We start from the raw sequence: 66,204 nt of genomic DNA, 5'->3' as shown, positions 1-66,204 counted from the left end.
GTGATGAAGGTGGAGAGCAGGGATAAAAACACTTGTGGCTCTTTGCTCTTTTATTCAGACATGTCAATTATATTTACAGTGGGTACGGAAAGTATTCAGACCCCCTTAAATTTTTCACTCTTTGTTATATTGCAGCCATTTGCTAAAATCATTTAAGTTCATTTTTTTTCCTCATTATTGTACACACAGCACCCCATATTGACAGAAAAACACAGAATTGTTGACATTTTTGCACATTTATTAAAAAAGAAAAACTGAAATATCACATGGTCCTAAGTATTCAGACCCTTTGCTATGATACTCATATATTTAACTCTAAGTTAACTCTAACTTTAAGGTGCTGTCCATTTCGTCTGATCATCCTTGAGATGGTTCTACACCTTCAATTGAGTCCAGCTGTGTTTGATTATACTGATTGGACTTGATTAGGAAAGCCACACACCTGTCTATATAAGACCTTACAGCTCACAGTGCATGTCAGAGCAAATGAGAATCATGAGGTCAAAGGAACTGCCTGAAGAGCTCAGAGACAGAATTGTGGCAAGGCACAGATCTGGCCAAAGTTAGAAAACAATTTCTGCTGCCCTTAAGGTTCATAAGAGCACAGTGGCCTCCATAATCCTTAAATGGAAGACTTTTGGGACGACCAGAACCCTTCCTAGAGCTTGCCGTCCGGCCAAACTGAGCTATCCGAGGAGAAGAGCCTTGGTGAGAGAGGTAAAGAAGAACCCAAAGATCACTGTGGCTGAGCTCCAGAGATGCAGTCGGGAGATGGGAGAAAGTTGTAGTAAGTCAACCATCACTGCAGCCATCCACCAGTCGGGGCTTTATGGCAGAGTGGCCCGACGGAAGCCTCTCCTCAGTGCAAGACACATGAAAGCCCGCATGGAGTTTGCTAAAAAACACCTGAAGGACTCCAAGATGGTGATAAATAAGATTCTTAATTCTAAGCGGTATGTGTGGAGAAAACCAGGCATTGCTCATCACCTGTCCATTACAGTCTCAACAGTGAAGCATGGTGGTGGCAGCATCGTGCTGTGGGGGTGTTTTTCAGCTGCAGGGACAGGACGACTGGTTGCAATCGAGGGAAAGATGAATGCGGCCAAGTACAGGGATATCCTGGACGAAAACCTTCTCCAGAGTGCTCTGGACCTCAGACTGGGCCGAAGGTTCACCTTCCAACAAGACAATGACCCTAAGCACACCGCTAAAATAACGAAGGAGTGGCTTCACAACAACTCTGTGACTGTTCTTGAATGGCTCAGCCAGAGCCCTGACTTAAACCCAATTGACCATCTCTGGAGAGACCTGAAAATGGCTGTCCACCAACGTTTACCATCCAACCTGACAGAACTGGAGAGGATCTGCAAGGAGGAATGGCAGAGGATACCCAAATCCAGATGTGAAAAACTTGTTGCATCTTTCCCAAAAAGACTCATGGCTGTATTAGATCAAAAGGGTGCTTCTACTAAATACTGAACAAAGGGTCTGAATACTTAGGACCATGTGATATTTCAGTTTTTCTTTTTTAATAAATGTGCAAAAATGTCAACAATTCTGTGTTTTTCTGTCAATACGGGGTGCTGTGTGTACAATAATGAGGAAAAAAAATGAACTTAAATGATTTTAGCAAATGGCTGCAATATAACAAAGAGTGAAAACTTTAAGGGGGTCTGAATATTTTCCATACCCACTGTATAAAACCATATATTCATATAAAATTAATCTGGAAAAGCACATGGGAAGATGTTATTCAGAACACCCAGACTGGTTATGTGATAATTGTAACACGTAATAAATAAAAAAGCACTGTAATGTGAATATATATTATATATTTAATGTGTATGTATTAATGTTAGTCAATAAGCAACACATCATAAGATCATGAATCACAGAGTTTATTCACACCACCAGACTACAATGTAAACATATTAGTCTTATACACTGATATGGCTTGGTCGCTTTCTGTGTATTCTTCATGAATTAAAAGCAGCTCTTGCATTCATATAGACAGCAGCATCACAGCCATTTTGTCATAGTTTGACCAAACCAGAGCAGACAACAACACAAACATTTGTATCTTCTGAATGAGAGATGTTTACGTTGTTGAACCGGTAGACGTGTGCACTCTCTGGTCACACAGAAGACTTGCTGCAGTATGGGAAATCATGGACACAATGTATTTAAATGTCTGCGAAAGTCAATTTTGGCAATATTTGGGGGTCTGGTTAGCTCAGTGAGTAAAGATGCTGACTACCGCCCCTGGAGTCACAAGTTCAAATCCAGGGCTAGCTGAGTGACTCCAGCCAGGTCTCCTAAGCAACCAATTGGCCCAGTTGCTAGGGTGGGTAGAGTCACGTTGGGTTAACCTCCTCATGGTCACTATAATCTGGTTAGCTCTCGGTGGGGCACGTGGTGAGTTGTGTGTGAATGCAGTTGAGAATAGCATGAAGCCTCCACATGTGCTATGTCTCCGCGGTATCATGCTCATCAAGCAATGTGACAAGATGCATGGATTGACGGTCTCAGACGCAGAGGCAACTGAGATTCGTCCTCTACTCCCCCGGAGTCACTATGCCACCATGAGGTCTTAGAGTGCGTTGGGAATTGGGCATTCCATGTTGGGGAGAAAATTAAAAATAAAATTCAAAACGTATGGCAATGTTTGTGCTGACCTCAGACCTGTAGGCTAGTGAAATAACGTTCAGATAGCAGACAAAAGAGACTAGAATCGACTTGTTACACGAGTCCTAACTGAAATTTCGGATAATACACTTCCATAGACTTACTTGACAGAGGTTTAGATTAGGACACTACATAAACTGTTGGCAGAAACTATGGCTGCTGTGTGCTAATTATCTAGCGACTATAAAGGACTATAGTTTGGCTCGTTTTGAGTTGTTGTTGCAAGTAAACGTAATGAGTTTTAAACATCAGTTTAAACTTACACCAATTATGTTAGCTAGCTAATTATTAATTTATAGAAACGACACTTCTGCTTTTATAAAGTTAGAGACAGCTCAGCTAGTTTCGCCAGTTTAGCTACCAACTCTGCCTAGTGACCAACGCTTATTTAGCAAACAAATCTCTGCTCATTCTGAGACCTTTTTTGTTTAAAGCCGTTTCGTCTGAGGCCGTTTTGCATGATGTTGGGTAATGCAGTTCCTTAGACTTACTTGACAGAGGTTTTCCTGATGTGTAATGTGTAATATAAAAGAATGCAAATGTGCAAGAATGTTTCTCCAGTTTTGTTATTTGCTTAAACAGTGTATGCATTTTATGCCGTAAATTATGTTGAAAATGTTCATGTACAGTATGTTGAAGACACTTAAATATTTTATTATATATTAAATATTATATAAATATAAAGATTAATATCTCTACATGTTTACCTTTCCCAGTACTTGTTGCAGTGTAGGAATAGTGGGATATGCAAGGGAAGTTTGTATAGTGCATTGTGTTGCACATTTCTTGCATGCAGCATGCTTTCAAGAGAGAAAAAAGTGATATGAGAAATGGTGGGCCTGTGCCCCAGAAGATCTTTATGTCTATCAATGTCCCTGTTATGTACTGATTACCATTGTCACATGTCTGCCAAATATGTTGAGGGTCCAAAATCATCTGCAGCCTGAAACAGAACTTTAAATGTGTCAATAACTTAATGCAGTAAGTGAATGCACTTAGCTGCATATAGAGATATAGTATGCGCCCTTGCTCCCTATTTAGTGAATGACTTAACCCCCAGTGTGCTGTCTGTCTGCACTGTCCTCAAAACAGTTTGAAATACACCTTATTTTCATCCTACCTCCACATAAAGCCTCTGATGCATCTATTAATTCTCAATGTGATAATGCATATAGGATATTTTAAATGAACATGACATACAGTCCATGTATGTGGTCATTGTGTTTAACTGTGTGGCATTTTGCGACAAATCGCTCAAATAAAAAATGGCATACCGTTTTTAAACTAGAGACTCTAATGTTTGGGCTCAAAAATGTTTAAATGTAAAAACTTAATTAAGTTTCTTACTTAAACACACACTCTGCTGTGATCGACATCATGTTATTTGGTCACATGACTCTGAACATTGAAAGTTTAACCCTTTACTGACAGCACAGACTCTCCTGAACTGAAATAATTTGATTTAAAGGAAATTAAATTATGCGTTGCATATAGAGATGCAACGACAGACATTCTAAATCATAAAAGTCTTAAAGATATCTGCTGAAATGAAAGGAAATGTATTCCAGATGTATTGCAAATGAGCAAGTGTAAAGGGTTAAAGAAAAATGCGTTTACAGTTAGGCAATAAGAGATCTTAAAAAGTCATTGAAATAGTACAGTTCATTATGTTTTATATAGTATTGCGTCTTAAATGGTTACTAAAATGCCAATTTCCTTATATAGTGTACTTGTTACTGTGGTGGGGCGATACTTAAAGAGGTCATTAGGTGGCGCATAGCACTTGGGAGGAACTTAAACCCCTTAGGAGGCAAGTGCTGCAGAATAAATACTGCAGTCAGCTGAACACAAGCTAAAGTTTCTGCCTCATTGTTTCTGCATACAGGATTTAAGAACACTGTGGCAGGGCGGAGGGCGGGGCCGGGTCGTGATACGACACACCCGGTCTCGTATTAGGCTAATTATGCCTCCGTGAGGGTTAAAGGCTGACTGCAGGGGGCCGTGCGGGAGAGAGAGATCGTTAGCGGACATGTCCATCATGTGTGTCGTATCACGACCCGGCCCCGCCCTCCGCCCTGCCACAAACAAATACCCCCTTGACACCCACCAGGTCAGGGGGTCAACACAAGCAACATAAAAAATACATCTTCCAGATGTAAACACACATCAAATAGACGTCAGGGTGATGTACATGTGCTATTAGGGGCGCAGAGTTTCCGCACTGCCCCAGATAATATTCTATTAAAGATGCATGTTCATGTTTGATGGCTTGTTTAAAGGAAATAAAGGTCATTAGAACTGAAACAATGTGTTATGACATTAATTGAACATGTTCAATGCTAACAGAGAAATATGTGACCGTTTGCAAATGATAATGAAGGCCTGGAGACACGATTAATAAACATAGCCATTGTAAACCAGTACAAAATAAACAGCAATAGTTTGCATCTACTGAAACATCAACAATCAATCACATAAAACTTTTCAGATATGTAAGTCACTTTAAAAGTGTTAAATAAATGAATAAATGTAAATGCATACAGTATATTTTACCCATAGGGGAACCCTTGTGGGCAAATGGGCAGCAGTTGGGTCACTAGGAGCCACCCCCCTGTGCATGACACTGCACTTTCAATGATCTTGAAAAATAAATGAATTGCACATTTTTAAATATGTTGAAAAAAAGAGTGGGAAAAATTGAATAACGAGTGACCCTTAAAATGACTGCTCTGTCTCTCACTTGTCTTTTATCAAGTGGCCAGTTGCCAAACTGGTTCTTGCAATTGCACCTGTTCAGATATGTTTGAAACGGAATCCAGTTACCTCTATTCATGTGTTTCTCTCTATTCCACTCTCAACAGGTACAGTAGGCATGAATTGTATGTTTGACCTCAAGAAACCTGTACTACAGTAGGTCCTACTCCTCAAGAACCAGAGCACCCTCATTTCTGGCCTCCATATACCCGGTATAGATTCACTCTAGAATACTGTGCGATTTCTACCTTTCTGATTACATTGACTTATTTTAAACTCTTAAGTACAACACTGCAGACTCCTGAGATTTCCATACTGCACCAGTGAAGACCATGAAGACTCTAGTCACATCAGTCTTCGAAGACAAGTTTACACATGACACACATTTATGACCGCCGCCATGCTGGGATCACATGACCAGCCAAATATTATGGTGTGTTCAAGTCATGATCGTATTTATGATTTCTGACCTCGTAAGTGCGAACTTCCCAGATGGACTTAAATGCATCATTACTTTATTTTCTCAATTATCCCTCGTAATTGTAGACGTTCACTTGTGGAATACAATTTATCATTTTTACAATGACATCGGTAACTGGAAACTTGTAAAAGAATGAGGTGCACAGCAGGAAAAACAAACCTCTTAGTTATCAAGTCCCCTTTGCTATCTCTCAATGGACCTGTGCCCATGTTCCTTTACCATTATATCTATGATTTTCTATTCACCATAAAACAGGTTATTATTGTTTTTTCCTTAGCAAACCAACTAACTAGCTATTTTTTTACACTTCAACAAGTAATAACATGCAGAAGCCTATTTTGTAAGGCAAAAATACAACAGTGACTTTTTGGGCTTTTGTTCACCTTGATCACTGATCATAAAAGCATGAAAGCAAAGGTTCAGCATTTTTATTAAATACATGTTTATTACATCCATATGCATTAAACAATATTGATCTAATAAACAGTCTGCACTATTAAACACTCAAGCAAACATCTAATAACTCTGAATTAATAAAGTAATAAATATTAGGATAAGGAATTTGCTCATAGTCATTCTAAGGGGGTGTGATAAACACTTGACATGCAACCCTTTTATAAAAAGTACTGAGGCAAAATCATGGTACAGGGTGCAATGATGGTATCAGATGGTACGGAGTTTTTTTTCCCTCTCTGTAGGTGTGTCTACAGGATTGTGATGCATTTTAAATCATTAAAAGCTTCCTGCTCAGCAATTTAATGCACAGTATGTTGAAGAGCTGTTGGTTAAACCTGTCTAAGGTGAGTTTTTCTGTCTTACTCTTTATCATGTCATAATCTATATCCTCTTTTTATATGCATATTTATCCCTGTGAACTTGATTGAGCACATTACACAGTTAAGCATTGGGCTATATTTTTTCATAGTCATTGATTATAAGTTATAAGACAACAGATAATAATGATTAATTACGTAATAAACTATTCGAAGAACATTCAATCTATTCTCTACAACAACAATATGATAAAAGGCACCAATGTTTAATAATCAATTGCATCTATTTATCAATAAGCCTAATAATTAAATGTATATGTATTTGTTTTATCTGTTTTGTAACACTTTACAATAAGGCTGCAGTATATTAGTTAACAACATTAGTTAACATGAACAAACAATACTTATTAGGTATTTATTCATCTTAGTTAATGTCAATTTAAACATATAGTAACACATTATTTTAAATCAAAAGTTGTATTTGTTAACATTAGTTAATGCACAATTAATTTACATGAACTAATAATGAACAATAGTATTTTTATTAACTAAAATTAACAAGGCAAGGCAATTTTATTTGTATAGCACATTTCATACACAATGGCAATTCAAAGAAAAAAAATTATAAAAACAAAAATCAATTTAAGATAAATAAGAATAATTTAAAAATCAATTAAGAATAAAAAGTAATAAGATAAATAAAGAAAAAAGTATAAAAAAAATTTGAATGAATAAAAAAAAATTATAATACAGAAATAAAATGATGCGGTGTAATCAGCAAGTGCAGCACAGTGTTCAATGAATAACATTTTGTTTTGAGTGAGCCCTTGATATACGTCTGATATGTTTATATTCAACAAGTATATCTGCAATGTGTTTAGGTTCTAGGTCATTTGAGTGATTTATAAATGAGTAATAGTACTTTCAAATCAATTGTAAAGGTAACTGGAAGCAAGTGTAAAGATCTGAGGACTGGAGTAATATGCTCAGATATTTTGGTTCTGGTTAGAGTCCTGGTAGCAGCATTTTGCATGAGCTGCAGATGTCTGTGAGGAGGTTCGTTGGGAGGGAAAGGAAGAAACGGGAACCTTGGGATTTCAAATAGATACAGTATAACTTTAATTAAACAAACTAAAAATACTCTCAGTAGATCACAGTCACAATTCAATTCAGTCTTTTTTCTGTCTGGTAGATCTCTCTCCTTTCATCTCTCCCCAGTGCTTACTGCAATCAGAAACAGTTGTTAGACATAATAGCGCTCTAGTGTGTGCACCCTTACCGCTTTCTCTCTCTCTGGACGAACGCTCAACACCGCCCCCACCACCACCACAATGTCTAATGGTCTTTTTGGTAAGGCTGGTGAGAAGTCCATTGCAGTAGTCCACCCTTCTGGTGATGAATGCATAAACAAGTTTCTCTAAGTCTTGACTGGATACAAAACATCTGATTATCACTATATTTGTTTTTAGATGATAGTAGATTGATTTTGTTACTGATTTGATGTTACTACTGAAACAAAGGTCTGACTCCAAAACGACACCAAGATTCCTTTCTTGTTTTTTTTGTCTTAAGACCCGTGGAGTCAAGGTATGTGTTCACCTTGGGAATTTCACCTTTGTTGCCGAATACAATGGCCTGTGTTTTGTTCTTGTTAAACTGAAGGAAGTTTCAGCACATCCAACAGTTAATTTCATCAATGCACTTGCACCATTTACCAGAATCTATAGGGCTGTAATCATTCGGCGGTGGGGCTAGGTTAATCTGGGCATCGTCTACATAGCTATGGTATGCAATTTGTTTATTTTTCATAATTTGGCATAGTGGAAAAATATACAGGTTGAACAGGAGCGGTGAGTCTTGTGGGACTCAGATTCATAGTTCCCTATGTTCACATAGTAACCCCTCCCTTTCTAGATATGACCTCAAAAAGCTGAGGACTGACCCAGAGAGCCCTACCCAATTGTCTAGTCTGTCTAGTAGAATGTTGTGGTCCACAGTGTCAAAGGCAGCACTGAGATCTAGTCATAACAACACTTATATTTTGCCTGAATCAGTATTTAGCTGAATATCATGAAGAATTTGTATGAGCGCCCTCTCTGTGCTGTGATACAGTAGGAAACCAGACTGGGAATTGCCCAAGTAGCCATTCAAGTTTAAAAATATGTTCAGATAACTGAAAATATCTTTTTCAATTTCACAGGGAGCCTATATTGTGGGTTAGTTAATCTTGCTAGAGTAGCAAAAAGAAACATAGTGGTGTTGTTTATATTGCTATTTATAATGATTGAGAAGAAGGTCTTAAGGCATGAATGCTGTATTTATATATGTTATAATGACAAGGAGCATTAAATTAACAGGAATCACCCGCTGTAGGATGAGGGGGTCCGTGGTGACGCTCTCCTGTATGCTCCTTAATGGGTGGCAGTACTGCAAGTAACTTTGTTTCAAGAGCTGCATTCATTTGTAGAAGTCTGTGGCAGTTTGAGCATCAAGTGGAGTTTGAGCCAAAAAGAGGCCTTTCTCGTCTGTCTGTGTGAAGGCAAACTACCAGTCTACCAGTCTTCTAAAGCCGGCAGTTTACATTCCTGAAACGGTACAGACTGGTAGACCACTTTGACAGAAAATAATTTTGTTTGTAGTAATATTTCAGTTCCAAAAGTCTCTGGATTTGGTGTGAGTGACAAAGTAGGTCCTTTGAGCACTGTGCTGAACAGCTGATATGGAAATAAGAGGTTAAACTACAAAAGCAAGCTAGCAAAGCATGGAGCAGTAAGCAAAAGCGTCCGAACACTAGCGAAGCAGGAAGTCAGAGATTCATAAATTACGTAAAAAATAAAAAAATCGAATCGAAAACTAAGGTTAACGAATGGAACCTTATTGTAAAGTTTTACTATTTGTTTATTTTATTTATTCATTTTTATCCTAATGGTTTTAATAAGGGGACATCATTCTGGTTTTATCTCTGGCTATCTATCTAGTTTTCATCAGAATGTTTCCAGTTACACAACATCTGCTGGTATTCACAATCATTTCAGTCCTTTCACTGAGTAAGTTCTTATTTACCATATGAGACAAAGTCCATGGTCTTTCAATGTTTCAATTATCTTTCTTCTTCCTTAACAGCCAGGGCACAAACTACAACGTTAGGTAATTGTAGACCTGTGAATTCATAATCAATAAAAAAAAAATGATTGTGTGAAGTGTGCAAAAATGTTCCTGAGAAATCATTAACAGCATTTGTATTTGTGTCCATTCTTTCAGGTACAACAACAGTAGCAAACAGCATTACGAGTGATGGAAGCTTTACTACTACAACCAGTATGTTACTGTATATCTTACCCAGAATCAGACAGAAAAACTAAATCTTGCTCAAGTAGTAATTAACTCAACCTTTGCTTTTTAATGTACCTAAAGGAAGTGTTTTAGAATATAATACTGTCTTTTTGTTTAGCACCCATTCCACAAATATCTGCTCACCCAGGTAATTACAGACCTGTGAATTCATTGTCTATTGTGTGAAGTGAAGAAATCATTAACAGCATATGTATTTGTGTCCATTCTTTCAGGTGCAACAACAGCGGCAAGCAGCATTACGAGTGATGGAAGCTTTACTACAACAACCAGTTTGTTACTGTGAATCATGTCACACCAATTTAAAAAATTAAAATGAAAGGGAAAAATTGGAATGCTCAACCACGAGCTCTAAGTGCCCAACGGTCAATGGATGTAGACAGACGTCCCGTCCCGCCAGTTAAAAGAGCCAATCACCTTTTAGATACAGACATCACCTGTCAATAAACTCTATAAAGCATGTGCGCATTAGCTATACAAGCCGGGAACATTTTTGGAGTAATATGAGGTAAAGAATCACAATTAATGATTCCAGTATTGTCCGATTTTATTGCTGATTTGAAATATGTTATTTGATCTTGACCAACCGTTTTTGAGATTTCTGCGTTCCCCCGTTCATGTAGATATGAGCTGCACTGAAATGACTAGAAATAGTCTACCGAGGGCGTTCCAAAGATAAAGACAGTGGACTGACTTGCTAGAAAGACTTTAGTCACACTCAAATACTGTACACCATTCACAGGTTGAATTCATCTCAGCAGCAAAAAACACAGATCACCACATGATCCAATAAAAAATTACTTTTAATTACAATCTTTAAAAGTTAATACAACATACCCAAAATAAAAATACAACAATAAACACAACACAACACAATTATAAATCAGCACTATTCATCCATGCATGGAGCCCAAGATGAGTCAAATCAGTCCACTTCAGTTTAAAAACGATCCATCTACATAAGCAACAGCTCAGCGTCTCACTGGGGTTATAAATACAATTATTATTTAATTATTTATTTTTAAACACAATTCAAAATCGTATTTTATCTAATTACACAATGATGACTCATAGACATTATAGACATTACAGTTTTATCGTCTGTTAATGCCAGATTTTCTGTAAAGCTGCTTTGAAACGATGCGTGTTGTGAAAGGCGCTATTCAGATAAATTTGACTTGACTTGGTTACAACCGTCAAGCTCATCCTAAATCGGATGTCTTCAACACAAACAGCGATCTCAGTTTGTGACACAAGAGAGAAAATAATTAGCCGTAATAAAATAATTATGTGCAAATATATTTATATATTTATTTTTAATAAATGGCAGTCCCAGTCCATATCAGACTGCCCATCTGATCTTCTCCGCTTCCTCGACAACGTCTCCAAAACCGAACCTCAAGTATAAAGCAATCCAATTAGAAAACACGCCTTGCAAAAGAGTGCGAATAAAACAACAACAAGAAAGCTTGCATCAACAAATATTGTTTCTACAGCTGAGATGTCATTCTCTCGTGCAACATTCAAACCCCCATCTACAAAATTAATGCTGGTATCCTTTTTATCCAGTCAGCTCTGATACATCACAGTCAAAGCCATTAGTCCCAGATGGGGATAATTAGTTTATGTCCAAAATATCAATTTAAGTTTCCTGTGTGAGCAATGCACAGCATATACGGCTGTCAGGTGACAAAAGAACGAAGAACGCTTTGGGCTCTTGTACTAGCATCAGTCTTTGACACCTTGGGAGTGAGAATGTGTTTAATAGATCACAGTACATTGTTGGCAAGGAGATTGGCATTAAGTGACAACACCCATCCACAATCAAAAAGATAAACCACAACAAACACTGCAAACAAAACCATCTCAAACATCACAGACATGCAATAGTGAAAGAACACACATAAATAAGTAAAATGCCTCCCCCACTCCACCTGTTATCCATCTGACATATCATATAGATAGAAGATCAGAAACTTATGCAAACCTGCATTTTTTTAACTGTACTTTACGCAAGTGTTTTAGAATATAACTCTGTCTTTTTGTTTAGCAAACATTGCACCATCAACTACAAACCCAGGTAATGAAAGACCCTTGAATTGGAGCTAGTTTTGCTTTTTCAAACATGAACCTCACAAATAAGAGTGAAATGCAAAGAATCTTCATCCAAACTTTTATATTTTCTGTGTTCATCATTGTCTCTGCAGTACCACAGATATTCTATCCATTTGGCTTAGAGGCAGGAGAGACACAAAAGAATATTGGTGAAGAAAACTCTTATCTGGTCAACATATCCAGTCCATTTATATTCTTCGGTCGAGCATTCAGCCAGATATATGTGAGGATTCAGTTTCTTTCTCTAATGTGAATTGCCAATACTTTATAAACACAACTGTGATACGCCTCTGTTTTATGCAGTCTAGTTCATACATTTCTGTTTGTCTTGGTGGATTTTTACAGATTTCTCTTTCTTACAGGTAAATGGTAACGGATTCCTTTCATTCAAACAACCTTTGTATGAATTGGAGAATTTTGTCTTTCCTGCTGCTGGAAGTGAAGATCTCATTGCTCCTCTCTATACTGACATTGATGATTATATGTCAGGTGTGGTCTCATATCATGAGTACACAAATGGAAGTGTACTTACTCGGGCATCTCAGGAGATAAACCAGTATTTCTCTCGTAATGACTTTAATGCTAATTGGGTCTTTGTTGCGACTTGGAACTATGGAAGTTTTTATGGTGGCGTAAGTTTTTTTATACCTCCTGAACTATAGCGGTTCAAACTTCATCCACAAAGACACAGACTTTGTAGAATAAAACTTGATATGCTCTGGGCTGCAGTGACGATCTGTGTTTTTTGTTTTGTTTTTGTCAATCTTTTCAGAAATCGTTGTTTCAAGTTGTTTTAATTTCTGGAGGTAATCGTTCTTTCGTTCTGATGAATTACGGTGACATGGAAGAAGCGCAGTCAGAAGTGCAGGTAAAAACAAAATACATCACTGTAACACTGTACTTTGTCTTATATGTACAAATAATGTGGAGTGGTGGTGGCATAGTGGGCTAAAGCGCATAACTGTTTATCAGAAGGTCGCTGGTTTGATCCCCACAGCCACCACCATTGTGTCCTTGAGCAAGGCACTTAACTTCAGGTTGCTCCAAGGGGATTGTCCCTGTATTAAGGGCTCTGTAAGTCGCTCTGGATAAAAGCATCTGCCAAATGCATAAATGTAAATATATGTTGTTTTATGGTTTACACAGGCTGGCTATAACACAGCAAACTCTGAACACTACTTTGTAATTCCTCACTCAAACGAATTTAACTACTTACCAAACCTCAAATACTCCAGTAATGTAAATGTTCCAGGCCGTTGGTTCTTCAGTGTCTCAAACGGTAGGAGTTTCATCACAAATATATGTTTTATGATCAGTTTGTTTATCTTATGTTTTATGTGTTGAACGATACCAAAAAACTGAAAACACAGAATGCTAATAGTCAAGTCATATTTATTTGTGTATTCACAATACACATCATTTCAAAGCAGCTTCACAGAACATCATACTGTAGTGCCTGTTAAGTCCACATTGAGCAGTTCCATTAAAAATCATGCATTGGTATTTTGCAAAAGATTTTGTTTCAACAACCCACATTAAGCAAATCAAATATGATATCCCTATAGAATGTATTTGATATGTGCAGTATATACATGCAAGCATAACATGCAAATACACTTTCAGCATACAATTCAACAAACTGCATATTTAATGTGTGGTGTGTGTATCCCTTTAGAGATTCTCATTGGACTTAGAATGACTATTAGATCATTTTCAGACCTAACACAGACTGGAAACATTGAGACTGTTTTAAAGCAAGTAAGTCTTTGAACTGTTCATGCAAAAGGCATTGTCATTGGATAGAAGTGAAAATACTGTATGTAAAATTCTAATACATTTAATTTGTCTGTCTATTTTGTGTTTCAGCTGAAACAAGAGCTGATTAATCGTGGGGTCTCAAACACCTTAGACCTGAAATTAAGAGCAGTTAAAAAGACAAATCCATAATACCAGTCTCAGGGAGTGGGTGGGGCACACAATACACTGGTTTATTATATCTCTGACACTATATATACACTTGCTATTTAGAATGGGAAAGAGAAAGGAATGCCATTCCACAGGACTTTCATCTGTGGTTAACCTTCAACACACTTTCTGTCCCCTATCAGATTATGCATTTTAAAAAGACTATCTTCTCCAATAATATGTTTTTTATCCATCTGTAAATGATTAACCTTAGTTAAATGCATTAGCTATCATGAACTGACAATTAACTTTATTTTTTGTAGCATTTTTTTATATTGGTTAATGTTAATTAAGGAAAATAGAATTGTTCATTGTTAGTTCATGTTGGTAAATTAATAACTCATCCATCCTTCTTCAAAGGCCAATTGTTCTATATAGGGTCACGGGAAGTGCCGAAGCCTATCCCAGCTGTCTCGGCTGAAGGCAGGGAAACACCCGGCTTAGACAGATGGCCAGACCATCACTGTAGTTCATAATGCATCAACTAATGTCAATGTGTTTTAATTTTCTATAAATATGCTTTCGAAAATGTATTGTAAAAGTGCTTGACAAATAAAAACGAATTGAAAAATTTTAATTGAAATTAAAAGATAATTACTTTTGGTCCTCCTGATTCTTCATCATGCTTTTGCACCACAGATGCAGAAAATATTTTTATTTCCAACGTGATCACACAGGAAGTCGGCATGTTGTTTCTGAGAGTTCCAGTACCATAGGATCAAGCACATTATACCAACTCACTGACAGTAATCGCATTCGCATTATCAGTGACGAGCTCGTTTCAGAGGTTGCATTTATTTCCTCTAACATTATATTTTGTGTCCACTGATGGTTTGGGATAGGTTTAGGGTTTTCATTAGCAGGTACTGTTTAAAAAATATGCATTCTTCTTTACTTCATCCCGTACAGCTGAAAACAACTAACTATTTTTCCCCTTGCAAAATAGTGGCATTTTTCTTGGACAATGTTCAACAGCACACAGACATCACTGTCCGGTACAATATAGTTGACACTGCATCCATTTTAAAAAATGTACAGTATGTTTTTATAGTGCTATGAACTCTTATATGTCAAGATATCATGGTAAGTTTGATTTTCAAATTCATGACCCTTTTAAAGTATCCAAATATATACCAAATGTTATCCTCCTACAACATGAATTATCCCCTTTTTTCCCCTTGCAAAATAGTGCCATTTCTTCTTGGTCAAGGAGAGGCACAGATTAATGTGGGTCCACCCAATAAAGCTGGTGAAATACAAGACTACTAATATTTTGCAAAAATATAAAATAAAAATGCATTACGTTGCAGGCAAATTGCTTACATGTAAGATAATCATCACATTCCTGTCATATTAGGACATATATTAGGCTCTGGTAACCTTGGGATATGATACCCGAGGTTGAGATATGGAAACATATATAATAATATTAGCATAGATGCCATTCATTTTTTGTGCAGAGTAATAGATCATGATTCTGGTTCCGGCAGACCGAACTAAAGCCTAATTGTGGTTTGATGGATAATTTAGGTGTATATCTGTCTAAATAGATGAGTCTTTAGTCAAGACTTATAATGAGTGTGTGTGTCTGTGTCCCGAACAGTGTTAGGGAGACTATTCCACAGTTTAGGAGTCAAATAGGAAAAGGATCTTCCTCCTTTTGTGGATTTTGATATTCTAGGAACTATTAACAAGCCAGAATTTTTCAATGGTAATGAACGTGATGGAATATAGCGTGTCAGATGGTCACTTAAGTACTGCGGAGCTAGACCATTCAAAGCTTTGTACATAGTTAACACAATGTTAAAATACAAAATTTAACAGGTAGCTAATATAATGATGATAAAATATAGCTAATACGATCATATTTATTGGTTCTAGTCAGCACTCTGGCTGCTGCATTTTGAACCTATTAAAGTTTAATTAGTGAAAATCCAATTTGTTTTTGGTGAGATCAGACCAAAATATAACTCCTTTTTCACAATACATTTCCTTGCACCATGAAGCACTAGAAAATGTAATCAAGCTTGAAATCATGATTGTGCCTAGAGACTGCAATTGCAAGATGTACAGTTCAAAATTAGTTAAATTTTTATTTATTTTCAGACAAAACCGACAGGTTCCCTTAAGAAGACATGGAAAGCCACTTGAGTCATTCAGATTACTTTTATGCAGTTTTTAGTATGTCATAAATTTGATCCCCATTCACTTGCATCATGCTTTCTATGGGCCTACAGAGCACTAACATTCTTCTAAAAATCTCAGTTTGTGTTCCGCAGACAAAACAAAGACACATCTGAAATGGCATGAGGGTGAGTAAATGATGGGAGAACTATTCCTTTAACGTGTTCAAAACTTGAAAGGATGATCCAAGTAAATTATCCAGAATAATCTTGTGTCATCCAGTTATATATATATATATTTTTTTTTTTTTTATAATGACCATATTTAATGATGCACATTTAATTCAAGGTTTAAGTACTTAATATTATTTCTCCTAAAGCCAGTTTTATTTAATTTATTTCATAATTTTAATTTATGCATTAACTAACAAACCTGTACTAACATGTAATTAAGATGAATGTTATTAATGCATGAATTTATATGTGGTGAATGTTAGTTCTGGATTAGGCCATTCCTTAACTCATCATTAATTAATGTGGAAGTAACTATTAATTAAGGTATTATTTATGTATTGTGTACTGTTATTACAGACTTCATATGTCTTTATCAAAAACTGTCTTTATCTTCATCAGATATCTTGATTTATTTAAATGAATCACATTTTATAATTCTGCCAGGGTTTAGCCTAATTAAACACATGGTAAATGGTCTGCACTTATATAGCGCTTGTTTTAACCTTAGAGGTTACCAAAGCGCTTTACACTGTGTCCCAATCACCCATTCTCACACACCCACCCATACACCAATGGCAGCAGAGCTGCCATGCAAGGTGCTAGCCTGCCATTGGGAGCAACTTGGGGTTCAGTGTCTTGCCCAAGGACACTTCAGCATGTGGAATCGTGGGCCGGGAATCAAACCACCAACCCTGCGATTGGCAGCCGACACGCTCTACCACCTGAGCCACAGCTGCCTTAGATCAGTATAATGTTAAATATTAAATTAAATCTGTTATATAATTTAGATCAAATAACCACGTTTTTACAAATATTGCATGTACACACTGTAAATTACTTGATAATCTTTTTACACACCTTCAATAGTTTAAATAGTGAGAAATATTGATTGCAATACATGTTTTCTAAAGCTACAGCATAACATGTACTGGATGTTTTGCTCTTTTATCCTTGTGTAATGTGCTCAACCTTCTGCTCACTTCAAGTTCAGTTTAATTAGAGATATTTGAATAATGATATTAAACCTGTTCTTACTCTACATTCTTGTGAAGTTGCAATGACTTGTTTTGACTTAGAAGTGGTAAAGGCATTGTTATGCTTTTTATATAACTACACTTATGATGGAATTCTTTGAGGCTACAGTCTTGTTATTATTGCACCAGATACTTCCATTGTAAGTGCACAACTTGAGGAACAAGTTAACATTGTTCTTGGAAAAAGCTCATTTCTTAAATGAGAAGCACCCCTGGGAACCGATCAAAGTCTGTCATCATGAAGGACATATCAATTCTCTAAATGCACCACGAGGAGACGAGGACCGAGAAGGGAGGAAGCTTACCGAGGACGCTTGATCGAGGAAGCACCGGAGCATCCTATGCGGAAGACTTTTTTTTGTCAAAGTCCCACAAGTAAATTATCCTCCCCCTTCACATCTGACACAACAGTTTTAATCATGTGTCACCTTTGAGGTTTAAATAAACCATAATTGTCATATACTTCAACAGTACATCTTAATTAATGCAGCTGCACAGAGACGGCGCTCTGAAGTGACTTGTGAGCAGGACATTTCTTTTTACATATACGTCTTGCTTCGATTCCTCTTCATTTTCTTTCCTTGCATCCTTTCCTCATTCCCTCAGAGCGAGGAGCTAGGCAATGACAAAAGCAAACAAAGATGCACAATTTTAGAAATGAAAAAGGACCCAGGGTAGGCTGTCCATTTTGCAGCTACCAACATTTTTTTTGGTCAAAGATTTTTTTAGAGACCAATGGTGGGTAGAGTAGCCAAAATATTTACTCAAGTAAAATTGTAATGTTAAAAAGTACTCAAGTAGGAGTAAGAAAGTATCTAATTAAAAGAATACTCAAATAGCGAGTAACTAGTTACTTACACGTACTGTATAACATAATGGACATTTATGCACCAATTTTCCATCATATAATACACATGAAACATGTATTACACAATAATAATAATATAATAATAATAATAATAATAATTCTTCTTCGTTAATGGATATTGTCATCATACACCCCTCAAGTTGTTTCAAACCATATTCATTTCTTTCATCCATGGAACATGATTAAGGATATGTTGGATGTTGTAGAAGTGTGAATTATCAAAGACGCGGTTTGAGAGAAGCACAGACGCGTCACCGATGTCAGCGAGATATCTAGGATGTTAAATATCTGGACCTGTCTGCGATGCCAAATCACGCAATGTGAAATATGTTTTGACTGAACACAACAGCAGCGTTGACCTACAGCCAAGAGAGCAAGAAATGGGGCACGGGAAGTTTTAGTGGGAGGAGTCCTGATGTACCTGCAATACAACATTAACTAGCATGGCTGCGGTATCAAGAAAGTCTCATTGGACCGAAGAAATGGAGGAAAAATTATTGGAACATTGGCAGGAGCATTTGATAAAGGCCGACTGGAAGCTGCAGTGAAAGAGAGAGAGATTTACAGACAGCTGTCCAACACATTTGTGTGTTTGTCTTTTTGTTTCAGTTTTATATTCGACTATTATTTATATTGTCAAGCCGGTTCTCGCCTAATTCAATTCATCCCTTTACAGGAATGTTGTCTGAGACTGTCAGTCTTATCTAACATATTTTGGGTTCTTCAAAATACAGGTCACACAGGTTTGGAACAAAATGAGGGTGGGGAAATGATGACAGAACATTAATTAATGCTGAACAATTACTTTAAGGACTCTTGTCAGATTTGGACTAATCTATCAATTAGAAGAGAAGTTTGGGAACCAGTTTCTAGTAATTATTATGGTGAAAAACATGAATAACGTCCCACAGGCCCACATATATAATGCTGATTAAAAATAAAACCAAGATCATACTTTAATGCCTACTTTTTATATTTCAAAAGGCCTGTCACTTTTTAAAGTTTTAATTGGAACTTAGTTCAGAGTAGTTACAGTATTTTCAGTGTCGGAAGAATTTCGATAATTCGTTCCATACACTAAGTATAAACTACACCTTATCTCTGTATATGAAAGTGTGTTAGACTTATTTTAGTTTAGAGCTTGTTTTCTGTTGTCCATGAGAAAAATGCACGACATCTGACAAACGCAGTAATGCTGTGCTCGCGCAGACAGTCAGCTCTCCAGAAGTCAAACACGAAATCGGCAGAGCAAAAGAAATTTACAATTAACGTGGATGCATACATGGATTTATACTACTATATTGCAGCACTGATATAAAATTCATAAGGTCATAAGCGCAAATAGTTACAGAATCACCCTAAAAATGACCATGACACAGACAAGCCCATGTTATCAATATCGCCAACACTTAACACTGCAATTTAAATCTTCAAATATCTGCTTGTCTTGGTGTGAAAGCAAGGCATTACGTGGCGAAAGTAAGTGCTTGTATTGAGCTTTTGCTGCAGGAGTGATAAGCTCGACTCGAGTGACAGCGAGCCGCTGTAAAATTCTGCTGTTGTAAAAGTCCCAACCAAAAGTCTCTCAACAATTTACACATTAACCATTAAAATTAAATGAAAACCAGTAATGTAATGACAGGAACATCGGCCATTGTAACAAAGTAAAAGTTTAAAAAAAAAAAAAAAAGAGTATTAGTGAAAAGTACCCACCATTAAATATCCTTGTTAAAATACTTTTTTCCCCTCAAAAGTTACTCAAGTAAATGTAGTGCATTACTGCCTACCTCTGTGTAACACAGTTAAAGGATGGGCAAGGAGGAGGCGAGAACCGGCTTGTCAATTTAAATAATATTTTAATGTTAACTTAAAACCAAAACACAAACATAAACACACATGACGGACATGCCCGTAATTCTCTCTCTCTACCATCGTCACCAGCCGCCTTTATCCCTCGCGCCTCATCAGGCCGATTGGGGACGGGCGCGCGATATTCCGACCGGCCCCGCCCCCCTCCGCTCCACACTTTGGTAGAGACAACATGTAATCCTTATTCAAAATTACAATTTGCAAAAATGCAGAAGCCTATTTTATTTCATTCTTTTTTCCATTGCAAAACAGGGTCATTTTAGTCTCTTGGATCAACAGCTTTATGCTACATTGCATTTATACTATTAAGACACCACTAAAAAACACAAAAGACACAATTTGAATGCATTGAGGCAATTGAGGGTGTGTTGGATTCTTGAAGTGACAAGGAAGAAGACAAATTCTTTTTTTGGAGCTGTCATCTCATTGAAGAGCAGTCCTTTTGCTTTTAATTGTTTTGCTTCTGGGCTTGAGGTTTTATTGTTTGCCATGATCCAATTGAAAGGGTTGAACACACATTCCATAGATGTGTCCCTCCCATCAATACTATGAAGCAATAGGCTTTCAGTTTGCTGCCCACTTGGAATTTAACCCACATCAGGTGCAAAAATTGTCCAGTGAAGCTGTCTAAGGTAAGAATACATTTTCTTTTTCTATATGGTTAAGTTTGCTTTTAATTTGGCAATATTTCTTTACGTGTGTACTTAAGTAGTCACTTAAAAGTATTGCATAATAATACCGAATATACTTTTTCACACCGATGAGAAATTGAAGAGTTTTAGAGCTACTGAATGTTCTTCTTTTCTAGTTTTTCTATATGAAAATACAGGCCCGTAGCAAGCCTAGTGGCCTTTAGTTCAAAAAGTGGACCTTTTGCAGTTTTCGCCCTATTTTTTTATTTAATTATGAGGTTCAAATACTTAATTTTGGTGACTTTTTCTGCACTCATTTCTGATGGATTAGCTTGTCTATCTTCCAAGCACACTTTTTGATGCACTGAAAGTATTTACTACAATGGTGTCAAATTGCTTACCAAATATAACAACTGTACCCGTTTGGCAGTCTTTTAGAACATAGGCCTATGTTCAATATTCTGCGACAATGACGATGCTGCCTGTTTTCTCTTCCGTCTCTCTTGCTCTTTTCGCGCCATACCCAATATCCAGCTGGATGTCGTTGGTCTCACTGATTTAGCGCGGTAAAATTTGACGTTCTACATTCGGATTCCGCAGATGTAAGGGACCGTCTGAAAACTCCACTCACTGCGCTACAACATAGATGTCCACACATTCATTCAATTCGCGTGCAAGTTATACATGAAAAAAATAATGTAAAATACATTTTCACATTCAGAATGTTTTTATAACTTCCCTGAGGACAGACAGACATACTACTACAAATAAATAAAAAAAAAAAAAAAAGATACAGCCTTTAAAATTTGAAAATACAATTTTGGTGACTTTTAGTGATTTTTACTACCAAGTAATTGATTACTGTACTAATATAATTGATGATACTGTAATGATATATCCTGTAATAAGTACGTCTATCCTCTGGGAAGTTACTACAACCTTTTGAATGAGAAAATATAATTTTGGTGAATTTTAGGGATTTTGTTTTACTAAAATAATTGATTACTGTACTTATATGATTGATGATACTGTAATCATTTTACCAGTAGTAATTTCATATATCCTCTGGGAAATTTTTTAAAATGAGAAAACATCATTTTGGTGAATTTTAGTGAATATGTTTCTAAAATAATTGGTTACTGTAATTGTGATATATGTGATCATACTATAATATTATCACCTATAGTATGTCTGTCTGTCCTCTGGGAAGTTATAAGAATATTCTGAATGTGAAAAGGTATTTTACTTTTTTTTTTCATGTATTAATTGAACGTGAATTGAATGAAAGGGTGGACATCTCCTTTGTTTTAGCGTAGTGAGTGGAGTTTTTAGACGGTCCCTTACATCTGCGAAACCAAATGTCGAACGTCAAACTAACTTTACCGCTCGAACTACCCGAACCTCCTCTGTTTACGGTCCTGAAATATAATAATGAAAAGGTTTTTCTCTATGATTACAGCAAAAGGATACTCTACATTTTGTCTTTGTCTCTGGCTTTGCACAGCTAGTTATCATAGAATGCCTTCAGTTTCACAACATCTACTAGTGTACACAACATCAGTGCTGCTACTGAGTGAGTTTGAATTTGTTTGAATAGCACACACAATAAGAACAAACACTTGTTTTATGGATATGACTTAATGTATTCATCTCTATATTTAACAGGCATGATGACAAAGGCACAAACAGGTAATTATAGACCTTCAAATTAGAACCAGTTCAACCTGTTAATATTCAACTCCTACAAAATCTGCCTGAGGTTATTTGTTCTCATCGAAATAATATTTGTTCCACAAACCTTAAAATCTATGGGTGATTGGGCTTTTTCGGTCTATGCACCTACCCTATGGACCTCACATCTTCTAGAACTTAAGGAATGACATGACATTTGACATATGACATATTTTATTGCAATATGTACTGCTTATTCTGCGTACAGTGCTTTGAGAAGCTGCTTTTAAAGGTGCTCTATGAAATAAAGTTTATTATTATTATCATCATCATAACAGTTTAAAGTTGTGCATTCTTTATACACCACCAGGGACGTTCTATCCATTTGGCTCAGTGGCAGGTGACACAGACAGTTTTGCTATTGAGGATGAAAACTCCACTCGTATTGATCTTTGGAGTCCATTTGCTTTCTTTGGCCGCATATACCATACGATATATGTGAGAATGAATTTCCATAAATGTGAATGCAAGTGCTTTTACACTCGACTACGACATGCAAGCTTGCTCACATTTGAACTGATTTCTTTTATTACCTAGATTAATAATAATGGATACCTTACATTCAACCAGTCTTCATCAGAATATATCCCCAAGCCTTTTCCTGCCAATGGAAGTGAAGATATCATAGCTCCTTTGTGGACTGACATTGATGTCAGTGAGAATGGCGTGATCTTTTATCAACAATACTCATATGGAAGTGTGCTCACTCGTGCATCTCAGGACATAAACCAGTATTTCCCTGATCTGAGCTTCCATGCTACTTGGGTTTTTGTTGCAACTTGGGATAAAGTTGCATATTTTTATCACTCAGGCACGGTAAGTTATAATCCTGAATTCTGCAACTGTTTTGACTTTACCCACAAGGTCACAGTGATGCAATCAATGTTTTCATCTTTTCAGGAAACATCTTTTCAAGTCGTTTTAATATCAGATGGCAATTTGTCTTTTATTCTGATGAATTATGGTGACATTGCAGTGACACAAAATGTAGTGCAGGTAAAAATACACGCATTGTACATCAATGGATCAACATATTTCTGTTCCAATATTTGCTCTCTCTGTAATGAGTTTTTGCATTGTTTGTACAGGCTGGATATGACACCGTAAACTCCACACCTTATTTAGTAATTCCTGGGTCAAACAGCGGAAGCAACATTCCAAATCTCAAAAACTCTAGTAATGTAAATGCTCCAGGGTGTTGGGCCTTCAGAGTGGACAGTGAACCAGAGCATCAACACACCTCAAATGGTAAAATATACCTTGTGATCATGATTATACCTGTATTATTTTCAGTTTTAAAGTTATATCATACACAAGACAAAAATATACATTCAGAAGATTTTGTTATAGAAAGTTATAACACATCCCTACACTGTAATACGTCAGAAATTTCCAGACATTTACTATAACAAATATGGTGACCATGTTTCAGGCTTTACTGGATGTAATTTTGATGCCTGTATATTTTATGGATCACTACCGTTTATGTTATTAAATTATAAAAACTCGATATACTAACCTTCTGGAAGTACAAATGTCTGATTTTCACTTTAAAATGTATTGATAATAATTGTCGTATCTACAAAAGTCCACATGATCTGTCAAACTTGCTTCAGCCATATACTCCTTCTAGAAAACTGAGATCTTCAGATTGTGGTTAGTCGCTCTGCCTACTGTAGATCTAGACTAAACAAATGTGGTGATTGAGCATTTGTAGTCGCTAGACCCAAACTATGGTGGAATAGTCTACCTACATATTAGATTAGCACCCTCAATTTCAACCTTCAAGACATATTTTTTTCTCTTTGGCTTTCAATACTCTTTAATTATTGTGATCTGTTTTAGGTCTTTATTTATCTACATTGTATGTTTTATTTCTTGTAATAACCATTTTACCTTGTACAGAACTTTGGTCAAATATGATTGTTTCTAAATGTGCTTTATAAATAAATATTGATTGATTGATTGATGATGACTTAAAGCTCACCAAGGGGTGTAACTAGTAACTAATACACATGTAGACACAGTATACAGTGTTACCCAAACTCAAAACACCATAACATATGTGACACTAAAATAATGCAATATTCATTTAACTTAATAAAATATAACACAGAACATCCCAATACACATAACTGATATTAAAAATAAGAAGAAACAGCTATTTCCATAAAATATAATGAACTGTGATGGGTCAAGCCGGGACTTCTGGGAAAGCCAGATTAATGTTTTTCAAAGTAAATTTAACGATAGTTTCCATTAAAAGTACATTTGTTCTCTTGTTAAAAATTTAACATTTTACCATTAATTATGCAGTAAAATCATTATTTTTACATTCAAAAAAACAAACAATATTGTTTAGTTTAATATACACTTTTAACTTACAGTTCAACATACCACATTTTTGTGTGGTGTGTGTGTGTGTGTGTGTGTGTGTGTGTGTGTGTGTGTGTGTGTGTGTTCACTTTAGATTATGTCATTGGACTTCAAATGAGACTTTCCACATTTTTAGACCTGTCAGAGATTGGAAATATTGCGATTGTTTTAGAGAAAGTAAGTCACCTTTACTATGCTAAATACACTGCTAATAGATAACATAGAAAATATGTATATGTAATGCTTAAGATATTTTAATCTTTCTGTCCATCTTTGTTTCAGCTAAAACAGCAGATGATCGATCGTGGTCTACCAAACACATTGACGCTGAACTTGAGAAGTGTACAAAAGCAAAACCCGTAATATTATACAGGAAAAAATCTTAAACTAGTGCACTGTGATATCAAAAGATTTCTGGTCATTGATATTGATGTTATCACTGTCATTCTGTTTTTGTTTTCATTTAACATTTTCTCTCAGGTTAGCAGAAATAACTTTCAGTTTTTTTATTTATTTTTTTTTGCTTATTTAGAGGCTGTATGCTTGTAACCGGGTCGTATATTCATTGTAACATTAAATGAAAAATATACATATATATTCAAATCTGTTCTTTTGCTTGCCACAAGGGGGAGACAGAAGCTTTGTGAGATGTCCCAATTTGACACTATTCAGCCCCGCCGCTTTTCAGGGCTCCGCTGTTCAAAAAATAAATTCTTGTGGGCACAGAAAGTATTTTAAACAGAAGCGATGGTGTGAGGTTACGTGAAAATGCCCTCTGCTACGTGAAAATGCAATCGAGGTGTTTTGCTGTCACTTTTAAAGTAAATATTCCAACACCTCACAGGTAAACTGGAATTGGAGTTTTATTGTTGTATTGACCCTATTGTATACACATATACACCCATGTTGTGCAGTGCAGATATATATTTAATTACTATATGTTGTCTCTTGAAGTTTCTAAAGGACATCCCATAACATCCCCCTAACACAGGGATGGGCAACAGGGCTGGACTGGGAAGAGAAATCGGCCCAGGATTTTATGGGGTGGTCGCTGTCCCTATCTGCATATCTCAGCGGTGTTTTGTGGTCCGTTCTGCATAACGCGGCGGCTCATTTTTGATTATCGTGGCCCATTCGGCACGTTTCACGGTCGTCCCACCGGCCTGCTCAGTATACCAGATTGCCAGTCCAGCCTTGGTGAGCAACAATGTTTGTACAGGGGCCACATCGGGCTTTAAGTAGTGCAATTTTGAGATACAATGTTCCACATTGATTTGGTTCTTGTATCTTTCAAGTCCAGAAATAGTTGTGTACTAAATTTTATGAATTGTATATGTGATTAATGTGACTATTGCTGCCTTCAAGTGAACCTGGGAGCGTACCTCCAAGTTGGGCATTCGTTACAAGGACAAGGTCATGCATTCATGTGGGAAACAAAATTCGGAAGAAGCCAAACTTAAACAAATACACAATGAATGGTGGCAAGTGCTCTTTTTCTGTTGTACTAGTGAATAAACACACATACATTATATATATATATATATATACACTTTTGGTAGGTCTGCATACCGGGAACATCCCACAAGACCTGGCATTTTGGAGATGATCTAGCCATCACAGTTTGGCCATTTCAATGTTGCTCAGATTCTTACACTTGCCCATTTTTCCTGCTTCAATGCATGAAATTCAAGAACTGATTGGTTACTTGCTGCCTAAATTGGTGCCTAATCCCACCCCTTCACAGGTGCCATTGTAATGAGATAATTGATGTTATTCACTTCACCTGTCTGTCGGTGGTTTTAATGTTGTGGCTGATCAGTGTAAAGGGGAAAGCGAGAGCTACAAAGAGCGCACTGCCATGCATAGTTGCCAGATTGCACAAAATAAGTATAACATTTGGCGGAATATTTCCAATTTGTGCAAGTATAAATCTCTAATTGTTAAACGCCTGTGGAGGCGCGTTAGGTCCCAATGCAAGATAACTCAAATATCCTATGAAAAAAAAATGCTTTTAGGATAAATGTGCTGGGGCCAGATTAAACGTTGTGGAGGGGCCAGATTAAACCTTGTGGAGGGCCCATAATGTGCGACTGCTCTAACACATTAAACTACTAATAACAACTTTTGGCAACTCGGCAACCTGTAAATCCACTTTGCTTTGACATCAAGTTCCTGCAATTCAGTGACATTTCGGCTATGAAACTTTTGAAAAATGAAACAAAGGCATACCTTTTAATTGTCTTTATGTTTCATCATCAAAGGGCCATGTTAAACATTCAATAAATAATTTTGGTCAAGCTAAATGACCATCCAGATTCAGGTCAAATGTCCATCCGGTGAAATGACAATAAAGGTGATTTGTAAACTTATATTAATGATTTTATTTCTGTTCACATAATTACATTGACATATTAAAATTAAACAAATTGTCCCAATATCTTCCTATAACAATTTGGTACATGTTATGCTTGACCACCTATGACTAACATATCAAAATAAAGGATAACAGAATTAAAACAAAAGAATAATACACTTCAAATAACTCAAATTAATTTTCCTGAATGTCACCTCCAGTGTGTGTGATGTCATTTCACATATATACATGTATCTTCAATTAAAGGTCACAGTATCATGACATAACAGGGTGAACAATAATACATTTTAGTGAGATAATTTAGCCAAATACTAAACACTTTATTGTATGGAAAATTAATGAGTAATCCGTTGATTTCACAATAATTTTGTCAAATATGTTTGAGGTGCAGCATTAGTAGTGTGATAACTGAATATTATTTATATCATTTAAAATGTGATATTTAGGCCCACAGCAATGTTTAAAGAGCAACATGCAGGTTGGACACCCCTATATAGCAGTGTATGTTGATGATAAAACAACTAGATTTTCTGAACTGGAGTAATATAGATTTAGCCATTAATTTTCTGAACTGGAGTAAAATAGATTTAGCCATTAACGATATTTTGAGATAAATTGTGATAAAATAACTTCCGCGTCTATAAAGCACTAACCGGAAGTGACGATGGCCGAGGGAGTCTGGTCAAGCTCAAGCTCAGGTTACAATGGACGCGAATGAAGAAACCGAGTTCTCCGGTGTGGACGAACATGCCTATGATGGCATTGTGCAAACTACTAAATTCATTTCAGAAGGCAGACAATTACGTTACGACAACCTGTCCTAAAGCTCAGTCTCTCTCCCTCTCTCTGTATTATTATACTAAATAAATATAAAATATTTAATATTATAAAAAAGATATTATATAAAAATGTTATACTATTATTATTACGAAATTACACAAATTAAGAGTTAAAATAATTAAAAGTAAGACTTACTCTGCTAAGTGCTCGTTTTCGTTGCACAGAATGTCTGCTAACGTTAGCACTTGGTCCTCCAGTCCCGCCCGCGCCAAAATCCGGTGTAAACTTTGACGGTGGACTTGATTCCATCGAGTGCACCGAGGGAACAGCATCAGCAATTAGCCTCACGTGGTCCTTACTCCGAAATCCCATCCGAGACTCCAACAAATCTCCAGGTCGATAATTCTCCGGAGTGAAATGTGCGCCACAAACGACCGAGTGCGTGGTAACAGACGCGGCAGTGAAGTCTGCTCTCTTCACCTGCACAAAACGCACCCAAGACCGAAAAGCCTTGTTTTTCCTAGAAGGAAAATGATGGACACGATGTCATGACAGGCTGGAATTCGTGCAACCAGCACAAACACAATAATTTACCATTATGGCTTCTCTAAAACTCGATTTAAAACTTTCTGTCTCTCACTACTGCTCTAAGTACATCAACACCCAACAATGAGAGAGCTGACCGCGAGCTATTTTATTTGCCTCGCCCTACGTCATATGACGCGTTGCTATAGCGGGAAAGGCGTATTCCAGAGCCTAGCACATTTTCATCAAAATCTCTACATCAAATGAGATTTCATTAGTAATTTCTACATATGTGTTTTTAAAAGACCTCTGCAGACAAGGTTGCCTTTATTCATTTTACCGAGCCTATTACAATTTGTATCGAGTGAAATTATACAATATAGGCTAAATACCACAACTTGTACTGAGGAATGAAATGTCACCAAAATGTAGGAGTGACAGCTATAGCAACCGCTGTAGTTCATCTGGGGCATAAGGTCAATTAATAAAATGCCAAAACAATTCCTTGCATAAGCTCAAAACTTTGCATTGCTTTTAATTTTATTATGGGTCCTGCTGCTGGAATAATTCAAATGAATGGGTATATTTAATGGGTAAAAGAGAGTTGTTTTGAATTATTAGATGCATTTCATATCTGGTATTTTTGGCAGAAATCTGCACCCCCCTACGAAGAACCCTTTTATCTTTCTCTCTTTGCATGTGTAAGAAACTTTTGTTGAAAGGCTCTTCTTGTCCTATAGTTGTCCTGCTAAATGGACAGAAGGTGGCGGTAATGTCTGTCACAGAAGAAGCATTTCTGTCTGCGAGCTTTTGAGCTGAGAAACAAAGCAACTTTTGCTCGCTACGAATGTAAATTTAAAATAACAATGCAAATCACTCACGTCTCCCTACATGCTTTATCATATACCACAATATATATATTTTGACATCAAGTTATATATATATATATATATATATATATATATATATATATATATATATATATATATATATATATATAGGCTATGCATGCTACGGTCGTCATTATTATTATTATTATTATTATTATTATTATTATTATTATTATATTTCACTTATTTGTTCTTGCTCCTCACTTTTCGTTCTAATATTATAGCTATAGCTAATTATATAATTTCTGATTCAGTATAATAATAGCCTATAATTTGTAATACAGACCTATTTGATGAATAGGCCTATAAATCATTTGCGACTAATCATATTGAAAGACAACACAATAGAGCAAACAGTTCAATAACAATAATATTAATAATAATATAAGCTACATTTTTATTAAAAAAATATATATATATATATATTGAAAACTCTCCTCTCCTGAATGTACCCCGTGCATATGGATAAAATAAAACAATCAAGATCCACAAATACAATTAAAACAATATAAATAATCAATTAACAATAAACTAACTAATGCAAAAACTGTATTACTAAATTACCAAAACTGCGAATATCTGTTCATGTCGATTTCTCTGCTGTATAAATTTGTAAATTCAAGCGAAACTACTTTGCTCATTTACTTCAGGTGTTATAATATGTAAAAGGCACGTTGGGGGTTAGGGGGTTTCATCTAATTAGACTAATTTCATGTCAAGCGATGATTAAACATCATTAGCATCTGTCCTAAGTGAACATCTCATTCCACTCCATAATTGCCACCCAGAATATCCTATATTTAGCTTTTAAATTCTTTCTTAGCATGCATTATGTTTTATTTTGATTTATTTTAAATATCCATGCACAATTAACTTCTCTAACAAATAGTTTTTTTCTTTCCCACAAAATCTTCTTTAATTCCAAAAGGTCTATTTAAAAAAAAAAAAAGAGGCTAATAATTAATTAATTACTATTATTACAATTGTATTTGCACCCTTAATGAGGTGGTTGCTTTAAAACTTTTGTGGCTCCTTTCAAGCGTGCTTATCTCACGGATGATCTCGACGCCAAATCGATGCATATTTCACGAGAAGCGTGACAGTGGGAGGGGGTTGTCATTCATTCACTACATGCGCTCTGGGACAGGTTAAATAACCCTCCCCTGGCGTTAAGTCGGGCATTCCCTCGTGAACTCGCAGAGACAATTAGCCTACAATCAGTAGGTCTTCATGTTTCTAGAGGGAGAACGGATAATGAACGCGTTCGGGCAGCAGCCTTCGAGCCAGCAAACGAGCTCCCTCCAGCACCCCAACGCGCAGGACATCCTGGACATGACCGTGTACTGCGACACCAACTTCAGCATGTACCAACAGAACCTCCATCATCACCACCACTCGCAGAGGCCACCTGCGCATCCTTCCAGCTATGGACTTGGCGAGTATACCTCACCAACCACCAACCCTTACCTGTGGATGAACGGCCCGGGTATCGGCTCCTCTCCGTATCTGTCAAGCGCAAACGGAGGCTCTTACATTCAGTCAGGATTTGGTTCGAACCAGCGGCAGTTCCTTCCTCCTCCCACGGGCTTTGGAAGTGCAGATCTCGGGTGGCTCTCCATTTCTAGTCAGCAGGAGCTTTTCAAGATGGTTAGACCACCTTATTCCTATTCAGCGCTTATTGCGATGGCTATCCAGAATGCTCAGGATAAAAAACTGACCCTCAGTCAAATTTATCAGTATGTGGCTGATAACTTTCCTTTTTACAAGAAAAGCAAAGCAGGGTGGCAAAACTCCATTAGACACAATCTGTCCTTGAATGACTGCTTCAAGAAAGTTGCGAGGGATGAAGATGACCCTGGTAAGTCTGAACAATTTGTATTCATACTGCAATCTTTGCTCAGATTCTTTAAACAGGCCTTAGATGTGATACATTATATGTAGATTTTGTTTATCTGGCCTAATTTAACACTATTGTTGATTGCGTGTTTTTGTTTTGCGCATGATGCTGCGAAATTAAGTTCACTAAAAATCTTTCTTTCATTCAGGGAAAGGAAATTACTGGACTTTGGACCCCAACTGCGAAAAAATGTTCGATAATGGCAACTTTAGAAGGAAGAGAAAAAGAAGAGCCGATGGGAACAGTGGAAGCGTCTTGTCCGTTAAATCCGAGGACTCGCTCAAATTGTCGGACACTGCGAGCCTGATGAGCGCGTCCCCGCAGAGTCTCCAAAACTCCCCAACTTCCAGCGATCATAAATCATCCCCGTCACCCTCCACAGAGCACAGCCCCTGTTTTAGCAACTTCATTGGTAACGTGAACTCAGTAATGGCAGGAAACGGCAACGGGATCAGAGGCCGGGACGTCAGCTCTGAACACTTGGGGGATTTTACGCACGGCATATCTGGACACCAGATTGCTACTCAGTCAGAACCCGGTTACCCCAATCCCAACAGAATGAACTACTACACTGCATCCCATAATAACAGTGGCTTGATCAACTCACTATCCAACCATTTCGGTGTTAATAATCTCCTATACAACCGGGATGGAACAGAGGTTTAGAGACGTTTACAGTTTATTAACATCTAGTGTGCTCTGTGAGTACACATGGACAGGTTGGTGTTATTTACATAAGACCTGTCAATGCAATTCAGTGTTTTAATTGCATCAATGTGCTTGAGTTTGCATAATTTAGCTGCAATAGGCCTATTTATTCTGCTAGATGAATAAATGTTAAAGTTGCATCATTAGGACCAAACTTTTCCATGCAATGGCATGAAAAGTTTTTTTGTTATCGGACATTGCATGTGCCTTATAAAATGCTGATTTTTTGGAAGAAATGTAGATGTTCTTTATTTAAATCTAATGTTTCTGATTTGTAAATAAACCGTGAGTATATCTGCAACGTCTGTTCCATCAGTTTCTGACCAAAACACCTCATGCATCATGTTGTGTGATTATCTTCTAAAAAGCACAACAAACCCCTCGTGCATCTATCTGGGTTCCCACGCAATCAGCGGGTGCACAAATCAGTTCAGCTATTAAGACTTGTTTACATGCATATGTTTATAGGCTTGCAATTATTTAGGACATGTTGATTGCAGTTGTATTTAGTTTGTTTAGTGATGTTTGCAATTAAATATGGCCAGTTTAAAGGAACAACTATGCACTAAAATTCTGTTATTATACATTTCAATAGAACGATGACATTATAAACCTGAATGAATGCATGCACCGAATATATTTAGAGGTAAAAAAGCTTTTTGAAAATGTTATTTCTGAAAAAGCCTAGATTTTAAGCACTTAAAAGAGAACCCCCATCCGATCAACTCCAGCAAACATATTGATGTGACAATTATTTATCAAAATAATTTTAATCCAGCGTTTGAATTAATCCGCGCCCCCGCTGCGCGCTCTCCTAATTACTTTCTGCAAACTGCCAGAAACATTTAACTCTTCAATGTCCTCATTATGCCAGTGAAGTTTTTTCCCAGTCTGTTTATTTACTATGCACGCATTGGTGCTAAATGGCACTGACTAAAGTGTGTGATGGTGTAAATAACCTCAAATGATCTGTGTTGATTTATCCAGAGGTTCAACATCTCCTGCCATTAACTCATGTCCAGTCTGAGCTGCATGAAAACAAGGTGAGACTGAGCTATTTTCCGCTTGCCACTTTGAATACAGCCAATTTTAACAAGTTATTAGGCCTACTGCTTTATTTCTGGGGAGTTCGAAAGTTTGTCTGGGAGCTTCTATTTACACTTGGCTTATTTGTGTGTGTGTGTGTGTGTGTGTGTGTGTGTGTGTGTGTGTGTGTGTGTGTGTGTGTGTGTGTGTGTGATACACTGTGATAGACACCAGAATTAGGCATTTTTTATGATTCATCTGGTTGCATTTCAGCGTGTAATGTGGTTTTATTGGCCATGCACGTGTTATAGCCAAAAATCCTTCCCAGTCAGCATGAAAGTTTACTAGACTGAGGCCTTTACAGTCAGACTGCTCACTCCATTCATACTGAGAAGCAATCTACAGCAAATAACTTGTATATCAAATAACTTCATATACAAATGTAATTTAACACATAACACTCGGAGCGTTCCTGTCCTGGATAAAGCAGATCTGACAGGAGATTTGTGTCCGGTGCTGGGACGCAAACGGATCTGGCATCACCAGAGACCCCCCGCTGCTCTCCAGTGAAAACATGGAGACCGCATATCTGGGAACAAATTAAAGCACACAGAGCGCATTTCCTCCATTTTTTCCTAACAAAGGACATTCTTGTTCCACGAGTGGAGGGATGATTAACATTGATAAAATATATTCGTGGTTAAAACTTAGAAGAACGCGCAATTGTAAAGGGAGTACGTTTTGTAATGTAGGCAATTTGTCTGCTTTATTAATTTATTAAAATGAGACTTAATATACTGGCCACAGTATTTTTATATAATTTTTTTTATGTTTAGAAGGTCTTGTTAAATGCTTATTTTATATTGTATAGTGTGTATTGTTATTAGATATTTATTTATTGTATTGTATTAATTAGCCTGGCACCTTATTTGAATATTATTTTTATTGTTATTTGTTACTATTTAATAATAATTGTTTTGTCATTATCTGTTTTGTGTATTAATGCTTTGGCAATATTGTATGTAAACACAATTATGCTAATAACGTAGCTATTTAAAAAAAAAAATAGAAGAAAAAAAAATCAAACGTGACAAAAAAAGAGGAAAAAATCCCGTTAATTAGGCTATAAAAAGACGATGTATTCTACATAAACTTAAAAGACAAAATGCATTGTCCCGTTTGTTTAAAATAACCCGGAAGTAGCTGGTTTCAGTTCATTTGCATTAATAATTGTTCATATTGATACGCTCTGGCCGCATCCATTAAGACGCACGCGCCTGTGAAAATTCTGTTCAAATTGATACCGACGTCATCAAACATGAAGCTTCACCTATATTCCCGCTGTTGCATTTTATTATGGACAATATAAATATGCAAAAAATACAATTAAAAAGTTACACAATCGCGAACACTGGTGGTTAAATATAATAGGGGAGACTGTGAACTTTATTTCAATGAATATTTCTCAGGATAAGGTTTATTTTTGTATAGATACATTCCTTAAAGTAATATATAAGCTATTTAATATTTACACCGTTGTTGTAGGAAAAAATAAATAAAATATATTGCAGATAATACAACATGTCGAGCTTTTGCGGGGCATGTTGTCACAATATGGGATAAATTAATAATTAAATATGAGCTTAATCGACAGAATTTGTGGCATGATAACATAAAAAATTATTTCGACTTGTCCCTCCTTTTCTTAAAAAGAAAATAAACAAAAATCGAGGTTAGTGAGGCATTTACAGTGGAAGTCAATGGGGACAATTTTTGGAGGATTTAAAGGCAGAAATGTGAAGCTTAAAATTGTGTAAATGCACTTAAATGAATGATTCTGGTAAAAGTCGTGTAGGCCTATTATTTAACCTGTTCGTATTTACGCTGTTTTCATGCAACTAAGTTGTAAAATTGGATATAACTTTGCATAGAAAACGTTAGTAAGCAATTTTTTTCTTCATAAATAACAAAACTATGAAACAATTGAAAAGGTAACATGCAAAAACATAAATAAAATACAAAATTTGGCCAACAGAAAGAGTCATTAAAAATGTTTATGACATGACAACATATAGAGCAGATGTGACAACTTGCCCTGATTTGATAAAAATGCCATTGTCCTGAGAACACATGCTGCCTCAGGTTAAAATCTGCCTTCATTATTTAGTTGACTTGTTTAATTGTATTCACTTGTTTAGCAAATAACAGCTTTTACACAAATATGATGACAATATACATTTATTTTGGAGGAGTGAATTAACCAAAAAAATATTATAATGTAAGACTAGCTCAAATCCTTATTTTGAAATATAGCCCATGTGACCACATCCCAAGGGCTTGTGACATCAGCCCCTCTAAAATTGTAATACTATGGATAATATTTTCCCAAATGTTTTAACTAACAGAACAACAGTATTACAGTATATGCAGATTTCAATACCTTGGTTTAATGGCAGGACCCCCTCCCCCCATGTACCCACTTCTGAAGGTTTGGTTTGGACCAGACTGACCACGGGGCCCCTGGGGCCCTCACCCTTCACCTTTCCCATCTCCCAGTTGCCAGTCCCCTGTCCGCTGAGGACACCCTGGGGCAGGGATTGGTCAGCATGCCTCTCTGTGGGGGTCTCAAAGGGTGGTGATGTTCTTCCAGTCCCCCTTTATGTGAGGTAAACCATAAACAAAGGTTTAAACTCTATGGTCACCCTGCGACCTAAACCAGAGCTTCATCCTAAACAGGAGCTGCTCAGACTTCAGAGCAAGAGGTCAGGCTGAGATTATTCTAATCTAATCCAATCTGATAATCTGATCTAATCCTGTTTCCAAGAGCAGGAAATATCACTTTCTACTGACATCTGACACTTGATCCTTGTGCAGAAACACTGGGAACAGTTTGTTGTGTAAACTGACAACACAAATCATCAGAAATCACAATGTCAATTCATCCAAATCAATATACTTTGCATGGAATGAATGAACCCTTCTTTACAAATCCTTTACAAGGATTTTGATGAATATTCTTGAAAAAACCCAAAGATATACACCACTCACACTTCACCATCAGAGACCCACTTTAGCAAAACTAAAACTGTTGTCAAAGCAATTCAATATTACATATTCTTCTAAATATGGGTTGAAACGGCAAAGAACAGAAACTCATTCAGTTTGAACGAATCAGCATATCAAAGTCAAACAACCAAATTTTATTTAACCAAATTCTAATATATAAGTAGCTCAATTGACAGCATTTGTGGCATAATGTTGATTAACACAATATATAATTTTAACCTGTCCCTAATTTTCAATAAAAATATGCAAATATCTTGGTTAAGGTGAGGCACTTACAATGCAAGTGAATGGGCCAATCTGTAAAGGTTAAAATACTATTAGTATCTACTGTAAGTATAAGTATAGTTAAGACCATAAACAATATGTCTTTACATGATTTTAGTGATAAAATGATTTATTAGACTTTTCTGTGAAATTTCCAATTTTACAACATCGTTGCCATGATGACATATTGCCTTGAAGCCTAAAATGACAGAAGAAATAATGTAAGTGATCATATAAAATTATAAGCTTCACATTTCTGCCATTAAAACCCTCCAAAAATGGGACCCATTCACTTCCATTGGAAGTGTCTCACTGTAACTTTGATTTTTACTTCTTTTTTATTTTTTAAGAAAATGAGGGACACTATTTGTATTCTTTATTTATTTATTATAATTTTTTAAATTTTTTATGATCAACATTATGCCATAAATGCTTTTGATTGAGCGTAACTTGTGTTGAACCCGGAATATTCCTATAATTATAATAGTGGGGAAATTTTGTAACCTTAAAAACCGATAGTTGCAATTTTGTGACATTTTTCATCCCCAAACATAATGTGCATAACAGAGATTTCATAAAATATCGATGTATAGATTATTTATTGGCACCTTATTTATCAACATGTTTTTGAGACATCAATATACTAAAATTAGCGCAAGCCAATTTGTGTTCTTTTCAATTCACTCCATTGGCCTCTGCTTCTCAGTTTTGCATAATAGCAATGGGAGGTATAACATGTATCTCACCACACACACACACACACACACACACACACACACACACACACACACACACACACACAGGATGAGCTGAAGTGGGGCAGGAGATGGCAGTCCAGATTTATGAAAGTTTTGGTAATACAAGAATGAACAAAGTGTCATTGATTTTGCAGGTTAGTGTGTAAACTGCGCAAACCAAACGATTAGAAATGGCAACGTTTATCATGCTCTGTATGTAGTGTTGAATAGGTCTTTCACTCAAGCTTTCAAACAACAAAATGACATACATGTGACTGAAAATACATTGTGCAGGCTATATGAAAGATTGATGCTCACAATCGATCATCCAGTGATGGCTAGAGTACATAATCTGTGTCCACTGATGATGATTTGGGTCTAATTTAATGGAAAACTATGCGCCTTGCTCTCCGTGGCACTTCAGAATGTTGACGCTGATCGTTTTCACACCTTTGTAAAAAATAAATAATTGTTTCTAATTTTAGAATGTGCCATGTCATCCGCCAGATGTGTCCGGAGTGCGACCCCCTTTAATTTATCCTGCCGCTCACACTTTATTAAAGAGGTGTTGAGAAATACGTTTGAAGAGACACATATTATTGTGCAATGAGCAGTCCTATCTAATATATCAATAATCATCTGGAAAATCTTCTGATTATCGATGCGTGAAAAAGGCATCTATCCCCAGTCTAGTGCATAAACATCATGATTTTTATAACCAGTGGCTTCCTCAAACACTTTAAAGGAGGTAGAAAATGTAGGGGTTAATGTTGCATCACCAAGGGCATAGATTTGGCAACGTGAAGCATTTATATGTTTCTATTGATCATGGTAAGAAAATATACTTGCTTGTTTTGATTATTGGGGTGGTTACCTCCCCCCATCCCCCCTGGAAGCTACGCCCCTGTGCATCACACTCGTTGAAGAAAGAAATCTCAGCAGTCAAATAGTTCCCAGATCAGGTACTGAGTGCTGCATCAGTGGGTTTGTAAAGATAAACAGAGTTTGGCTGGAGGAATCGTGTTTCAGTCAGCACTGATAACACTGCCTAGAGAAGTGCAGTCACTCAACAATCAGAGATCAAGACCGAGCTGATGAGTTACTGAAGTATAGTGTTGCACTTTTGGAGGTGTGAAACATCATTGCCATAGACGAACAGATGCTTTTACCTGATTACCTGAGACACAAGCACAGGCCCATGTATACCAAAGGTTCTCAGGTAGACTTAATCCAAGTAGAAATCACCAGTTATTACACACTGTTAAAATTGCATTTATAACTTTTCTGAAGTCAATCAAGTAGGCTAAATGTTGTGAACACATCTTATATTTGTTGATCTTGTACGTGTGCTTAGAACTTATTTCTTCAGAATAAAAATATTTGATTATCTGTTACCATAGTTGTTACAAATTGTGCTGGTTTAAACTTGTAACCAGAGGTTTTGTCCAAACTGTGAGAATGACTTCTGATAGTCGTGGAAGCATTAGTTGAAGAGGCGATGTCTTGCATGGTATGCCAGTGTTTTCTAACAAAAATATGGAAATAATATTTGTTTTTTCTGGCACAGAAAAGAATACATTACTAACAGTGATTGGGAGTCGTTAACTAAAAGTAGTGCAAAGCAACTAACTTACTGGAATGTTCTAGGTTCAGTGCAAGTTAAGCTCAATCCACAGCTGTCACGTCATATTTTTCCCTTAGGACTCTTACTTTGTCTGTCTTCCCATCCATTGCTCCAATTGTATTCCAGGTGTTCCTTGTCTCCATATTAGCCCTATTGTGTGTGTGTATATATATATATATATCCTCTGGTTCTTTGTTCCAGTTTCGGTTCTTGTTTGTATAGAGTGATTTAAGCTGATGAGTTTATGTTTACCTTCTTCGTTGTATCCTCTTATTTTGTTTATTATTGAAGTTTTGCATTTGGATCCTCTCTCTCACCTCATCCCTACACATACCCTGACATCAGCATTTGTGGCATAATATTGACTACCACAAATATACATTTTGAATGGCCCTTCCTTTTCTTAAAAAATCTGGGTTCCAGTGAGGCACTTATAATGGAAGTGAATGGGGCCAATCAGTTAACATTCAAATACTCACTGTTTCAAAAGAATAGCCAGAAGATGCAAACAATACATTTTACATTTATGCATTTGGCAGATGCTTTTATCCAAAGCGACTTACAGTGCACTTATTACAGGGACAATCCCCCCGGAGCAACCTGGAGTTAATTGTCTTTCTAAAGGACACAATGGTGGTGGCTGTGGGGATCGAACCAGCAACCTTCTGATTACCAGTTATGTGCTTTAGCCCACTACGCCACCACCACTAGATAAAATTGCTTACAAACCTATTTTGTGTAAAATATAGCCAATTTTACAGCTTTTACTAACCCTAAAACCCTAAAATTAGAGTAAAATTAGGATTTAAACAACTTTACAGCTCAAATAATACATGAGTTTAACAGACAAATTAATGTGTGCTCTTAATTTATTTTTATAGTTCATATTTTTGCCTTTAAACACTCCAAAAATAGGCCCCATTCACTTTCATTGTAAGTGCCTCACTGTAGCTATATATGCCATCTATACATATATATTTTTTTGAGGTAATTAACATTATGCCACAAATGCTGTCGATTGAGCTTAACTTGTATTGAACCCAGAATATACATTTTTAAAAGCACGAGTCGATTTTCACTATAGGCTAGTGTAGCTTTTCCAGTAACAAATTACATTTTTCAGCGAGTAGCAATGTAGCACCACAAAACACGTAATTTCTCACATTATATTGTGAATGTAGCAATTGAGCCGAGAGAATAATCAAACACACTCCCCTAAACTGTGCTGTTTTTCTCAATGAATGAAAAAAACAAAACATTTATTTTAATTGGTTCTTTCAGACAGTTCATATAAATGAACCAGTTTATATAAATGATTCCCCTGTATTTAGCACCGGGAACTCCGATTCATTTTAGTGAGTCAATTCTTTCGGACGGTTCAGGTAAATTAACTAGTTCACATGCAGTAAATTATTCACTGATTCACTTGAGCCCTGTGTTGCCTTAAAGGGACTTTGCCATATTTGAAGGGACATATTTAGTTAATAGCTGCTGTCTATCATTCACAGGGTTGGGAAGGTTACTTTTAAAAATGATTCTGCTACAGATTACAGAATATATGCTATAATATATATATATAAATAATAATTATCTGAAAAAGTAAAAGCCTAAATATCTTAGTAAATTTATTTTGTTTTAAGGATTTTTACATATATTTATACAGAAAAACAATATTTAAATTCTCAATAAGAAACATATTTTTTTCAATACATTATTGCTTTAATATCAAAGGTCTAACTACAGAAAAATATATGCTCCAGTGTGATTTTTTGTTATAGAATTCATTATAAAATATAATCGCATCTGGACAGGGACATGCACAGACATTTTGGAGGGCAGGGGCTCAAGTGGGAAAAAAAAGGGCACTTCTCAAAATTATTTATACCTTTTTTTGTGTCAAATTTATGCAAATTAGCACATTTTATTTACATTTAATTTACATATCAATTTGGCGATTGTCATGACGTTATTAGACACATTTTACTGTATTCACCTGTAGTGTCTCCATTAAGTACATTACATTAGCCTGTAAGGTCGTGATATATATTGTCTTAGCTAAACTTTATCTAACTTAGTACATTAGCTAGTAGCTCATGAGTCATGCATGTTAGCAAGACACAAGTTAACTATATTTGTATTTTGTCTTTTGGCTAATTAGCTGTAAAGTCGAGGCATTGGTAGCTTAGTCATTTGTTCATCACCACTCACCTCCACACAAGCCAAGAAAAACACAACTGGGATAGGAGCTGGGAGTGGCTGCTGCCTGTCTGTCTCTCTGTCTGTCTGTCTGTGTGTCTGTGTGTCTGATGTGCCAATGTGTTAACTACCACAAAAAAAAAAACACCCTAGAAAAAATAGTAGTTTGTATTTTCTAAATCTACATTTTTAAAGTAGCTTCTCCTACACTGATACAAATGTACACATTTTTGTGGTGGGGCTGGAGATTTTTTTTGGCAGGACAAGTACAATCTAAACTATTAGCCCAACCAGGCCAAAAAAATGTAAAATAAAAAAAGTATATAGTGTATATAGTAAAAAGATTATAATAATAAATTGAGGCTGATAAAGCTGTATTTTACATAAGACTTTACATGGAATCAGATCTGTGTAGAATTTCAAGATTTTAATGATAACAACAGAAAGATGTCTTGACTGTTTTATCTTCTTCTGTATGAGGCATTTGGTGCATTAATATGATACCATTGCTGCCCAGTCAGGTCACTCAAAACAGGCCCAAAGCTTACAGTAGTGGTGCTTCAGTCGTCCTACAGTCTGTACATCATTGTCAAACCCACAATACATTAAATGTTGTGTCTGGACTGGGCAACACATCCAACCTTGTAACTGAGCTTTATCGCCAATCTAATGCACAATATGAAAACCGACTCTGTCATGCAACGGTTGTCCATCTGACCTGGAGAACATGATAGTTCAGACACTTATTCTGTCTTCATTCAACCTGACGTTCAACATCTGTTTGTACCAGTCAGCGGGAATTAGGGGGCCTATATCTAATATCACAGTGAGATCTCTTGAGGAAGTTAAATATTTAAGAGTGCAATATGCTGACAGTTCACAGGTTCCTCTGTGAACCGACTGTGGTTGGGAAAAGTCAAAAGATAAAGCATACATTTGATCTCTGAGGATAATGCCCATCTAGTGGCATGACTCTGGTATGGTTTCATCAGACTCCTTACTGAGCCCATAAAAGATATAATGTATGGGCTGATAATGGAATGAGATCCACATAACGGCCCAGTAGCCTCCATGTGGATGAGTTTATTCAGAGCCAGACCCATTTCAGCACTCTGAACTGTCACCACTCGACATGCAAAATGATTTAAAGAGGTTTCAGCAGTTGTGTATGGAATATTGGTGTGTTATGATACTGAAATATGGCTACTGGGAAATACTGTCTGCATCTGATGGATAAAAAAAATGCTATGATAAATATGGAAAAATTTCCTCTGTGTAATGCAGTTTTTCAAGGTGTTTCACACCCTCATGCATATCTCCTGAAGCGATATGATAGGTGTGGGTGAGAAACAGATAAAAAAGTATTTTTTTTTTACTGTAAATCTCCACATTCACTTTCACTTTCGCATTCTGAAAATAAAAAGTGGAGATTTATAGAAATAAAGGATTTAAATATTGATCTGTTTCTCACCCAAAGTGATTGCATCACTTCTGAAGACATATATATATATATAACCACTGGAGTCTAATGGATTACTTTTATGCAACCTTTATTTCTATTTTGGAGCTTGAAAGGTCTGGTTGCCTTTTACATGCATTGTATGGACAAACAGTGCTGAGATATTCTTCTAAAAATCTTTCTTTATGTTCTGCAGAAGGAAGGAAGTCGTACACATCTGGAATGGCATGGGAGTGAGTAAATGATGAGAGAATTTTCATTTTTGGGTGAACTATCCCTTTTACCTCCATTCTGATTTCAATATAGTTAAATTGGTACATAAACATTTATATTTATAGTATTTTTCTTATTATCATTAGTAAAAGTAGTAGTATTTAATCTGTTAAGTATTTAGAAATATTGGTAGTGTTTGTTGCACTGGCTTTATGCAAATGTGTAAATAAATTAAAATTAAATTAAAACATGTACAATTTTATTTATTTATTTATTATTTGCATTACAATGATTACTCAATTGTTGTACAGTAATGATAGTATAAATAGTATTTAATGGACAATACTGTAATGTTATTCCAAAAAAAAAAAAAAAATAATAATGTTTTTTTTTTAGTGTTTGGGAGTGCGTAACTGTCTTAACTGTCATGAGAGTAATGATGATGCAATATTCATAATGAATCTAAAGATTTATGCATTTTTATGCATTTTACTGACCACAGTATTATATTGTTTTTTTTTATTTTTATACATTTACATTACAAATAGTATATATTTTTGATCTTATATTTTCTCTAGACTAATACCACAGAATTACCCCTTTCAACAAATGGTCAGTTAATCCTTTCAGACACCAATTATCTTTCAGGGACACAAATTAAGTTGATCGTAATGTTTTAGTTTTTTCTGGCGTCCATTAAATGAACATTGGTTCGTATACTCTGCCATGTGTCACATGTCGCCATTCTTTATTTCAAAGGAAGATTGTTTTGTTAATAAAGTAAAAATGTGTGAAATTACATGCAAAGTTTGATTTAGCAGCATCTACCCCCCAAAACATTTCCCTTATTTCCATGAAACAATCTCGGAGTGTTGTGTCCCCTGCCTGGCCTGTGTAAGCCTTAGATGATCCATTGCTGAGATACCCTTTCAAAGAGGCCAGACATGCCTCGACCACACCATGCCCATTGTGTTCTGCCTTAATCCAGCATGCACTTCAAGGCTGGGCCATACTTCAGAGGAATCTCCTATCAATCTACAGAAGAGGAGAAGAAAGAGTCCCTCCACCCCCTCCAACCCCTTCAAATGAATTACTAAAATGCTCATCTTAATAATAGTAATTATTTTATATTTGGTGGAGAACCTTCTGTGGCATGATTACATTCAACATCAAAGGGCAATTGGCATAATTTTGATTACAACAAAAAAACTAAAAAAAATGTTTTTCAACGTGTTCAACCTTTTTTCTTTAAAAAAAAAGATGAAGAAAAAAGTAAAAGAAATCGAGGTTACAGTGATACACTTATAATGGAAGTAAATGGGGCAAATGTTTGGAGAGTTTAAAGGCAGAAATGTGAAGTTTATAATTTTATAAAAGCGATTAGATTGATTTTTCTGTTGAGACTAATGTATTATTTGAGCTGTTGTTTAAATTGTCATTTTTACAGCAGTTTTAGGGTTTACAGAATTACGTTGCTGTAAAATTGACAATAACTTTAGACAGAAAAGGACAGTAAGCAAGCTTTTTTTATAGAAAAGGGACAGGTAAAAAATAAAAATAATAATATAAAAACAATAAAAAAAAAAATTAAAAAAAAAAAAAAATATATATATATATATATATATATGAGCTTAATTTCTGGAATATTACTTTAATAGTAGGTTTAAATCTAATTTTGGTCCATTTTAGTTGTGACCGGGTCTCACCTCACTTTAAACGTTACAACGTTTGTTTTGTATTGGAACACTTTTCCAAGCATTGTGCACAGCATTATTTCCTATCATTCCGGCAAGCATCACAATCTGTGCTCTGTTGTCATGCATGTGATCACATTCTATTCCCATGACATCATAATGGCTGAGTGAGTGAGCCATGAGCAAGAGAATTATGATGCTGACAGCTCAGTCACAGTGCGAAACCCACATCCCGCTAAACCAAACGCCTCACATGCCCTTACTTGAAAGGCCCTTGGTCAGCTTTGATGTGGACCCTGTTTTTAGCAGCCCAGAATAAATAGTTATTTACAGGATGACATTTAAACCATCAGCTTGAGGCAGGAGGCACAGGACAAGTGCTTCAAATGTTATTGTGTGCAAGGGTTTCAGGATGAGCAACAGCTCACGGAAGAGACAGACATATAGAGACAGTTAAAGAGGAGACTGGGGCTAGTTGTCACATGGGGATGTTGTCAAAAGTACATCTCAGTATATCTCAGTAACTACAGGGGTTGACTCAAATGCAGGTAGCTACAAATAAAACAAAACACACACATTTATTTATTTATTTATTTTTTTTTAAATAATTTTTTTGGCAGAATTGATCAGAAAAATGGAATGAAGCCCCTTACAATTGTTTCAAAGTGAAAATGGTTTTGTTAAATGCTGATAACCGATTTATAATGTTATTATTTTGTCCGATATATACATTTATATCTGGTTTTTTTTTTTTTATGGAACCAAAGACCAAAGGGATTATCACAGTAAACCTTCAGAACTACACCACTTCCTGTTCCTCCAAAAAAGTATACTTCTCTATTATTAGTTGAACATGATAAGCATGTGCTTTGCTCATGAAGGAAGCTGCTGCATCACACATTTCTTTGCCTATTTGCACAATGTGAATCACATGCTGAAGACTTTTTTGACACCATTAATGTATATAATTATTACATACAAATGATGCACAATTAATCCAGACATTATTTATCCACTTACCAACAATGAATGTGTGTTCCCTTCTGTTTGACTCCACTGCTGGCTATTATTAAAGCAGAATAAAGTTGATTCAGGGCTTCATCAGCTCCAGAAGAACATGTTCTGTGCATTCGCTCTCTGTGGGGAAACTAAGGTTTAAAAAATACCCACTTATGGTGACAAATAGTCCATATTTAGGAGTGAGATATTTATAAACTGATTTTAGATGGCCAGTTGTACTGTATATTTGAAATATTGTAATTCGTTTTTGGAACATATTTAATGTTAAGGATACATTTATTGAGAAGACATTATTTCATATAGGCTACTATGCTTGTTATGATATCTATGCTGGTAAATGCCCCACACAGGAAAAAAATTGGAGTGCTTATTTTGCCTATTTTCGTGAGGCAAGTCACTTATGTTTGGCTTGTTTTTTCCAGACTTGGTCCCTTGTTTCTCTTGTGAGATCTGGCAGCATTGAGTAAGGTTGGGGCGGCTGTGGCTCAGTTGGTAGAGCGGGTCAGCTGCCAATCGCAGCTCTTGGGTAAACACGTGAACGCAATACATTCAAACAGACACGCATTAAGGCTTAATTGAACTATATAATGAATGTAGATTTTAACTAAAAGATTGAACTGTGTTCTCAGGACAAGAGTATATTTAATAAATTATGTTACAAAAAAAAAAAACATTGCATATTTTATCTTTTGGGCAAAACAATGGTTGGATATTTTAGTGTGTTCTTTTTTAAATATTTGCTATTTCATGGATCCATATAGGAGCATGTCTTTACCTCATGTCAACGTGTGTTCAATGAACTCTATCTTTTTCTGTCTGCTATAACTGTGAAAATATCCAATAGCTTTTTTGTGGCCAAGACTTTAAAGCATGTGCCTAAACAAAAAGTGGCTTTCAAACATGAACCTAGACAAGGCAAATGACCCCCCTAAAGTAGAAAGAGACAGAGAGAGGAAGACTAGGAAGCATCACAGGACAACATTCTCAGCTGTTGGTTTAGAGAAGATAACTGGTATGGATTGCCCAAGCACGACTCCCCATAAAACGCCATACAGACGTCTCAAATGAAACAAACAGACATCTGGATTTGCAGCTACTTATAAAGGGACTTAAAATAGTTTAATAGAACCGCTTGTTTCTAATAAACTCATGAAGATCAGCGATAATGTTAGAAGAGGTTATACTTCCCATCAAATCCTGTCGGATGTTGTTTCAGCCTGTATGTTCTAATAACTTGCCTATGGGCAAAAATATATAATGCATATAGTAATAGAAATAAATGATTAATTATGATTAACTTGGTCTCTTTAGAAGATAATATCATGAAATGATCAAAGACAGTTAACCTTTCTCTACTCTTTAGTGTTTTTATGTGTTTGTGTGTCATTCAGGACCAACTCTTCTGCTGCCGCCTTTGAAGCTGACATGGGAGAGATCTTTTAAGGTCTTGTAGTTGTTTTAACCCCTGCTGCCTCTCAGCATGTTAAGCCTACTCAAACATTCATCCTCTGGGTCAGTGACACCAACGACAACATGCTTAAGTAGTTTTTTCTTGGCTCGTCCCCACTGTTTGCTACCTGACAGGAAAGGCCATCATCAGTCCTGCAAAGACTAAATCCAGCTGTGCAGTGCAGACAGATGTGAGTTTCACACACAAGCACAGACCAATTAAACAACAAGTCTTAATAAATTTGAAAATCTAGGCAAGATCACACGATTTGGTCTGTCACTTTTTTCGGGAGATCCTTATATAAATTGTATATTAATGCTGACAATGGATATTTCATGATAATTCTGTCCAAAGTCTACAAAACAATGACTCAAGATGGTTTGGACATCTAACACGTCTGAAAGAGAATATAAATAGACCAACATAGTCCAATAACAACTTGCAATAATTTGTATGAGATGGCAAAATCAAAAGATATGTACAAATTGTATGACTTTTAGACCAACCAATCTACAATCATAGATATGATGTGAAAAAAAAATTGTTTACCTAAAAATCGATATAGTACTCATAAATCATAGATATGATGTGAAAAAAACTGTTTTCCTAAAAATCAATGTAGTACTCATAGATCATAGATATGATGTGAAAAAAACTGTTTTCCTAAAAATTGATATAGTACTCATAGATCATAGATATGATGTGAAAAAAACTGTTTTCCTAAAAATCAATGTAGTACTCATAGATAATAGATATGATGTGAAAAAAACTGTTTTCCTAAAAATCGATATAGTACTCATAGATCATAGATATGATGTGAAAAAAAACTGTTTTCCTAAAAATCAATGTAGTACTCATAGATCATAGATATGATGTGAAAAAACTGTTTTCCTAAAAATCAATGTAGTACTCATAGATCATAGATATGATGTGAAAAAAACTGTTTTCCTAAAAATCGATATAGTACTCATAGATCATAGATATGATGTGAAAAAAACTGTTTTCCTAAAAATCAATGTAGTACTCATAGATAATAGATATGATGTGAAAAAAAACTGTTTTCCTAAAAATCGATATAGTACTCATAGATCATAGATATGATGTGAAAAAAACTGTTTTCCTAAAAATCAATGTAGTACTCATAGATCATAGATATGATGTGAAAAAAGCTGTTTTCCTAAAAATCGATGTAGTACTCATAGATCATAGATATGATGTTAAAAAAGCTGTTTTCCTAAAAATCGATGTAGTACTCATTGATCATAGATATGATGTGAAAAAAAAACTGTTTTCCTAAAAATCGATGTAGTACTCATATGTAGACAATGGGATTAAGTTTAATAATAAAAAAAAATTATTATGTTCCTGTTGGAGTGTTGGATATTCATGTTTTAATAATGTTACAGACATTACAGCTGGTTTTCTGTAAAGCTACTTTGGAACAATGTGTATCGGGAAAAACACAGATAAAAAAACTATAGAAATCATTTCTATACATTTCTATATCCACAAATTATTAGACTTGATGTGAATTTTATTTTACAGTGGGGTTTTTTTCTACTTTGGCAACACAATAGCAATGTTCTCTCAAAAGAGCAAGTAATTGACGGTGCTGAAGCATTTTACCAATTAGAAATTTGCATTATTAATTTTAATACTAACAATGATCATGCAATAATAATAGAAGTATTGGGAAGCATAGTCTAATCCTTGCCAACCATGTTAAAATCATCTGCAGCCTGAAGCTGAACTTTTGATAGAAGTTGGATTGAACGCACTTGGGTTCATAGAAAAGCAATAGGATGCTCCCTTGCTCCCTATTAAGTGAACGACTTAACCTCCAGTGGTCTCAGAACAGTTCGAAATGCACCTTATTTTCAACCTAACTCTGTATACAGCCTCTGAAAGCAACATTTTTCAATTTTTGGATGAACCCATTGATTCTCAATGTAAAAATGCACAGTAGATATAGGATTTCTAAGGAAAATAGAGTCCTACTGTCCTCATACATGGTCAGTGTGTTTAACAGCGTGCTGTTTCACAATAAATCACTCAAATTTGTAAATTGGCATATTGGATGAAACTATAGACTCTAATCTTTTGACTCAAACAGGTTTCAGTGTAAAATCTTAATGAGATTTCTTACCAAATGTAGTTTTGTTGGAGCTTCTCCTGAAGACAAACTTCATCGAGATTGATGCCATGTTGTTTGGTCACATGATTTGGTGCGTCAAAAGTTTAACCCTTTACTGACAGATGTGAGTGTCCTGAACTGAGATCAGTCAGTTTAAATTAAATTAAATTATGCATAGCATATAGAGAAAACAAAACATTCAGTCCACGCAGAAGGACGTGGGGTCTCACAAGGTAAAAAAAGGTTTCCTTTCATAAAACATGTTGGATTAAAAAAATATGATGCCTGTTTTGTATTGATTTTAAATTCTGTTTGTTGAATGATTGGCCTCTATAGGAATAAATGTTGTACCATTTCATTCTAGCCAAGTTCTATGACATATTACATTTTCAGCATCTCGTATGAGTTATTAAAAGTTGTCATTGTATTTTTTTAATGCAATGTAAGTTCCTTTGGACAAAAGTGTCTGCCGAAAACCCAAACAACCAAACAAGTCAACATTTTTGAATATGAAAACAATTAATGCTTTCTTTTCTAATCAATTTGGTTTCTTCAGAATCGACTGTCAAGCCTTCAACTAAAGTTGCATGTTGACAGCATCTAACAGCACTGTATTCTTAAGCAGTGCCTCTGCCCCTCCCTCACTAAATGGAGTAATTATCCCTGTCATTACCCAGCCCTCTCGGTCCCTGATACAACTCAAAGAGAGGTGTCACTATCTGATCACTATGCAAATGTAGTTAGCTGCCTGCAGTTATGGATCAATGGACCGGTTGATGGGCTGTGTGGGGGAGGCCAGAGTCTGTCGGCACTGTCTGTCTGTCTGCTCCCAGCAGGTTCACTGTCCAGTGTGTCTCCGTCTACCAGCTCAGAGACTCAGGGAGCCAGAGGGGTTCAGGCCTGGACTTGTTTGGAGGTCTTATATTGCCAAGGACTCTTGACCCCCTTTATTTGAATGTAAAATTCATGAAAATATAAAATGCCTTAGTGAATTCAGTGGAATCTACTTACCTGAGATACTACTCATCTTAGATAGTAGATTTAGTTTTAACATATCAAGATTATGCATTTTTTTACTTGCTTACATGCTGTATCAACATAGCAACATATTTTATTCTATCTATCTATCTATCTATCTATCTATCTATCTATCTATCTATCTATCTATCTATCTATCTATCTATCTATCTATCTATCTATCTATCCATCCATCCATCCTTCCATCCATCCATCCAGCTCTATGTCTGTCTGTCTGTCTGTCTGTCGTTATGTCCATCCATCCATCCATCCATCCGGCTCTATGTCTGTCTGTCTATCTATCTATCTATCTGTCTGTCTGTTTGTCTTTCCGTCCGTCCATCCGTCCGTCCTGATGTCCATCTGTCTGTCATTTTGTCTATCCATCCATCCATCCATCCATCCATCCATCCATCCATCCAGCTCTATGTCTGTCTGTCTGTTTGTCTGTCTGTCGTTATGTCCATCCATCCATCCATCCATCCATCCGGCTCTATGTCTGTCTGTCTGTCTGTCTGTCCGTCTGTCTGTCATTTTGTCTATCTATCTGTCTGTCCGTCTGTCCGTCCGTTAAAATCATGTTAACACAAATAATGTGTACATTGTGGCTATACTTCTGCTAAGCAGAATATTAATGTTTATTTAATGTCTTCCACTGTAAGTGCCTTACTATGATGGCACTTTATGCAACTGCGATTTTTACATAAACAAGTGACAAGTCGAAAATATTTTCTGTGGAAATAAATATTATGCTACAAATGCTGTCGATTGACCTTAAAATATAGTTAACCAAAACATTTTATTTCTCTCATTATTTACTGAATATTTCCATACAAATTCAATTTGGTCCAAACTTTCAAGCTCCAAAAAGGAAAATATGCGCAGCTTTAAGGTTATACATATGACTTGAGTGGTTTAATCCATGTCTTCTGAAGCGATACGATTGGTTTTGAGTGAGAAACAGACCAAAACGTCACTCCTTATTCACTATACTTTGAATCCTGCCATCTGCGGTCTCCTTTGCATGATCATGATTTGAAGCTCGATTACATTTCCTCACGCTTCACCCATTCCTTTATGTGCAGAGTTCTGTACGTGCGAATGGATTATTTTTATGATGCCTTCATGTCCTTTCGGAAGCTTGAAAGTTTGGACCCCATTGATTTGTTTTGTTTGGATATAGTTTATTCACACCAATCTCCATTACAGTCAAATAGCTGCATTTGCTTTCCACACAAGAAAGTTAGTCATATGAGTTTGAGACACCATAAGGGTGTCATTATGGTGAAAATGATCATTTTTGGGTGAACTATTACAAGTTTAATTTGTATCAAACCCGGAACATTCCTATAACTTTTCTCGAAGTAAAATTTGAGTTTAGCACCTTTTCAAACTACTTTGAAAACTTCTCCACCAGGCTAAGTTAGGGTTTAATCAATACAGGAATGAAACCAATTTGCATAAATTTGACTAATGTTAGGACAGACTCAGTGTCTCTGGTGGTTGTCGGACTTGAGAAGGCCACTTGTATACATGTCAACAGTAGCATAAGTGTGACAGTTATTAGCATACTCTTTCTGGAATGTGCAATACAAAGTTGTTTAGCCACGTTAACTTTATCTAACACCATCAAAAGACAAATTATCTTAAAGTTGTCATTGTAGTTGATTGAAGGACATGTAGACTAGAATGCTTCGTTGACTCATTAAAGTGGGTCGGCTTCAGTTTGGCCCTACTTTGTGGAGCTTTTCCACTGCATGGTACAACTCGACTCAACTAGACTCTGCTTGCTTTTTTAAGGTTTTCCACTATGGATAGTACCTGGTACCTGGTACTTTTTTAGTACCACCTCGGTCGAGGTTCCAAGTAAGCCGAGACGATACTAAATGTGACGTCAAAATCCTCCAGATCACTGATTGGTCAGGGAGAATCGCCACTACCAGCATCACTGGATTTCCGACACGTGACATCAACCCGCTAGTTTAAAGTTAGTAACAGTGATATCAGTATCATTTGTTCACGCGACTTTCAAATTGTGAAAAAAAAGAAATAGCTGTGCGCAAAACAACGCCGTGGTCAATAAACGAGGTGCAGGCGGTCCACTCGTTAGCGATGAGCGAAATGAAAAACTCTCTCAGGAAGTGTCTCAGCTGTTGGCCGCACACGGCTACCACCGGACCTACCAACAGTGTAGGGAAAAGTTAAACAAACTTAAAAGTGACTACAGAACCATCAAGGAAAATTGGAAGTGTTTCAACTAAATGGACGCTATTTAAACCGGCAAGCAATGGGAGGGAGAGTGGACTGGACTGGCGTTGATCCACGATGGAGGATGGTACGTAAACTCTATACTCTGCTTGAAAGCTTCACTTTATTTAGTTGACCAGCTACTGGAAAGCTTCTAAAACAACCAGGCCAATTTAACTGTTACACTTGTGTAAAATCACCATGCAACAACTGCTTTATGCAGCACAATGAGCTAGTAGCTAACAGCTAGCAGTCGTGTTATTGTTTTGATCAGTTTTTGTGTCGTGTTTAAGATGATGTCACGGCAGTAGAAGTGGCGCAACTATGATGATCAGCCTATAATCCCACCCACGTTGAGGTGGCACTAAACTGCAGTGGAAATGCAAGCTCAGAAACGTAAAGCGAGTAGAGTTGAGGCAAGTCGAACCGTATCGTGCAGTGGAAAAGTGCCATTAGATTGGCAGGACCAAACAATGCTTATGTATGTTGTTCTTTTGTGCTGGCACTAGCACATTCTTTACCAAAATAGTCTCACGACAACTCATAATAATTTGTATTATGATTTTGTGGCGGCAAAATCGTTAGATACGACTTGACTGGACTTGACTCGAACAAAAATGTTAGACTTTTATTCCAATAGAGACCAACCAATAAACAAAAAAACAAAATTTAAAATCGACACAATACCAGCATCATATTTTAGTAAGCCTCCAATCCAACACTTTGTTTTAACAAAGTAAACATCTGTGAACAAATCTGGTTACACATTCCATATTTATCTATGCATTACAAATGGTTGATGTATGTCAATAACCTGTAATAAGCATCCTTAATCTCTTTTCAAACATTAATTTTTACTTTCTTCCATGGAACACATAGTTACTTTCCTATTTATGTCATCCGATTTAGAATTTGGGATAAACTATACGGGAATTCTATTTTTGAGTTAGGGGTTAAACATGGGGAAAAAAACAAAAACAATGTTTGTTCATTTGTTTAATTCCTGTTTGGGAGTAACAGTCAACTTGAGCCAACTTGTATAATTTCATATGATTTTGCCATCTCATGCTAATTATTATGGGTTGTTCTATCCCCATCTTTGTAAAGCCAACATACTATTATTGTACAAAGTTGTGTTAGGTTTGTATTTTTGTTTTTTGTTTTTCTTCTGAAGGGGTTGAAGGGGCTGACTGCTCGTTTTATATATATACAGAGTGGTGGCCAAATATATTGGCACCCTTGGTAAATATGAGAAAGGAAGGATGTGAAATATAATCCTTATTGTTTATCCTTTTGGTATTTTAGTCAAGATGTTCACAGTCTATCCTCAAATAGTTATCAAACAATTCCAAACACAACACCAGTTTTATCAAAAAACAAATATCTTTGTCAAATATATGTGTGGCACATATATATGAGTCTTCTCCTATAATGCATAATAAGGTTGGAGAGCACATGGTAAGTGATCTTAGACCATTCTTCCATACAGAATCTCTCCAGAACTCTCCTTAGCTCACCACACAGGCTTTCTATGGGGTTCATGTCAGGAGACTGGGATGGCCATGGCAGGTCATCAGGTTTTAAGTCCATGATGCCATGTATCAGAACAAGATGTCCAGGACCAGGACTCACAACCAGGGGCATAGATTCCAAGGGGGAATAATAATCAAAACAAGCAAGTACAAACCCAACCCAAGATCCACCTCCATATTTAACCGTGGGCATGCGGTACTTTTCCATAACTTCCAAACTCATCTGTGGTGTTTACTGCAAAAAAGCTCTATTTTTGTTTCGTCTGACCATAGATCCCTGTCCCATTTGAAGATCCAGTAGTGTCTGGCAAACTTGGAGAATTTTTGGCCACTCAAACCATCCTCCTCACAGTGCGTGGAGACAATATAGACACACGTCCTCTTTCAGGTCGATTCTTAACATCTCCAGTTGATTGGAACTTCTTAATTATTGCCCTGATGGTGGAAATGGGCATTTTCAATGCACATAACCTTTCGCTGCACATAATAACTTTATTCTTTGGTCTTACACATTGTGATGAATGACTAAGGAATATGGCCTGTGTTACCTCACATCTATACCTCTCTGAAACAGGAAGTCATGGCTGAACAATTTCATGTTCCTTGTCTGGTGTACTAAAAAAATCTAAAATATGAATGGCAATATACTTCAGATATATTTTACTCATAAGGGGTGACAATAATTGTGGCAAGCATGTATTGGAGAAAATATTTATTTAATTATGAGAATGAAAGATCAAAAGGATAAACAATAAAGACATATTTTTCACAGCCTTTTTGCTCATATTTACCAAGGATGCCAATATTTTTGGCCACATATTTATATATATATAATATATGTATAATATACATAATGTATATTCTCAAACCATTCATAATAATACAATTATTCTTAACTACTATTTTCTTTTCATTTTCTAACTTCAGACAATGTAAGAATTTTTTGTATTCCAGAAAAGATTGTCATTCTCATCTCTTTAAAATATTTTTTTTTTCTTAAGAAGATTTTTGTGAATCCGGCCTATGTGTGATATTATACACCGCTGACACTATGGCAAGTGTGCATGGTATGAGGTGTTTCAGCCAGCGCAACATCAATCAGTTTTCAGATTCAATAAATATAATGGGTCTAAATCAGGGGCTGTGCGCTTTTAATGGGTCAAAATATTAGGTGGTCTGACATCATAATGGCTCAATTTCTTCAACTCTTTTATTAGACCAATGCTAGTGGGCTGCATAGATACTACAGTTATATTCCCTAACACACACACACAGCAATCATCTCCGACCCCAGCCGTCAGTGCCAGTCACCTTTAATAAACAGGGCAATCGTCGGGCAATTACATGTAATGAAACTCCAGCTGAGAGGATGGTCTTATGTATAACGCTATTATCTTTCAAGAAGCCACAGTCAAACAGAGTTCTGCTCACTTATAGAGGCAAATTTAAAGGGTTGGAAAGGTGAAGTCTGTTAACCCCTTTAGTTATATAAATGTTTTAAGGTTTTTAAGGAAAATGTGCTCTAATAACCTTATTAAAGTGTTTATATCTCAATTTGCTCTTGCACATCTCAGAAAACATAATCTCCATTTTTTTAAGCATCAAACGTTGTCTAAGATGTTTAAAATTCCATAGGAGAAATAATAATAATAGACACACATTGCAGACATACTCTATAGCTGCCTACAGAACAAATGTGGTTTTCCTATATGTGCTCGTTTATATTGAAATATCTGACTTGCAGACTTTGGTTTCTTGGCTAATCTGAGTCTCACACTTTGAGACATTGTTGAGATCTCTTCTGAAACTCTAGAGGAGGCACATGTGAGATTAGTGGACACGTGATCTCTTTTTTTCAGGAGAAAGATCTGAGAACCAGAAGACTTAAGCAAAAGTCTCTATTTGCTGTCTTTTTTAATCTCATTCAGGTCATCCATGCACATAGGAACGTTCTTTTGAGTGTTAAAAGTGTTAAAGTTTGCTTTTGTTTATTTAAAAAAACAAAATTCAAAAGTGGGAGGAACTCTATTAAATGAAGCAGCAATTGTGCTGAGTTTACGTCTCCACTTATAGGTGAATCTTCTGTTGTTTCTGACGGCATGCCAAGTTTACGCCTGCCCATGGCACAGAGACCATTGTGAGATGTAAGGTAACCTGCTCAGCAAGACAATACCACATTTACTCGACGCCTGAGCACAAACCCAGATCAAATAACTAGAAATTTGAGGGACAAAAGCCATCCATAAGCCAAACCGAGGAGAATGGCCACTTTGCTGCTTGTGTGAGCCCAAGAGATGCCAGAGAAATTTGAATCTTGATGGTGGGGCATGCTTTGAGATAAACACTACTAGGAAGTGTGAATCCTAACTGACAGGGCACTGATGTTTGGGAATTTAGTAATCACAAAGAATCAATCACGGCCTAGGTACTTTATCTTACAATTGCTTTACACAGACTGATCTCATGAAAATGATCCAATGTGGTTCCTTACATGCATCGCGGCAGTTCCAAGGTGAAAAGTCCACTTTGTGGCACTTTAAGCCAGTTAAATGTTCTCACAAACAGAGGAGGTTTTTAAGGTTGATGCTCTACTGAGTTTTAAATAAAAAAAACAGACCTCCTTTCCTTAACCTTAAACCTCAGCCTAACCAATAGTGTCATTAAAAGCAAATGTAAGATGTTGTGGTGCTTCCGTGACACTTTTGGCTCACATTTAAAAGGTAACTGGTCTGCACTTATATAGCGCCTTTTATAACCTTCGGGGTTACCAAAGCACTTTACACTGTGTCCCATTCATCCATTCACACAAACATGCAAGGTGCTAGCCTGCCATTGGGAGCAACTTGGGGTTCAGTGTCTTGCCTAAGGACACTGGAATCGAACCACCAACCCTGCGATTAGCGGCTAACCCGCTCTACCACCTGAGCCACAGCCGCCCATAAGCCACAGCCGCCCGTGGCTAGTTTAGGCTAGTGTGCTCTTCTGGACTCTTACCCAGAACTTTGGATTGGAAGTGCAATGCTCAGTTGAGCTTCCATGCATTTTGATCTAACAAGCTTGCAAATGTAGTTGTGTATACAAATGCTGAAATGTAAAAAAATTTTGGGCAAATCATAGAGCCAGGATAAAAACCTTTAGATTTAAAAGCTCAACTCTGTTGAATTAGATCTGGATAGACAGCTCAGTTTGGGTTCCCTGCGGCTGATCCTCAGTCATTCTGATGAGCCATTCCAGCCTGAAGTACTGCTGTCATTCAAGGGATTAACGGTTACAAGAAATAAAGTTTGGAGTCGCCCAATGAACTCATTTGCTTTTAGAGCTGGAGGCCTGCAAAGACTCCAAGGCAAAACAAATAAACATAAAAATATTTCATATTTGTTGTGCATGAAGGGTATTATGTATTATTAGTATTACAGGGCCGTAACCACCATTGACATTGAAGGGGGTATGTTCTCCCCAATTACTGAATTATTACATTTGATCCCCCAAATGGTGAACATGTGGTTGCATCCTTATTTCATACTCAAGATAGTGTTGTTTTTCCTCGATTCCCCATGAAGTCTCTTTACTTAGTCTTGTACATTTACTTATCCATTCTAGATTAATGCTATCTGAGAAATGCTTTAGATTGTGCAGGTACAGGATTAATATAAAAATGTCCAAACGTTGCAACACAGAAAACAAAAGAGAGTAATATTTTAGTTAGTTTGACCTCTCGCTGTGTTCATCTGTTAAAGTAAATCATCCTTAGTCTCTGAGAGATGATAGTTCCCATAGATCTCCAGTTTTATAGTGTTTTGATTTTTTGCTGATCTACTGTAACAGCCATGCTTTCTCACCCATGCTGAGGCACAGAGCTCAACGGGGACCTCTGCTGGTGATTTATGCCACTGTTCAACCTTCTTTGTTACCTGTTCAGTTTTATGTATGTATGTCTGTAATTCTGTAATATGGAAACCAAAAGTGTGTTTTGTCATAATAATAATAATAATAATAATAATAATGATGATAATAATAATAAAACGTCCAGAGTAAAATACTTGGAAGAAGTAAAGCTTAGAAATTCAAAATGTAAATGTAAAATAAAATAAATACAAAAATTCAAAATTAATCAATATTTTAAAATCAAAAGAAAATAAATAAATATAATATAAAATAAAATAATAAAAAAGTAAAATCAAATCAAATCTGTGGAAAATATTTTGAAGAAATAAATATTTGAAATTAAAAAATAAATAAATAAATAAATAAAGTGAAATAAATGTATAAAATCTAGAGGAAAAACATTTTGAAGAAAAAAATCTTTGAAATGCAAAGTAAAATAAAATAAAATGAAAATTCAAGTAAAGTAAAAATGTAGAATAAATTAAAAAAATTAAAGTGTAAAATGAAATAAGTTAAATAAAATACAATTCATGCACACACAAGAAATATCATATGTTAAAATCTTCATGTGGTTAAGCATTACAATTTTAAATAAAAGCTTTGAAATTCAAAATAAAATAATGTAAAATAAAATGTGTTTTAATAAATAAATATTTTTAAATTCAAAATAAAATAAATAAATGTAATAAAAATAAAATCTAGAGGAAACATTATGAATAAATAAATATTTTAAATATAATAAAATAAAAAGTAAATTAAACTTAATAAATAAATAAAAACAATCTAGAGGAAAACATTTTGAAGAAATACATTTTTTAAATTCTAAATAATTAAAGTGATCTAACAACAACGCAAATAAAATGAAATCTAGAGGAAAATAATGTTAAGTATCTTACAATCTTATTAATTAAAAATTTAAGTGAAATAAATAAGTTAAATAAAAATAAAGCTTTAAAAGTAAATTGAAACACTCCAATCGCTTCATTTGCGTACTATAGATATCAAAATATGTTAAAATGCTCTGATTGCAAGGATAAGATGATAGGATTATTTCATGTGATTAATCTCAGTTAAAATGATTGGCATGTTTGCAGGGTGCACCAGTGGCCCCTATAGAGCTCTGAGGACCTGTGAGGGACTGGAATGTCTCTGTATACCTCCATCACTCCTTTTTCTCAAGTTACAGCATTCATAGATCACACTGACACTGCAGTCCTGCCCTGGGAGGAGGCCGCAGGGCTTGAGATGACTGCCCGCTGCATGCTGGCCACAGGTTATACCCACATCTCTGTGTCAGACACGATATTAAAGATGTAGAACCTGCAGAGATAGTCTTTCCTTATACTGCATTAGTCATTGGTGAGGAGTTTTTGTAAAAAGTTATGTAAAATGATAGTTTTTTTTCATGAATGAATCTCAAAATGAACTTTTTAAAGTTCGGTTCTTCAGAAAACCATCTATCTGTGGGTGCTTCAAACTCAAGAACCCAGGAGGTTTCCTTTTTCCTCTTTTAAAGGAACACTTCACCCTAAAATGAAAATAGTGCATTAGTGCAACTCCCCCCAAAGTTTTTCCAAAGCTGTCTGTCATTATGTTTTCCATGGAACCCAAATGGAGAACTTATGAAGATTGTATAGTTGTTATTCAATAGTAATCTCCCCCTGAATCTCAACTCACAACTCTTAACTGAAATCTTATTTGATTAAATTTCAATCCATCAGAGCTCAACCATCTTTGATGTCATTGACAAAAACTCCATTGGTTCTTATCTGTTTTGTAACCAAACCATTTTGAATGAATAATCCATTTTGAGATCTGCAGAGGAGAGGAAGATTTTCAGTAAATAATGACTTAAAGGAATATTCCATGTTCAGTACAATTTAAGCTAAACCGACAGCATTTTTCATTTTCCGAAACGTGAACCCTGCTCAAGTTAGACCCGAAGAATCTCATGGTCTTCCAAATGTGATGCCTGCGGCAGATCCTGGGAGGTTCTCTTCGGGACAGACTTCAAAACGAGACCATCCGTACAGGATTTGATAAACAACCGGCGATGGAAGAGGCGATTCAGTCGAGACAGCTCAGGTGGTTCGGCGATGTCTGCCTAATGAACATCGACTGGATACCATATCAGCTTCTCTGGCATCAACGACCAATGGATCGGAAGGTGCAAAGATCTGCGCCGAAGAAGACCTGGTACAAGCATATCGAAGAAGACTTGAAGCACCAGCTAATCAACCCCTATGCTGCCAAGGCCATCACCATGGATCGGCAAGCATGGAAAGGCATTATAAATTAGGTTCATAGTCCAGTGGGATCCACAGCAACGTACGGACATCGGGGGCAACTCTGGGTAAAGAAAAGTAAGTAGGAGTCTAAATAAGTTTTGGTGGTAATCAACATTATGCCACAAATGCTGTTGATTGAGTTTAACTAGACCATTTCTACTTACATTTCAGACTGTTCATTATGTATAGTGAATGTATGGCTTCAGAAGACTTATCATATTTATGGACTACTTTTATAGTGTCTTTTTTATTTCATTTTGAGATTAAATTCAAGTGAGGGTCAGAAAAATAGATTCCCTTGGTTGTCAGAGTTGGTTTCCTGAAGATGAATTGATGCCCTTCCATATGGGGGTCGCATCTGAAGACATGGATACTCAGGTGAGAACTGGGACCCCCTCTTTCCTCCCAGCTCTGCCTCATCTGAGTCTTTTACCAGGCACAGTCAGGTATAGAGAGGAATGTTCAGGAAGTGACTGTGCTCCAGGCGAGTATCTGTGAGACAGAGAGATAGAAGGATAGAGAGATGACAAAAGACGAGAGCTGAGAGTGGCCCCGGGGCGAGTCGACGCGCCCACCTGTTGACTGCAGTTCAGGCACTAAGTGCACTGTGAATGGACACCTACAATGGCCGTGGCAAGATGATCCGCTCTGCAGTCGCTCTCTGATCGCCTCTTCCTCTTGGTGTTGACACCGATCAGCAGGTGATAGATCGACATAAATGATGAGAAAGAATCTTGTGAGATCGTCTCAGGTCGGCTCATATTGTCCTTCTTGCCATCTGGCCTGAAATCTTCTTAAAACCTTCAACTAGATTGTTTTTCCTCTTCTTTTATCAATGGTTGTGTGTAACTTCTGAGATTGCTCTTTGCGTTTGGTTGCAAAGGTCTTGAGGTTAATTGTTTCACACCAATACAAATTGTCGAATCCTCACTTAAACGGTTGGCAGTCTTCCTCTAGCTTACGTGAAAACAATGAGACACAGTGTTTCATAAAGACAATCCTAGAATCTCTCTCACATAGCATAGAAGACACAATAGAGATCCAATGATGATTTATTGAAGTATATTTTCAGATGTCTGAGATTACATTTCTCAGATAATTCCTTATAAGTAATAAACATAGACACAAGTGAGACAATTTTAGACATAGAGATAAAGTATATAGCTTTAAAAAATGCTCAGGTAATTTGGTCTTGAGATAATTGGATGTGATATGAGAAAGATCTCTGATTGTTGATTGCAAACTTTCATATCTTCTTGGCACTGTTCCTGAGATCTCTTTTGACTGCATTGCCATCCAAAGTATACTTTCTGACGTGACTCACGAGCGAATACGAATGTGTTTGATGCATGCGCACTACAATGTTTTGTGATCTTTTAGTACAGTCAATGGCCGGCACATGCGCAGAGGATGCGCACAGACTAGGACCACATCCGTAGGTCATGAAAATCTTGGTGGCGCACCTTCAGGCCGCATGGCTGTGCTGATGATGAAATTTGCATTATGCATACTGTGCGTGGAGCGATCAGCGACATGGACAACTGAGGTATACTCTGATCTTTATTGAGTTAGTTAAATCTCTGACTTTTGATTGCAGACTTCTTGGCAAATCTGAGCACTATTTGAGACATTTGTTTTAAAATAAGTGTGCAAGATGGCGAAATAGTATAAGTTGGCTTCATGACGAGGAGGACGACCGGAACTGAATCAGCCCAATCAGCTGGGAGAGGGATAAAGAGGAGCTGGGAATATCAGTTCGAGAGAGAGACACACGTAGTGTGTGTGCGCTTTTGTGTTATGCTGGAAATTAAAATTAAAAGTCCTTCACATAGCACTTAAATGGACAAATCATATATCAAATGAAAGCTCTCATTATCAGGAATGTGACTGTATAGATATTGTCTTTCTCCTCATAACACAGTTTGAAATTTTTTCCCAAAAATCACAAAATTAAATATGATTTCTCTAAGTTATCAAATACAAATGTCTTCATTTCTGCTCCGATAACTGCTGCTGTAATCCCCAATTAGCCAAAAATATTATATCAGCTTTTTCTTTGTGGAGTTTACTAAGAAATTAGCCATTTTAACTTGTCTTTGAGCTTGCTTGCATAAATAATACAATGTTATATCTCAGGTGTCCAGAAGAAAATATGGCATCCAGAAGAAAAAGGATGCAAAACAATTCATCAAAAAAATATTTTTCTGACTATTTATGATACAATTGTATATATTATCGCAAATAGGAGGATCTCGGCTTTCTAATGACACCTAAATTGAGCTTCTAGTCCACTCAGAGGCCAAGATATTCAATTAAATATTGAGGGGCGTGCTTAAACTGAAAATTAGACTGAATGTCTATGGACAAGCACATCTGTGAGGGCTACAATGTGTTAGAGTGCCACATACATTTCACATCTGTATATTGTGATGCAATATTTTTCTAGTACTTGCTGCCTTCTAGTGGAATAAACGTAGACTTTTCAAAGTGAGGTCGAGTGAACAGAACCAGAATTACATGTTTACAAATTTAGCAAAAAAAACCTTTCTGTTTACATTAAGATTACAAACAAATACAACATTATTTATGAATAATTTGAGTATAGAGGATTCAAATAAAGTGTGGGATCGCAGGCTAGCTAAAATTTGATGCCTGCATTGTATCGATGTGAATAAAAGTCACACCTTGTCATACTAGCCAAGTGGCTAATATCTTACGATTTCACCATTTCGTACAGATTGTGTTGAAACAAACCATTTGTTTATTTTATTTGATTACCTTAAAAAGAAACAGAATGTGATAACTAAAAAATAATGTCATTAAATTATTTGAAGATTTCATACAAGATCTCCCTCTTCCAGATTTAAAACAATGGGCTTCTCCAACAATCTGTTGCATCAACACATATATTTTGCTATCTCAGAGCGATATCATGGGGTCCGTTTCAAATTATTTGCAACAGTTGCACCACCAGACATCTCTTCAATATTGCTATGTGATGGCACAGGTGTCAGTGATGTGAAATACTGTTGGTGTACCAAGTGCTCTAGTTCGTCATGCCACATCTCTTGTCTGTAAAACCCATAAAACACATCAGCACTGTTTGACGTCTCAGTGTGATTCTGACAGCTCTCAGGGTTCTCTCACAGCAGTTGGACCAAAGTACAAAATGTTTTCCATCTTGAAGGAGCTCAAATGCTTGGGAAAAAAGAGCTTTTTAAGTCATTTCTTTAGTTCAAAGGAATAATTCACCCATATATGAACATTCTGTCATTGTTGACTCACCTTCTTGTCATTCCAAACCCAATATTTTCTCTGTGGAACACAAAAGGAGAATTTTGAAGAGCGATCGCACGGCTTTCCACTATACAATGACACTATTAAAGCACTATTAATGTGCTTCACATGATATTCTCCCATGCAGTTTCACTTATAATTCACAAAAATAGTGTGAAATCATGAAGGTTAGAAAATAATGAAATAATCTCATCATTTTAGGTGTAACTGTTCCTTTAATATTTATCTCACTTTTTGCCATCTTCTAACAAAATTATGGAAGGACAGATAACATCGTACTCAAAAAAGTGCTGCTGTCGACCTGAAATGTCCTAACCTCACGCATTGATGACTGAGACCTAAGGCTTGAAAGGTTTCCGAGGAAAAGGCATATCAGATTCCCGGTGTGTCGCTCCAGGTTAGCGTGACGTGCATTTTGGATAGTGCTGTAATTTGTTGTGTTGTCTGCGGATAATTGCAGGTTTGTAATTTGTCTGTGGCTGAGAAAGGTGCGATCAAGGTGTCTTAGACAACAGAGGAAACTTTGCACCCTTTTAAAGCACATGGGTGGCTTTTATGGAGCTAAATTGCAGACTGGGAAGAATGGTGAGATGACTGACAAACAGACAGTGTTTTCAGACTTCTCTGACCATGAAACAAAGTCTGCTGTCTCTCATTCAAATCCACCATTATAAACACCTGAAGAGTGCAGATACAGAATATGACACAGGAAAGAAAAATCACAATTTAAGTATTTAATTTGTCAGTTTGTGTGGAAGAGAATTAGCATTTACAAGTCATGGGTTTCCAACTTAACTTCCAACGTTTTTTCACTATTATTCACATTTTGTACATATTAAATTACATACAGTCATACCTCATGTGATCGTTTTTAAACTGCTGTTTTATTTTTGTTTGTTTTATTTGCTCAGTTAGGGCTACACTACCACAATTATGTGAGTTCATTTGCTCTATGAAAAGGACAACTGCTGTAGTCCTAGCAACTTGAAGGCAATATAATTGTTTTTAAAGCACACTGGTTTCAAAATTCACTTTAGTGCTGTTAACTAGAACTTTCTTTTTTTATCTCATAAATTGAAGATCTCTATTCTTTTTTTATCCCCTTTTCTCCCAATTTTCTATGCCCAATTCCCACTACTTCTCGTGGTGGCGCGGCTACTCAACTCAGTCCGGGTGGTGGAGGACAAGTCTCAGTTGTCTCCGCTCCTGAGACCGTGCACGACACCGCGGAGACTCCGTATGTGGAGGCTCATGCTACTCTCCGCGATCCACGCACAACTTACCATGTGCCCCACGTGCCACGTGAGAGTGAGAACCCCTAATCTCGACAATGAGGAGGTTACCCCATGTGACTCTACCCTCCCTAGCAACCGGGCCAATTTGGTTGCTTAAGAGACCTGACTGGAGTCACTCAGCACACCCTGGATTCAACTCACGACTCCAGGAGTGGTAGTCAGCATCAATACTCACTGATCTACTCAAGCCCCCGAAGAAGGAATATTCCAGGTTCAATACATGTTAAGCTCAATCGACAGCATTTGTGACATAATATTGATTACCATAAACAGGTATTTAGACTCGTCCCTCGTTATCTTTAGCAATAATTTATGTTACAGTGAGGCACTTTTTCCCCCAATTTTTGGAGGGTTTAAAGGCAGAAATGAGGAGCTTAAAATGTTATAAATTACTTAAATTAATTCTTCTAGTAAAACGCATGTATTATTTGAGCTGTAAAGTTGTTTAAATCATCATTTTTACTGTCATTCTAGAGTTTTGGGGTTTGTTTACATTACAGGCACTATTTTCGTGAGTGCACAAAGCGCAGCGCTACATGCTACGACCGTGTGTAACATCTTATCCAGCTTTTGTGAGAGCGCCTATTCTAAGTGCAATTTCCGTGCCAGCGCAAATGGGTGTGGTTGGGAGTGTTTGCGCTAATGTTGGTGTAGGCAAGCAAACTGAGGGTGTATGTTTGTGTAATAAAGTGGTGCAATTTACTATTATCCTGATAGAGATGTCATTGCACAAAGATGTCTCAATACCACCTCTTAACATGAGTCAACATGATCACATGGGAAGTCAGCACGCTGTTTCCCGGTCTCCGCTACCTTAGGTTCGTCAACAATATGCCGACTCACTGACATGCCCTATCTCCCATCAGGCATATTGGAATGGCTCAACAACATTTACTCTCCCTTGTGGCAGGACTGTTAGCATGTTGTGTCAGTTGTATGGGAGACCACAGTTCAAACCCCATTCAAAGTAATCACATTTGTATAAACGATCACGAGCATGATAAGGAGGTTGCATTTTTATCCCTAACATTGCATTTTGCCTCAATTAATGGTTAGGGTTAGATTTGGGTTTTGTTTTGGGGGGGTAGATTAAATAAAATGAGCATTTCTCTACACTGTTTTACACCCTGTTCAGCTAAAAACAATTATTTTTACAACTGGCTTCTGGCGACCTCTCCTGGATATAAACGGATGTCACACATGTTAATATTCTCTGAAACACTTACCGCTTTAGCCTCTGGAGGCAGTGTTAAATTTGGTCAATGTATACTGATTTCGGCTTAAGAAAATTCGTCACACACTTGCCAAATGTTTTGTGAGATCAGGCTGCATGAGTAGGGTCCAAATGCTATAACTCTAATAAAGAGTTATTTTTGCACGTGACACTGCACAGCCAGTAGAGGGGGGGCAGAGTGTAGAAGAATATTTGTAATATTTTGTTTTGTTTTTGATTTCTTGTCATAAAAAAAAATGCACTTTGACATCTCAGACATTTTGTGTGTGTGTGTGTGTGTGTGTGTGTGCACACACACTGCATATAGGGAGCTGCGGTACTGTGGTAGCCTAATGGCATTTTTCTGAAAGTGATTAGTCTA

The 66,204-nt window shown here is 36.5% G+C and overlaps 3 protein-coding genes across 5 annotated transcripts; all 3 read left to right on the top strand.

Moving 5' to 3' along the window:
* Positions 1-6,663: 6,663 nt before the first annotated feature.
* Positions 6,664-14,722, top strand: LOC127627222 (sushi, nidogen and EGF-like domain-containing protein 1). 3 transcript variants are annotated; one of them, XM_052103564.1, is made up of 13 exons: positions 6,664-6,720; positions 9,672-9,740; positions 9,817-9,840; positions 9,955-10,011; positions 10,145-10,174; positions 10,260-10,316; positions 12,095-12,124; positions 12,252-12,382; positions 12,522-12,791; positions 12,932-13,027; positions 13,306-13,438; positions 13,835-13,917; positions 14,026-14,722. In XM_052103564.1, exons 2-13 carry the CDS (start codon positions 9,683-9,685, stop codon positions 14,104-14,106), a joined length of 1,050 nt encoding a protein of 349 aa, XP_051959524.1. In that variant the 5' UTR covers positions 6,664-6,720; positions 9,672-9,682; the 3' UTR covers positions 14,107-14,722. The 3 variants fall into 3 exon arrangements, with proteins under 3 accessions (XP_051959524.1, XP_051959525.1, XP_051959527.1); XM_052103565.1 differs by lacking the exon at positions 6,664-6,720 and having other exon boundaries at positions 9,670-9,740; positions 10,260-10,326; XM_052103567.1 differs by lacking the exon at positions 6,664-6,720 and having other exon boundaries at positions 9,682-9,709; positions 10,260-10,326.
* A 6,115-nt stretch (positions 14,723-20,837) lies between these two features.
* Positions 20,838-25,771, top strand: LOC127627223 (sushi, nidogen and EGF-like domain-containing protein 1). The gene is made up of 9 exons (XM_052103568.1): positions 20,838-20,884; positions 22,344-22,457; positions 22,550-22,573; positions 22,926-23,053; positions 23,153-23,431; positions 23,516-23,611; positions 23,704-23,863; positions 25,086-25,168; positions 25,274-25,771. Exons 2-9 carry the CDS (start codon positions 22,403-22,405, stop codon positions 25,352-25,354), a joined length of 906 nt encoding a protein of 301 aa, XP_051959528.1. The 5' UTR covers positions 20,838-20,884; positions 22,344-22,402; the 3' UTR covers positions 25,355-25,771.
* A 5,019-nt stretch (positions 25,772-30,790) lies between these two features.
* On the top strand, positions 30,791-32,123 carry LOC127627173 (forkhead box protein I2-like). The gene is made up of 2 exons (XM_052103442.1): positions 30,791-31,418; positions 31,606-32,123. Exons 1-2 carry the CDS (start codon positions 30,791-30,793, stop codon positions 32,121-32,123), a joined length of 1,146 nt encoding a protein of 381 aa, XP_051959402.1.
* The last annotated feature ends 34,081 nt before the right edge of the window (positions 32,124-66,204 follow it).

The sequence above is a fragment of the Xyrauchen texanus genome, chromosome 33, assembly GCF_025860055.1.
Source record: "Xyrauchen texanus isolate HMW12.3.18 chromosome 33, RBS_HiC_50CHRs, whole genome shotgun sequence".
Taxonomy (NCBI): Eukaryota; Metazoa; Chordata; class Actinopteri; order Cypriniformes; family Catostomidae; genus Xyrauchen; species Xyrauchen texanus.
The sequence above is the reverse complement of the archived record's forward strand: the minus strand, read 5'-3'. Positions and strand labels throughout refer to the sequence as shown.

Coding starts and splice junctions, on each gene's coding strand:
- LOC127627223 (XM_052103568.1), top strand. CDS start 22,403: ATGCCTTCAGTTTCACAACATCTACTAGTGTACACAACATCAGTGCTG. Junction 23,054..23,152: donor GCATATACCATACGATATAT/GTGAGAATGAAT, acceptor TTTATTACCTAG/ATTAATAATAATGGATACCT. Junction 23,612..23,703: donor TGACACAAAATGTAGTGCAG/GTAAAAATACAC, acceptor TTGTTTGTACAG/GCTGGATATGACACCGTAAA.
- LOC127627222 (XM_052103564.1), top strand. CDS start 9,683: ATGTTTCCAGTTACACAACATCTGCTGGTATTCACAATCATTTCAGTC. Junction 9,841..9,954: donor GGCACAAACTACAACGTTAG/GTAATTGTAGAC, acceptor CCATTCTTTCAG/GTACAACAACAGTAGCAAAC. Junction 10,317..12,094: donor AAGCTTTACTACAACAACCA/GTTTGTTACTGT, acceptor CTTTTTGTTTAG/CAAACATTGCACCATCAACT.
- LOC127627173 (XM_052103442.1), top strand. CDS start 30,791: ATGTTTCTAGAGGGAGAACGGATAATGAACGCGTTCGGGCAGCAGCCT. Junction 31,419..31,605: donor GAGGGATGAAGATGACCCTG/GTAAGTCTGAAC, acceptor TCTTTCATTCAG/GGAAAGGAAATTACTGGACT.